Here is a 72089-nt window from a genome sequence, read left to right on the forward strand (position 1 = left end):
TCCACTTGACAGCTTCCCAATGCCTCTTTCCTGGGCTGGACATGTATCTACTTACCACACTTACAAATTGAGCAATATCTGGACGTGTGCATACCATAGCATACATAATGCTACCAACTGCACTGGCATAAGGAATCTTTGACATATGCTCCACCTCATCCTCGGACTGAGGCATTTGTAACTCTGAAAGTTTAAAATGAGGAGCTAATGGTGTACTTACAGGCTTGCACGTATGCATATTGAATCTCTTGAGAACCCTTTCAATATACCTCTTCTGAGAAAGATGTACAACACCGTCTTCTCTTGAAATCTCCATACCAAGGATTTTCTTTGCAGCTCCTAAATCCTTCATGTCAAATTCCTTACTCAACAGTTTCTTCAAAGCATTTATCTCTGTAATGTTGTTAGCAGCAATAAGCATATCATCAACATACAACAGTAAATAAATCATTGAGTTACCAGACATCTTCTTGTGATACACACAACTATCAAATGCACTCCTTGAGAATTCATGTGTAGTCATGAATGCATCAAACCTCTTGTACCACTGTCTAGGGGATTGCTTCAAACCATACAAAGACTTCTTTAGTTGGCATACGTGATCTTCTTTTCCCTCAGCTAGGAAACCTTCAGGCTGATCCATATAGATTGTCTCTTCTAGATCACCGTGTAAGAAAGCAGTTTTGACATCAAGTTGTTGAAGCTCCAAGTCAAATTGGGCAACCAATGCTAGTAGCACGCGAATTGAGCTATGCTTCACGACTGGAGAGAAAATCTCATTGTAGTCAATTCCCTCCTTCTGACTGAATCCTTTTGCAACCAATCTCGCCTTGAACCTAGCATCTTCCACTTCAGGAATTCCCTCTTTCTTTCGGTAGACCCACTTGCATCCAACTGTCCTCTTCCCCTTTTGTCTTTTCACTAAGACCCATGTCTGATTCTTGTGAAGAGACTCCATCTCTTCAGTCATGGCTAACCGCCATTGTACAACATCCTTGCAAGAAGTTGCTTCAATATATGAGGAGGGCTCCAGATCCTTAATTTCTTCTTGTGCAACTACGAACACATATGCAATCAAGTTTGCTTGATCTATAAGGCGTTCCGGTTCTCGTGTCTGCCTCTTCTCCCTCTATTTTGCAATTGTGTATGGTTCATTGACAGCAAGTTCTTCAAGGTTTACATCTTCTGACTCATCTTTAACCTGAGTCTCTTGATCCTTTTCCTTGGCAAGCTCCACCGGAAGCTCCACCTGCTCGTCGTTCTTGTTTCCTGAAAACTCCACGGAAACTTTACGGGGATCAAGTATAGAGGATTCATCAAAGGTGACATCTCTACTAACTATAAATTTGAGTAAAGACAAACACCAAAGTTTGTACCCTTTTACTCCATCCACATACCCTACGAATATGTCCTTCTTAGCCCTTGGTTCAAGCTTTCCTTCATTAACATGATAATAAGCTGGACACCCAAATATTTGTAAGTATGAATAGTTAGAGGGTTCACCTGACCATACCTCATTCGGAGTCTTAAAGTCAATTGCCGATGCTGGAGATCGATTGACAATATGAGCAGCAGTGTGAACTGCTTTAGCCCAAAATACTTTGGACATTTTGGCTTGTAGGAGCATACAACGAGCCTTTTCAAGAAGAGTTCTGTTCATTCTCTCGGCAACTCCATTCTGCTGTAGGGTATGCTTGACAGTCCTATGTCTTGAGATCCCATGAACCTTGCAGAATTCATTAAACTTTTCATTGCAAAACTCCAAGCCATTGTCTGTGCGAAGATACTTGATTTTCCGCTCCATTTGATTTTCAACCAAAATCTCCCACTCTTTAAATGTTTCAAAAACATCACTTTTTGCCTTCAAAAAATGCACCCAAACCTTTCGTGAGAAATAATCAATAAAAGTGAGAAGATACCTCTTTTTGCCCTTCGATGGAAGTTTAGAGGGACCCATAAATCTGAATGGATGTAGTCTAGCACTCCTCTTGTCTTGTGTTTGCCAGTGCTGAAGCTGACCTTCTTTTGCTTCCCTAGAACGCAGTGCTCACAGAAGTCAAGTGTGCTGATCTTCTCACCTTCCAAAAGGTTACGATTGCTCAACATCTCCAGTCCACGTGCGCTCATATGACTCAGTCTCATGTGCCATAGTCTTGCCTTGTCATCATTAGATAACTGCACTGTAGATGCATTTGCAGAGCCAACAATGGTGCTTCCGGCCAATGTGTAAAGGTCGTTCTCCAGCTTTCCTTCAGCATGACTAAAGAACCTTTAGTCATCTTTATAGTTCCTGCTTCGCTCATGTACCTGTAGCCTTGTTCATCCAGAGTACTCAGGGAGATCAAATTCTTCTTCAGATCAGGAACATGACGGACTTGTGTAATAGTCCTCACGACTCCATCATGGCAGCGAACCCGAACTGAGCCAATGCCAACTATTGCACAAGTTGCATTATTGCCCATTACTACGGTTCCTCCACTTTTCTCATAGCTGCTAAACCAGTCTTTTCGGAACGTCATATGCAGAGTGCAAGCAGAGTCTAACACCCATTTGTTTCCATAACTACTATTATTATTACACGATGTTGTTAGTACATAATCATTATCAAAATCATGTACCTGTTCAACTGTGGATGCACTCGCCTTTTCCTTGGACTTTGACATTGGGCAGTCTCGTTCAAAGTGCCCCTTCTTGCCACAACCCCAACACTCTGTATTCTTCTTGTTCACACGAGACTTTGATCTGTGCTTTGATTTGCTCTTTCCCTGTTGGCTAGTCCGGCCTCTCACAAAGAGCCCACTTGCCTGGTCATCTCTATCTCCTTCAATGTGCCTCCGCACATCACTAGAGTTAAGTGCCTGCCGCACTTGCTCAAGCTTGATAGGCTCCTTGCTATACATCATTGAATTCTCAATATCACGATATCCTGAAGTCAATGAAAATAGCAAAGCACATGCAAGCGTCTCCTCCTCCTTTTTAATTCCTGCAATCTGTAAGTCCATGACAAGTTTATTGAACGCATCTAAATGATCTTGTAACGAAGTACCTGACCCCATCTTAAATGTGTGAAGACGCCGTTGTAACAACATCCTTGTTGTCACTGATCGGTCTTGGTATAGCCCTTCTAGCTTTTCCCATAACTGTTTGGCCGTCTCTCCGGTACCCGTCCTCACTTCACAAAGCACGTTAGGTGCAAGGGATAGTTGGATTGCACTCAATGCATCCCCTTCATTCTTCTCTTTGTCAGGAGTTGATATATCCTTAGGATACTTTCCGTCAATAACATGGATTGAACCTTCCCTCCGCAGTAACGCCATCATCTGGATCTTCCAGATATTGAAGTTGTTGCGTCCATTGAATCTATCAATTTCAAACTTCATGGAACTCATCTTTGCTTGTTCTTCCTCCTTGGATCGTTAAAGAATCCTGTTGCTCTGATACCAATTGTTAGCGGAAACGTAAAAGAAAGAACACAAGATTTAACGTGGTTCGGATCAAAATAATCCTACGTCCACCAGAGAACAGTTGCCTTGTTAATATTAACAAAGGAAGGGGAGAGTTCCCAATAACACTTAAGAGAATTTCTCTTTTAACTCTCTACTCACTACAATGTGTTGTATTATTTTTGGGATGGTTTCTACAAATGAAGGAGTGCATATATTTATAGAGGTAAAGACCTCCTCTTTGTCACACCTCCTTTTTTCGCCCCCGCGAGGGTGCAAGGAGTTTTTTCCAATTAAAGGACAATCGAAACGGGATTTATTTATTTATTTCAGAGTCGCCACTTGGGAGATTTAGGGTGTCCCAAGTCACCAATTTTAATCCCGAATCGAGGAAAAGAATGACTCCATATTACAGTCTGCGTACCAGAAATCCGGATAAGGAATTCTGTTAACCCGGGAGAAGGTGTTAGGCATTCCCGAGTTCCGTGGTTCTAGCACGGTCGCTCAACTGTCATATTCGGCTTATTTATCTGATTTTAATACAATTATGAACCGATGTGCCAATTTTAACTTTTTACCACTTTATTATTATTATTTTTAAAAGAATGTGAACATCGCTTAAAACACGTCTTTGGACTGCGTCACATGAAATGCACCCACAATCCGGAACACATTTTATTTGATGTTTTGGGATTTGGATTTGGGTCGCATGAAATGCACACCCAAGCTTAAGAAAGTAAACTATTAAACACGCGCCTAAAGAGACTATCGCGTTATTATTTTGGGAAGGCCATGAAATTCGCTAAACGACCCTCCCGAATTCTAAGTAATTAACACATATATTTTTGTGAGGGCCTCGCAATCTGTGTGTTTTATTTGGCGAGGCTCGTCTCGTTTTATTTAAAAGGATAAACCTATAGTGACTACATTTCTTCTATTAAGTTCGTCTCTAAAAATAAAAGGAAATCCCTCAATTAATTACATCCTGAAAAAGTCAAACTTATTAGTTATTAGTTTACGGCTAATGCAAATGGAAAATTGCAATCGAGTTTGTACAAAGAGAGATTGCTTCCGTTCTATATTCTATTATTTAATAACACTGGAACATGAGATTTACGCACAATAATATCAAAACAGATTACTTGTTCTTTGATTAATTTAAACTAACATTATTAGATGAAGAAGTTATGCAACCTCGTTACTCATTAATCAGTCAACTACATTTTTATACAAAGAAAGGAAAATTATATTCAAACACAAATCTAAACAGGAGGAATTCAACAGGAACAAAGCCTGATTAATATTTCATTTCGCTTCAAGCCGAGAGTGTACAACTATGTACCTGGAAATGGCAGTACAAGAACAAAAGAAGGAGGAGTCAGCAGCAGCAATAACACAACAACAGAATCCCACAGCAAATAACAGCAACAAAACCAGCAATAACCAGTGTAACAATGGTCAGAACCAAATTTCAGTTTTTAGCTCTCAAAGACTGATTTTTAGTTCTGAAAAAATTAGCCTATTTCTCCCTTTTAAGTTCTGAAAATTTTTCCTCTCTGAATTTTTTCCCCCAGTCCCTATCTCTATATCAACTCCTCCTATTTATAGGCTAGAACTAAACATTATTTATTCAAAGTTTTTCACTTTCAGCCTGTATATTCCCTCCCATGTGCATCTATACACTTTTATCATTAATCTCATGCTTACTTTCTGATTTTCCACCCTTAAAGACACCAGACTCATGGTGTATTCTGCACTACTAATTCCCTTTCCATTAAACAATTTATTAATTTAATTATACACTGAATATTAACTGGCAGACTACTAACACTAAACTTTTTAAATCTTTTAACACCAAAAAAATATACCCCTGAGAATCCCCTATTATTATTGCCTTGCCCTCACTCTTAGCAATCTGCATTTAAACCTCTCTGATTTACAACTACACCAAATCACTACACAGCTACAACAAATCCTTAAGTCAAATTCACACAAAATGATTCAAGCATCAAAACATACCAACGAAGTGATTCATGCTGTATTCGTCCAAACAAAGCAGTCATAAACTAACTATTCGATGAAGTTGTTCAAATCGAATGTAGCTTATAACTCAAACAAACATAAGAAAAACCTTGACCAAATAAAAGGTCTTGAAGAAGAAGGAGAACTAATGAACAAGACAAGATTTACAAAAAATAACACTTTAAACAAAGATTCAATAATCCGAAAAATAGAATGAACAAAACAAGATTATGAACAACACTTAAAACCAAAAACCATAACAGAAAATAAATCATATGAACTAAATAATCTTGAAAGAAAAATCTGAAACTTGAACGAACCCAAGTCGAACTCGGATTGTTTGTGGGCGTTTGAAAAGGGGATGAAGCAAAAGCTGGTCGAAGGGGCAGTGAGGTTTGGTGGTGACGTGAAACAGTGGTCGATGGGGCAATAGGTTTGGTGGTGAGGAGTAGCAGCGGATGGTGGTGCGCGACGGGGAGGCTGGTTATGGTCGTTTTTACGTGAAAGAGGAGGAGGCCATGGGCTATGGCGTGGGGGTTTTCTTCAGTTTTCTTCTTCTTCAAAATGAAGAAGAAGATGAACAGTAGCTTTTTCTTCTTTTTTTTTTTCTCTTAATTTTTCTTCGTTTTTTTCCTTTTCTTTCCGTTCCTTCTTTCATGAAGAAGAAGAAGACCACCAGACGTGTATCCCTCTCCCTTTTTTCTAATTTTTCTCCTCTCCCTTTCTCTTTTAAAAACTTTTTGCTTTTACAAACTTTTTCTCTACTTTTCACGTGCCCTCCTCTTCTTTTTCCAAATTTTTTTTTGCTTTTTTAAAATTTTCAATCCCTTTCTTTTCTCAGCCGTTCTGTCCTCTTCTCTCTTTCCCAAAATTTTTGTTTTTTTTTTAATTCTGTCACTCCCCTCCTCCCTTTACGTTCTGTCTCTTTTCTTTCCAAATTTTCAGCTTTTCAAAAATTCCTTTCACGTGTTGTCCCTTTCTCTCTTTTTTTTTTTTAAAAAAAAATTTCAGCCTCCTTTCCTTTTTAAAAATCCCCTCCCCATGCCATGCTTTGTCCGTGTATCAAAGGACATGGACCCCATGTGTGTAGGGGTCCAAGACATGTGTCCCCCATGCGCGGTGGGGTTCCCCGTGTATGGTGTTCCGTCCGTGTTCCCCACGCGTGTCCCCCACGTGTGGTGGACTCGGATTATTATGGGCTGAGTCCGAAAATTAGGCCTAAGAATGGGTAGTTTGAACCCAAATATTATTCTTTTGCCCGGACCCGAGAATAAAACACGATGTTATTCAATTAATCCTATGCAAGAAAAATAACTACAAAAATAAGACTAACTTTTAAAACAAAACTTATTTCTTTTTTTTTTTAGTATTTTTTCAAGATTAAAATAGCTATAAAGCATAAATAAAACTATTTTTGTCATTTTCGTTTTTATATAAAGATAAAATATAAAGTACTATTTTTTGTATTTTTTCAAGATTAAAATGGCTACAAAACGTTAATAACCCTTTTTTTTTTATAATTTTCGAAATTATACAACGATAAAAATATAAAGTACTATTTCTATATTTTTAAGTTTAAAATGATTACAAAACATTAATAAAACTACATTTTTTATAATTTTCGAAATTATATAAAGTATAAAAAATAAGGTATTATTTTTGTATTTTTTCAAGTTTATGAGAGATACATAAGCTAAAATTTACATATATATTTTTTTGTAATTTTTCTTTTGCGACGAAATAAGGTAAAATAGTCGAAATAGCTATATTAGACTCAATTCAAATATTAACGTTTTGTAGCCCTCTTTTTTTTATTTTTTTTATTTTTGATAAAACTAAAATTCTAAATTGAGCTACAAACTAAATTAACTCCAAAAATACTAATTAAACTCCTAACAAAAATTATCATACACAATTAAACACCAATTAAAACAAAATTGCATAATTTGACATTAAATGCTAACAATGCAAAATATTCCTATTTTTGTGACTTTCATTTTTTTTGTAAAACAAACTTAATTAAATACTAAATGAAAATGTGATATATTTTATATTTTTATTAATTAAAACAAATAAACATGCACTCATAAAAATACAAATAATTATACAAAAATACCACAAAAATAACAAAAATTGCACACAAAGGAAAATTATTTTATTTTTGAATTTTTTGGGAGTAATTCTTTCATAGGGCAAAAATCACGTGCTTACACTCTTGATGTCATTGGTGACATCAAACTACCTCCTCTTGATGTCATGGGTGCCATCAAAGGAGGAAGCTTCCTCTAGCATCCACACCAACTCTTTCCACCAATTCTTCCAATTGACATGCCATTGTTGACTAAACATAAACCAACACCTTCATATATATATATATATATATATATATATATATATATATATATATATATATAATATCTTACTAAAAAGTCAAAATACCAAATTGCCCTTTTAAATACCAAAATACCTTACTTATCCTAACAAGAATTCTCTATTATTAATATACTAAATAAAATATTAAATAAATTCGGCGAAACGGTTAACTGAGCTAAAAGGGAATCGTTTATGTCCGTATAGAAATGGTGTCTTTTAGGAAATGGTACCTTTTGGTTAGTCCTTTCATTCTAAAAGACACCTATAAATAGATTTATAGGATTGGTTACAACAACTTTGGAACTTATTTAAGTTATCGACAACTACAACTTATAAGCAATTTTACGGTTTCTCTTCCCCAAAACTCAAAGTATATAATTTCTTCTATTAGGGAAAAATATTTTTGTTTACAAATGATTAAAACTTCTTATGTTTACAAATGATCAAGTGTCATAAAGACTCCACAGAAGCAAAAGCCAAGGGATTTGGAGAAAAAAGTGAAGCAGATATCTCGAGGAGTACCAAAAGCTAATTCTAATATTTTATGTATTTCACTTTCCAGCATAGAGTTGGAAGTGTAGTATGTAGATGTTAAATTTACCATAATGATTTATAAATATAGTTGTTTGTTTCCTTTATTTGGTATGTATTCAAGTATTTATGAAAGCAAACACTGTATTAGATGTGTAAAATTACTTTTCGGGCTCACACAATTGTCACATCTTGGCAAGGATTTTGCTACGTCTCATTCTATTGTAGTGAGAGATAGGAATGATATGACAATAACAAAAAAAGGGTTATACTTTCTTTATTCTACTTATTGTTTAACTGATTATTATTTGTGATTTACAAAATTTAATATGCATATTAAATTTTGTAATAGGTGGTCATGATCTCATGATATTCCGTGTCTTGCATACACATTATGATTAGGAATAACTGAGTTATTACGGTATATTCATAGTTTAAAATATTTTTAAGATCATGAAATGACATTTAACTTTTAAACAGATTAAAAATTTGATAAGTTATTGTGAATATTGAGGTCTTCTTGTGATAAACATAGTTATTGTGTTCGTTAATTACTGAACAACTACACAGGGAAAGTTTTTTTTGGTAAATGAGTTACTATTTAGTTTAGTTTAATTATATGTTTGCAAAGTTTGGTGTTTGTTAGGAATGAACTTCTAAGTTTGATGTTTATTTGGAATGAACTTTCACCCAAAATTATTATTCTTTTTCTTGTAGATTTAATATTGCATTCAATGTAAATTTATTTTATATTTTTTCTAACAACTTACTTGAGTTACTCAGTCAAATAATTAGTAATACGTACTTCCACTTTTACTATTTAGAATTATTTTAATATGCTAACTAAAATAAAAATAGATACTGTCAATGCAAGATGTTAAATTTATTAAAATTGTTTAAAAGTATTATCTATTTCAAAGAAGAATGTTAATCACACAGAAAGTATAGAGTTTATTTTGAACTATCAAAATTATAATAGTATTTTTGCTTTCTCATCTCAAGAATCGAAGTAGAGTTAGCAAAATTATGTATCTAGCATATTAGATAAATATGCTGTATTTCATGTTTGTACCTTATAAAAGTGAATAAGTATAAAAATTACATATATCTAATTAAAAATTATACTGGCTAAGAAAAAGTACGTAAGGGATACGCCTTCCAATTCTCATGTCTTACGCACGAGAGATTTGTTCCAATTTTGTGAAATGAAATACTTCACCAAGGAAGTAGCGCCTGACCTTTACCTTTAAGGTTCCGATTTTAAGTCCAGCTTGTGATATAGCTACACCTAATTCTAGACAGGTTAATGCAAGAACTATAAATAAAGGACAATTTTTTATAGTTGTGGGCTAAACGATATCAAATTATCTTGACCTCGACAGAGAAGTCACTACACGATAATCCACATTGATTATTTACATAAACTTGTAGTTTATTCTTTCATGTAATAATATCGATATTATTTTATAAGATTATGTATTGCCGAGAAACTAATATTATCAAATATAAAACAACCCTTATGTTTGTAAAAAATGGACAGCTTTAGTCTATTCCTTAACAGTGTTAGTAAACCTAACGGATAATGGGTGAAGTTGGGTTAAAAATCACGGTTGTTGACCTGTTATCTCCTCATCTTCAACCTAGAGATGGCCGTCTCTGTTATTATACCCAAAAACAAATCCCTAATCAGTGAAAGATATATACCTACATTAATGGAAAATCCTTTGAGCAATGAAGAAGCAGTTAGCTTTCCCTCATATTGATCCTAATTCATGCTATCATTTCTCTTTTACTCATGGCTACGAGACGACTAGTGCAAACAAGAAAAGGTACTCACTCCTTTGACATTCTTTTTTAGTTTAACAGTAAACATAAAGGATAGGAGTATTTTATATCCAGTAGTATAAATAAGGGACAAAGATAGTTGTATACCCGTACTTAAGGGACTATCTAAGTTTATTTTCATATCTCGTCAAACTACTCGTATTAATTCATGAAAATCGCCTATAACTGTAAATCCTGTTTATCGTATCCGTTCCAAACCTACCGCCCCGCCCCAGGAACAAGTCTTACATGGTGACAAACCTGAATGCCCGAGAAGATCAAAACACAATACTGATTTCCCTTGTTTTTTAGCAATCCAATAAAAAAGGTACTTTTTTTCTCTTCATTTGATTTTACTTGCTAAATGTCTGTTTTTGGAGTATTTCAAGGATACCCCTTGGTTTCATTAACTGCCGTTCGACCTTTTGCATCCATTGGATTTGCTCACTATCTTTCTTTCTTTCGTGGCATAACCTTTGTTTCTCATTCCATTTGACACATGTAAGAACTAAACAGAAAATTTTAGAATATTGTGCTCTTTTATTTGTTAGAAAAGAAGAGAGAGACCGACTATTTTTCCTTTCAGAAAATTGAAAATTCAATTAATAAAACTAGATAGGGGACAGTTCCTATAGACTAATAGAATGATAAGGACAATAATAATGTTGTATCCAGTTTGTTTGCTTCTTTCATTTATTTGTTTATATTCTTTTGTGCTCAATATTTGTCATTTTTCATGTTTAGGCGTTGCTTGGTACTTAGAGTTGTTTCTTTTTTTCTTTTGGGTTAGTTGGTACTTTTTGTGAAATTAGATCAATTTTCTTAAAACGCATTCCATTAGCATTAGAGTATTTGGTTATGTTTTTGCTTTCAGAAGTTTTTTAGGCAATAATTTCAAGAAAATAGCATTAGAGTAAAATTTTGTTGTGTGTTGTTTACTCATTTTCATTTCCCACCAAGAATAATTAAAGGAAGTGAAATAAGTGGTCTGGTTTTGTGGTAAACTAATTCCCGATACCCGATCTTTCAGTGTGTATAATTTTAAGTCTTCGGCATTTTCATTTATCAGGCTCCATTTACCATAGAACTGTTTCACCTGACATGTTATCTTCTCCTGCTTTATTTAATCTTACCTCAAGAACTATTTTGTTCTTTCTTTTGGTTTTGTTAGAGAGTGACACTAGTTTACATTCAAGATCTCTCTTTTACTTCCTTAATGGTTCAACTTTTGAACTGTTGCCGAATAGATACTTACACCTAGTAGCTTACAGTCATTGGTAGGGTTTTCAGAGCTTGAAATTTCAACATCATGCTTTCTCAAAAAAAAAAGAAAAAGAAAATTTCAACATCATCCGTTGTGTTTGTTGGTGTGAAATGGCATTGGTGAGCTTCAATTTCACGAGTTTTGCTTCCTGTAGTCTTCTTAACTTGAACCAATCACATTTCTACATTATCTTGATACATGTCTTTTTTAACAAAGTTAATCATCCGTTTACCACTTGAGTCTGCAAAGTGTTTTGCAAGCTAAGTCTGCAAAGTGTTTTGCCAGCTTAGTCCACTTGACGTCTAATGCTTATTATCAACAAGGATAAATGTTAATTTTTCCATTGTTTTCTTATGTAGGTTAATTTAAATCTTAAAGGAGCGAAAAAGCTTGATGACAACTTGGCAAATACACATTTTAAGTATTGATGCATGAGTTAGAAACCTTTTTTCGTAATCATGATAGGTTACCTCAATGAATAATCTATTTTTGGGTGTCATCTTATGGCAATACGATCGACTTGCAATAGTTACTTGTGGTTGTTGGTAATTAATCTCATTTGCTTTAATCAATATTATGTCATATCACGCACTATAGCAGTATGTAATGTAGGTTTCAAAACTAACAGTCTTAACAAAGTTATTTTTTTTTTATATTCCCTCAAGGTACTTTGCCTGAGAACTCACTTAGTCCAAATTGGTTCCACTTGGGAGGCCTATTTTAACAAATCTTAGGCTTCCGCAATGGATTAAACTTGCCATGCCGCATCGTGTTGTCTCCGGCCGTTTTCCATTTATGGCAAAGCATTGATCAGGGAACAGAAGGGGTATGATCAAGGAATAGTAGGTACATGACAAGCGAGTACATCCATTACTCAGTGCTCTATTTAGTAATTGGACTGATAGCTGCAATACCCTCTTTGTTTTGCGGGAGAATCCCCTCTGATTATTTTGGTTTGGCACAATGCTCAGACTTATTGGTAGACGTGGATGTTTCTCTGCTGAACTAAATACATCAATTGCATTCTTGTTCATAGATTCTTCAGCAATCTTGCAATGGCACCGATCAATGACCACCAGTAAAAGAGTCCAAGACAGAAGCAAGAGGAAGCGGGTGCATGACCTTGAAATAGCCACAGAAAAGCACAAGGTCCTCTCCAAAGTCCTATTAATATTTGAAGTCCTCAAACAGGAGCCTCAACAAATCATATCAATTAGGGAACTTGATCAGTATAGGAGGCAAATAAACCTCCCAAAGCCCCATAAAATCTCGGCTTTTCTACGGAAGTCCCCCAAGCTCTTTGAACTGTACAAGGATCATAGAGGGATTTTATGGTGTGGTATGACAAAGGAGGCTGAAGGTTTAGTCCAAGAAGAGGAGGCTATTATTGAGCAGCAGAGTGATAAAGCTGCAGAGCTTGTAACTAGGATGCTGATGATGTCCGTAGACAAGCGCCTTGCCTTAGATAAGATTGTTCATTTCAGAAGAGATTTGGGGTTGCCAATGGATTTTAGGAACCATTGGGTGCACAGATTTCCTGATTACTTTAGAGTTGTTCATCCATTTAAACCTTATGATGAAAGTGAGTATTTAGAGCTTGTGAATTGGAGATCGAGTTGGGCTATGACAGGGTTAGAAAGGAAGGCTCTGGGTGGTATGCAGGCCCCAGATGATCACGTAGCTGGTCTTCTTTCCTTGTCTTTCCCAATGAAATTCCCACCTGATTATAAACAAATTTTGTCTAGATATAAGGGGAAGATAGAGAATTTTCAGAAGCGGGAATACTTGTCGCCTTATGCAGATGCCAGGGAACTAAAGGCTGGAACACTGGAGTTTAATAAGAGGGCGGTTGCAGTGATTCATGAGCTGCTGAGCTTTACAATCGAAAAGAGGTTGGTGACAGATTATCTGACACATTTTAGGAGGGAGTTCGTAATGCCTCAGAAGCAGATGAGGCTGTTGCTTAAACATTTTGGAATCTTTTATGTTTCAGAAAGGGGTAAGAGGTTTCATGTATTTCTTAATAGTGCTTATGAAGGTTCTGAGTTGATTGAGAAGCACCCTTTGACTGTTTGGAGAGAAAAGGTTCTAAGCTTTGTTGGATACAGAAAGAAGAAGGAAACAATGGATACTCTTGAAGATTTGCAGGAATTCGTGGATGATGATTTGCTTGAGAATGAGTCAGAATATGAACGTGTTCAAGTGGAAAATAACAAGCATAATATGGGTAGTTTGGAGGGAGATCTTCTGGAAGATGAATCTGAGATGGAGATTGAAGATGTTTATAGTGCATACAGGGAATGAGAAGTTAGAAGTGCATACTAGCATGAAGAGTTTTGAGGTCAGGAATCTTCTTTCATTGCATACAGTAGTCACAATTTGATTCTAATTGACATGTATTTATCTGCATTACATTGATTGCTTAACTTGTTAAGTGCTTTAGTTTCTTAAGGCAGATATTGTGAGTGGAAAGTTTAAACTCAGGCAACCATTTTTTAGCATTTCGGTTTGAGAACCAGGAACTATCATTTTAATGAAAACTTAAAACAGAAATTTGGAATGACAAGTGTCCAAGTAAATGCATTATTACCTTTCTAACAAAAAGGGTGTCCAAGGAAATACAGAAATAGTTATAAAAGGAAACAATCAATCACATAGGGAGATATAACAATCTCTCTTGAGTTGGAAAACATAAGTTACTTTTATTTGAGATACTGTCGTCATTTGGGAGGGTAGGGAATTTCAGAGTATACGGTACTTGTTTGATTAGTTTAAACTCTGCAGTATCATAATGATCATCTACTTTATCTTTCTGTTGCAAGATGTGTTCACCAATTTCACATTTCTTCTGTACATTTTGAGTCCTTGGTGCTTTGATAACAGTGAAGCATCTACTTGACATTGGCCAATATCTGTAAGAATCAATTCTTTACACACACACACACACACACACACACACACACACACACACACACACACACACACACACACACACACACACAAAAAAAAAAACAGAGACATATATTTGTCACATGAAAAGTATAATTTTGATAATATACTACCGCAATATGTCTCACAGGATAAGGAGGTAAAATCTTACATTACCCTATGATTACATATTGGTTATTAATATGCTCTAATGGTTAGGCAATATAAGGTATGCCTAACTCCTGCTACATCCAAGACATCTTTTAAAAAGATACGGGCCTCCACTACTCGATTGACCATGCTAAGCGCTCAGATAATTTTGTATTAGAAATGAATTTGCATTGATTTGTAAGAAAAATTTATTGTGAGTTGTATATGCTTTATGAATGATGAAGGTGTCTGTTTTGATTCATTTACTCTCTCTAGTGGGTGTGTGTAAGTCTTCTATGAACGATCCGTAGTAGTAGAGATTTGATATGCCCTAGTTTAGTTTAATTCAAAAGTTCGTTTTATTTTATGGGTTGAATTGATTCTGTGCTAGTACTTTTAACAATTTACTTATGAAGATGATTTCATTCTTCTTTTCTTTTGCAGTCTGGTTTATTCGTGAAAAATAAACTAGTAGTGTCAGGTATGATGTAGATTTTAACCCCAAAACAGAAAGTTTCTGGCCCCTTATTTGGGTTGGTTACCAAGATGATGACCATATTGGTTTATATAAATGCTCTGAACTCTGAAGTTAATAGTTGTTCCTGCTGTCGTGCATTGTCCGTAGATGGTCCTACAAGGCTACAACCGTTTAATCACACAGTCTCACTAAAGTTATGGCTGAAGTTGATCTGCTAGCAGATTTCTTAAAACAAGTTTTGGTAGGTGTTCAATCATCTTTGGATCTGGAAAAAATCTTTGACTATTGGCAGCCAATTGATTATCATATGATTTCAAATTATTGTTTATCAAATTATTTGAACTGCTTCATCTAAAAGTTTAAACTATTAAAGATGGAATATATTTTTCTTTAAAGTCTTCTATATGCCCATGTTGTCTCAGCTGATACATTTTCTTTTTTGCTGGACCTATAATGTGAAATATTTTGTTGATGCATAATGGTGAGACTCAAGCCTAGGACCTCTAATTGCTCTAGTATCATGTAAAATTGTGTGGATTATCTCGTCCTAAGGCTAAGCTATTAAAGAAATGACACTTCTATTTATGTTTTTAGGTCTTCAAGATGTTCTCATCAAGGACGTGATGAAGGTGAATGATGTGAAACTAAAAAATTGGACTCGTATGGAATTGCTGCTCCAGGAGACCAAGAAAGATGTTCGCGATATCTTTGACAAGATGACAATAGACACACGACCTTAGGACAGTGCTGAATGAAAGATGTGGCACGGTGGAGTCATGGCAGGGGAATTTTAGAAATGTTTAAGGTCAAAATGATTTGTTATGTTGTTCATAGTAGTGAATATGGTAATTATGATGCCAACCTACCATGCAAATATCCCAAATGTTCCTGCAAATCCTATTGCCACTATGTTAAGTTCTTCTGTCAATATTGATAATGGGAACAAGAGAGGGGACTACTTGCACAAGTAGGGACTCAAGAGCATGTACATTGTGAATTGTAGACATGCAAGCCACTGTTTAGTTCCTAATATACAGTCAAGGTGCACATATATGAAATGTGAGGAGGTTAGTATCTAACTAAATTTGGATCATCGTGTGGATACCTTTGACATGGATAATTTTAATGAAACTATTACTTAATAGCAGACTAACGAGATTCGCAACCAATTACTTATAGGGACTATGTCGTGGGTCTTTTAGAAACCCCTCAAGGCAAAAGACCAGGTAGAAATGAAATCCTAGATATGGAGATTCCCTTTCTTAGAAATTCTAGATATGACAAAAGATCAGACTCACGAGATTCACAATCAGGTACTCTTTATAGGGACTATCTATTCTATGCATGTTTTTAAAAAGAGAATGCTTCTTTCCTCTATTCTATTCCTACCGATTGTAGGTTAGATAAAATATACAAGTATTAAAGAAAGCTATTCAAGTACGCACATTGAAACATTTGAAAGGAAACAAGTAGGCTTCCATAAATTAATTACAAAAGAATTAAAAAGAAGGAAGTTAATATAGGCTATCTTCTGTTTAAACTAAGATCTTGGAAAAACCAATAAGCTTGAGAGGCACTTTCTTGTTTGAATGTTGCACTCGAACTGCTCCTAGCTGGGCTACCATCAGTACATTCTCCTCTTTCTAACTTGGCTGAAGCTGAAAAATTTCTCTCCTTTTCTTTATGCATATGGCTTTTTAACCTCTTTTTATTATTGCTAGGTCCAATACTTAGTGTTAGCTCCACATCTGCTTCCTCATCAATATTTCTCATCTTGGCATGGTCATAACTAGCACAAATAGTACTTGTTGAAGTTCCTTCTTGATGATCAGAAGGCAATTCAAGATTCAATCCTCTAACTGGCATTAATATTCTTGAGTTCTCACCTGAGCAACTGCCACTTCTTTCCCCTTGTTGATCAATTGTTAAACCATAAAGATGAACACTGTTAAACCCTATTTCTCTTGTGGATTGTTGTTGCCAAGTGGACAAGTTTTGAGAGATGTTGATCATAGACTTGTCTAATAATACTCTTGGATCATCTATCTTTGACATCTCATTCTTCAACTCTAGCATCAGTTTCCTTTGAAGATTGTATAGTCGGTGGAGCTCCTTTACCTGTTATTAGTTACATTTACTGACAGTATAAAAAATATTTACATAATCAAAGTTACTAAAAAGGCACGATAGCAGGTAACTTCCTATAAAAAGCTATAACTGGTGACATGATGAAATTATATATAACCTGCTATAAGAAGTAAAATTACATTGATATAATGATAATGTGCAGATTCTTTATACCGTCAATGCATTTCTTTTTTTTTTTCCAGGTCAACATCAGATTCAAATACTGAGAAAGAAGACTTCTTTTCTTCTTTTTCTGTAGATTCATGCGCAGATAAGTTACTCATTAAAAAAAAAAATGAAATTTAATATAGTGTCATTGACGAGGCAGATTGTGAAGCATGGGATTCTGATCTGTGACAAACTGGATGATAATAAACTACTGTACGCCACCATTTATCTCCTCAATCTTAGGGGTGCAAATGGGCCAATTTAATTAGCATGTGGTCTTACTAGTGAATGACTATAATAAAAAAAATACGCCAATTTAAATAAAAGTATTTTTTCCATCTAGCTTATTTCTAGTGTAACTGATCCGAAATTCCGAATAGCCTACTGGATCATAATCAAGTCAAACCCCAAAAACGTCGACTACTCGCCTTTTCTTTTATATTATAAGAAAAGATTTGAAAGGAATTATTTTGGATAAAATAGTTCTCAGAATAGGAAAAGTAATTCCGGCAAGAAAAAAAGCTTTTCAAAAAATGCAAAATCAAAACCTACAAATAGCAATTAAGATGGAAGAATACCTGCTGTTTGAAAATGTTTTCATGTATGAGCATTGTCCTCTTGATGGATTCTACACTCTTCAATTCACCAATCCTATCCATTGAATATCCAACTTTGTGTAAAGTATCACCCAAGTTATACAATTGTTTCACTGCGAAATAGTAGTTTGGAGAATTAGCTATTGCATTTTTGGCGTATAAGAGTTTTGTTCCCATTCCTGCAATATTGACACAAAGATAGGAATGTCAATAGTGATATCCACCTTCCAAAGAGTTAAACCAAGGACTTAACAACCATTTTGCATGCAGTAGTTCTATCCTCTAAATTGACAAAGAGAGAAAACGAATATTGGGATGCCTATTGAATTCTTCCTTCTAACATTGGATTCTAACAAGGCTAAGAGCAGCGGATACGTATAAAAGACCAAGAGCGCTTATGCATCATTTGCTGTCGAAAAGCAAAAAAACCCTTCTTCTATACCAGACCTAGCGGAAGGCGTTAATGAAAATATTTAAGTAAAATAGCCATCAAATGCAAATTATTGTTGAAATGGAGTCCTTACTGAGGTACTTCTATTATCATGAGGCAGAATCAGAACATGGAGACCAACCCTAAGGACTGAATGCAGGACCAATAATTGGATTTCCGACTGCATGACTTGATTCCTCTTCTTCCACAATGCTAGCAGATATCTAAAACTATTCGTCTTTTCATTGCAAAATTGAAAAATCATTAAAATAGAAACTATTCTCCAGGTAAATGAGTCGCTCTGATAGGGTCATTCTGAAAATAGGGGATTAAAAACACACACAAAAAGAAAGGATAAGAAAATAATATTGCATTCTCCTAAACTCCTGTGACAATTTCTCATCAAGGTTCAGAGTCCTAATTCTCTTTACTCACACAAAAAGAGTGTCCAATTTTCGAGATAAGCTAGTCTTTTAGTAATTACTTAAGGGGTTGATTATGACTTAATTTTTAAGTATCTCTATGCTTTAACGCATGCAAAATTATAATCTAATCACATGTTAAACGGCAAATGTGATAGTATCGGTGGATGCTACAAGTTGATTAAGTTTGCTCGCTAGTTGGAAAAAAATAAAAAAGGAAAAAAAAAGGCAACACCCAAACTAGGCAAACAGAGGCGAAAGTAAGATTTAAAGTGGGTTTAATAAATGAAATCTTATAATATATGTATGTATTATAAATTTGCGACATACATATATATAGAGATATAGTTCAAGTCAATAGCAATAGGTTCAGTTAAACTTTCTGAGAGGCCTCTAAATATTAAGAGTGTTTAATGTTAATACTGCGATGTGACATTCTATTTAGGACCAATTATAATATATTGCTTGATCATTATATATACCAGTCTAATAAGAAAAACTATCACGTATGTACTAGGTGTATCGCAACAATCCCATTGGGGCGAATATATATTGTTCCACCATTGTCAATTGTCATTTTTAATTATTGCAAATTGTTTGCTTTCACTTCGACACTTACAAACAAAGATCCCTATCTTTGAAATTTATACCATAATAAGTGTTTCAGTCACTATATTCAAAGATTAATTACGGTATATGTAAACTATAATGGAAAAGTCAAAAAATACTGCAAGGAATCTCATCTAAAGGAACACCAATTTGATGAAATTAATTGAATATAATTAATCTATCTTTTTTCTAGTGGTAAGATGCCTATCATATAATACTAGTTTTATCTTTGTCCCTTTTCCCTTAATTGGCATCAATCACGTTATAAACTTAAAATAAGGGACTATTGATATATACTCAAAGTTCTTAGCCACCCCAAAAGTCAAAATAACGGCAATGGATAAAACTTACGTATGACGCAAAAGATACCAAAATATATTAAAAAGTTAAAAAAACCGTTTGCAGAGAAAAAGAAAATGGAACAAAAAAGCACATACACCAATACACTCTGCCATCCCATCCAAAAGCAAAAAGTCTAGTTTTATTTTATTTTTCGCTTCAAGTTAAAAAAAAGTTAGAAGCCTTTAATCTTCATAGTAAAATTTGAATTGCATGATAATTATAATTATTTCAAATCAAACGCTAAAAAGTTTGTCTTCATTAACCTGTCACCCATATACACATTGAAAAAAAAAACAATGGGTTTAAACGGAATTGGAGTTTAAAATGCTCAACATAATGAAAATAAATTCACAAGGATTCTTTTTATTCACCAGGAATTACCCAACAGAATAAAATAATAAAAAGAAAGTAGAAACAAATATAGTTCCTCTAAGAGAAAAAGAAATTCAAAATCATGAAACATAATGGGGAAATTAAAGAACAAACCAAAAAGTAGAAATGATTGAGCTTACACCCTAATGAAGATAGAACAAATTACGATTCTCATTGCAAGACTATATAAGAGTTTAACGTCAAAAATAATGTTCTCATCAACTACATGCATTCTCGAGAAAACCCAAAAAAAAAGAAAAGAAAAAGAAGAAGAGGAAGTTACCTGAAAATTGAAGTTATGGGATCCAAGGAATTCGGTGAAGAGGTTCATTGAGAGACCTTTTTTCTTCTTAATTAATTGTTTCTGTGACAGAAAAAGCAAATTAAGGAGAGAAGAGAAGAGGAGGCAAACAGCAAATCACCAGTTCACCATCTTAATATCATGAGAGATGACACCTTTTCCTTGGAGAAACAACAAAGCACTCTTCCACTAATTAATTCATTACAAAAATTAGTTAATTAATAATTCATCTTGACAGCCTGTACTGTGTATCTGCATGTGTGTGATTATATATGTGACAGAAAGGAGTAGTACTAGAAAATGTTAATTACTCTCTTTAATTATATTAATAATAATGCACAAAAATATCAATAGGATTATGGAAGCAAAAAGGTTGCGAGATTAGAGGCTGACCTAGTATCGGTTATGGAGTACTATTAGGTTCTTAGTTTCAGCTCTAACTATATATGTATGCATATAAATAAAATATACTTATTTTGAACTTATTGATTCCGAATTTTGAACTCACTGAGGTGTTTATAAGTGAGCAGAAATATAATGTTTGGTCAAAGACGGATTCATAGTTTGAAGGTTATGAGTCTGCAATTTATTATATGTACATATTAATTTAGTGAATTTCTCAATAAATATATAGAATTTAGACCAAAATTAATAAATTCTGCCGAGCTATGTCCCTGGTTTAATTCTCGTTAGGTTGAGTTGCAAGAATTCTTCTCTTCAATTATCTTAAAGCAACGCAGGAAATTCAACCTGTGTAAACACGATTTTTATAATATATTCCAAAACTTTCTGAAGAAGTTTCTCAGAAAAAAATTCAAAAAAAAAAAAAAATGTACAAAAAGTTATTGGACTATGTCCTATTTAAGAAAATGTATATATCAGAAAAGAATGGAGCCCACAGAGAATCAGATGAATAAATTAAGAATGGTCTAAGATTAGAAACAGAGTGATGTAGACATGATCCAACGTAGGACTGTACACAAGATATTCCAGACAGCTCTTTGTTAAACACGTACACTTGTACAAGTCTCCTACCTATTGGGAAATTTAGATTTTTGAGTCATTCAAAATCTTACATGTTAGATGTCCTTGTATTGTACACATTATTTTTACCCTCTGGGTAAGTCAACATTTTTACCCTCTAGTTTTAATTTATCTAGCTATCAATTTGTGGAAAAGTAATTTAATCTTTTTGCAAGAAAAGTTTATAAAATTGAAGGATGCCATTGGTTCCCTCTCTAAATGTTGGTATGGTGTCAACATGGCGGATTCTATAGTTTTGCTTAGGGGTTCGATAAAATTCAATAGCTTTGACTAAAATCTTTATTTAAAAGCTAATAAAGAATTTAAAACTCATAAACTAAAAAATTTAATTTCGCCTTTAGATGTGAGCTGACCATGTAAATAGCGCGAGAGGGGAACCTAAAAGAAATTAAAGTTGTTGGTGGTACCCCTAAATGGAGTACAAATAAGTTATAATAAAAGATTAAAAAACAAGTGCCTAGAACATGCTTGAAAATGTCTTTTAGAGAAATATAAAGTTCATTATCTTAATAGAATCGTATCAATAATATATAAACTAATTAAAATTGAGTTCTTCTTTTAATCTCCAACCAAACCCTCACATGAAAAATCAAAAATTGAAAAGACTTGATACTATTACTCCCTGTGCGCGCCAGCATGTGAGCGAGTTGACTATCACCAATTCTTATTAGCTGAAGCATCATTATTCATCGAAAAGATTGAGTTTTTATTAATGTCATCAGATCTCTGCATAATTTAGTCCTCTACAAAATTTAGAGAGCACTGATTGGATTTCCTTTTAATTACCACCAATATCTCCAAGTAGTAGCTAAAATCTTGATCATGTTAATTCCGATCGAGAAACCCAATAATCAAGATTTGCTGGACTTTACATCTGATTAATTAATAAAGATTGAGTTCAGATAGGTGATTATTTTACTAGGAGAGTGTCTTGTGATATACATATATACATGTGTGTTGTATTGGTAAAAAAAAAAAGGCTTAAAACGTGGACCAATTAGCAGAAGACACATGGCAAGTATTACCTAATCAGTTTCCACGCACCTTGAGTTGTCTAAACCGAGGACAAGTAAAAGACTTCTCGGAAGTTCAATTCGAGTTTTCGAAAAAGATAATAAGTATCTGGTATCCCAAATACTTATAAATATACGAATAAGGAGGATAGCAGATCGTTAGATTTTGAAATATCTGGGAATTGACACTAACTCGATATTTGCAAGATTCAATATTAAATCATCCGTTATTTAAATGGCCGGAATGAATCATAATGACAACATGATTCACGAAAACGGCTACCCAGATCAGGCACTATAAATATCAATATTTGGTCACTTTGGCAAGGAATCCGAATCACTATCAATACAAAAAATAAGAAATAAGAAATAAAAAATCTATTGTTCTTTGCAATTTACTCTCTTTTATCTTCAGCAGTTGCTCAATCAAGCTTTGTTCAGACAAGCTCTTGTAGCTATATTGTTGTAATGACCTGACCGGTCGTTTTGCTTTTTAAATTTTTGTTCCTCTATTTATGACTCCCCGTATGTGCTTTTCCTATATTTTATGACTTGTGGGGACAGTTGGTTTGATTTTAGAAGGATCCAGATTGAATCCGGAACACTTTGGAGATTCAATCATCTTTCTCTCTTTCCCTCAAACCATTACTGAGGTGAGTGTTCGGGCAAGTGGAGTGATGGCTAAGTGAGTCAGTTAACGATAAAAAGGGAAGAACTTAAGGCTACCTTCCATTATAGTGGCCTAAGGTGGGCAAGTTTGACTTGAGTCAACATTTGTAGTAAATGATCTCGGAATCGGGATTGAAAAGTTCCAATAGGTTCGTATGATAATTTTGGACCAGGGCGTATGTTTGGATCGAGTTTTGGGCGGCCTGAGAGCGTTTCAATGCTTATTGTTGGAAATTGACATCTTGAAGGTTTTAGAGTTTTTTAAGTTTGATTTGAGGTAGACTTTGGTGTTATCAATGTCCGATTGGGCTTCCTCAAGTATCAACTCTCCCCATCCACATTAGGCACACAAATGCCCTGAAGCCTCGATACCTCATCATCACAAATAATCACCTCCTTGGCATCATCGTGCTGCATTGTGTCCTTATGGACAATCAAGCGAGGGTCATCATACTGATGCGCATTGATGTGCTCAAAGAAAGACGATCGTGAAACCACACAAGCAAGAACCCGGCTAGGCTCCGAAAAATACAACCTCACGAACCTGTTGGCTCAAGCCTGAACATCCAAAGCTAATTGTCTCTCCTCCATTAGGATAAAAGCAAGACTCCCCATGCTCTCAACCTTCCTACTGAAAGCATCGGCCACTACGTTGGCCTTCCTCGGGTGATAAAGAATGGTAATATCATAGTGCTTTAGTAGATCTAACCACCTCCATTGTATCAAGTTCAAATCCTTTTGCTTTAATAAGTGCTGGAGACTCTTGTGATCCGTGAACACCTCACAGGATACGCCGTAAAGATAGTGCCTCCAAATCTTAAGTGCGTGAACAATGGTTGCTAACTCCAAATCATACACTAGATAGTTCTTCTCATGGGGCTTCAACTGACGCAAAGCATAAGCAATCATTTTACCCTCATGCATCAACACACATCCAATACCAATCTAGGAAGCATCACAATACACCATATAAGAACCTGATGCTAAAGGCAAAACCAGAATGTGAGTTGTACGAAATGCAGCCTTAAACTTCTGAAATCTGTCCTCACACTTATCAGATCACTTGAATGGGGCACCCTTCTACATCAATCTAGTCAATAGGGCTACTATGGGCGAAAACCCCTCCATAAAACAACGATAATACCTAGCCAACCAAAGGAAAATCCAGATCTCCATAGTCGAAGACGGTCTAGGCCAGCTCTGAACTACCTCAATCTTCTTTGGATCCACCTTAATTCCATCATTGGACACCACGTGGACAAGAATGCCTCTGAGTCTAACCAAAACTAACACTTGGAGAATTTAGCATATATCTTCTTCTACCTCAAAGTCTAGAGCACGATCATCAAATGCTGCTCATGATCCTTCCGGCTGCGAGAATACACAAATATATCATCAATGAACATGATGATGATGGTATCAAGATACGGCTATAACACACTGTTGTGCATGAAAGCTATTGGGGAATTGGTCAACCCAAAAGACATCATCAAGAACTCATAGTGACCATAGCAGATCCTAAAAGTCGTATTTGGAATATCTAAATCCCGGATTTTCATGTGATGGTACTCCGATCTCAAATCAATCTTCGAGAATACCCTAGCACCCTGAAACTGATCAAATAAGTCATCAACACATGGTAGTGGGTACTTGTTCTTGATAGTAAGCTTGTTCAGCTTCTTGTAGACAATACATATCCTTATAGAGTCGTCTTTCTTCTTCACAAATAGAATTAGAGCACGCAAAGGTGAAACACTCGGCCTGATGAAACCCTTTTCAAGTAAATTCTGAAGCTGTTCCTTTAATTCCTTCAACTCCAGTAGTGCCATGCGATATGGTAGAATAGAGATGTACTGAGTACCCGACACCAAGTCAATATCCCTATTGGGTGGCATCCCCGGTAGGTCTTCGAGAAACACATTTAGGAACTCTCTCACTATCGGAACTGACTCAACGGTAGGAGTATCCAAACTAACAATCCTCACAAAAGCTAAATATGCCAAGTACCCCTTCTAAACCATCTGTTGTTCCCTTAGAAAAGACACCACCATACTAGGAATATGACCCAATGAACCTCTCCACTCCAACCTCGGAAACCCCAGCATAACCAACATCACAGTCTTAGCATGACCATCAAGAATAGCGTGATATGGTGACAACCAATACATGCCTAAAATCACATCAAAACCCACCATATTGAGTAATAGAAGGTTAACCCTAATCTCATAACCCCTGATAGCAAACAAGAACAATAGACACTGTCTACTATAATAGAATTCTCAATAGCTGTAAACACATAAACAAGGGTACTAAAAGAATTGTGAGACATATCCAAATATGAAGCAAAATAGGATGACGTATACGAATAAGTGAAACCTAGATCAAATAAAACTGATACATCTCTATGACATGCTAGAACAATATTTGCGATGACAACATCTGATGCAACAACCTCAGTCTTACTAGGGAAAGCATAACAACATGCCTGGCCTCCCCCTCTAGGACGTCCTCTACCCGCTAGTGCTCCACCCCTAGCTGGATGTGTAAGTTGAGTAGCAGTTGGAGCAGGAACCATAGCCTGAATACCCTTCAGAGGTCCATCCCTTTGAAGCCTAGGACAATCTCTCACCATGTGACTAGTATCACCAGACTAAAAACAACCTCTCTGCGGGCATGGCTGCTGGTACTGAGTGTAGCCCGGTCAGCTAGAGTAGCCACTGCATGAACCCCGTACAGAAGGTGCACTGAAAGATGACTGTCCCATATGAGTACCGTGAGGTCCCTGATTAGTTGGAGCACCATGAGTAACTTGAAGTGCAGACAGTGGTCAACTGGTAAAACCTCTTCCATGATGGATGTTTCCCTAGAGTAGGCCCCCCCAAATACTCCAAAACCATGAGGCTTCTTAGACTCCCTATCCTACCTCTCCTAACCGTGGATACGCTCCAAACTCCTAGCGATCTCCACAACCTACTGAAAGGGAGTATCAATCTCCAACTCCCATGCCATCCAAAATCTAAGACCATAATTGAGTCCCTAAATGAATCTGCAGACTCTCTCTCTAACAGTGGAAACCAAAGTAGGTGCATGATGAGACAACTCAACAAACCTCATAGCATACTCAGACATAGTCATAGTCCCCTGGCACAATTACCGGAACTCAGTATGCAATGAATCCTTGAGGTCTGTGAAACGAACTCCCTCAAAAAGAGATCAATAAACTGGGCCGAAGTAAGTGGCACTGCACTAACTGGCCTACTCTCCACATATGCCCGCCACCATCTATATGCCGACGCTGTATCTAGAAAGTAGTAAGGTCGACCCCGCTTGACTCCATTATGCCCATAGTACGCAGAATATGATGACATTGTTCAAGAAAACTCTGTGCATCCTCAGAAGCTGTGCCATTGAAAGTAGGAGAAAAATACTTCTTGAACCTTTCTAACCTCTTCTGCTCCTCCTCTGACGCCAGTAGCATAACCTCGTGTTGAACCGCAATAACGGGCTGCACTGGCATAACACCTAGAGCCTGATCAACATGAGCTTGCTACTTTGGAGTACGAGTGGTGGGAGTTTGAGCTCCTCCTCAGCTTAAGAAGTAGCTGGTGCAACCACAATTAATACCGCTTGAACCAAGGTACCAAACATGCTGTGGAGATGTGCCAAAGTATCTTGAAGTCCAAGGGTAGTAACAGGCACCTCGGGTGCCTACTACCCAATCGGAGCTGCAAGTGGTTTCTCAACTGCTGTTCTAGAAGGTGCTCTAGCTATAACACGTGCCCCTCCTTGACCTCTACCTCAGACCGACATCTCCTGGCTCTTGTAGGGGGCACGAGTAGCTGATTATCTAATCCGGTAGAGTGTGTCCTTACCATCTATGAGAGAAAAGAAAGACAAAAGCTCAAATTCTGAAATTAATAAATCCACACGATAAGGAGTGAATGAAATGAAATTTTCTAAAGAGTTCTATAGCCTCTAGGAGATAAATACAGATGTCTCCGTATCGATTCGCAGGACTTTACTAAACTTGCTCATGACTCGTAGAACATATGAATCTAAAGCTCTGATACAAACTTGTCACGACCCATATCCTTCCACAAGAGTCTTGATGGCACCTAATTTCTAAAACTAGCTAAGACAGTCTCTTAACATTATTTAACCAATTAAAAGCTTGATATAACACAATACATTTTAACATAAATGCTGAAATAAAAGTAATACATGCCCATAGTGGAAATACTCAACATAACTTCCCAGAACTAGGTGGTATAGACTTACGAGCTCTAACTGAATACATGAGAATATCTCAAAATACAGTACTATCTGAAATACGTTAACAGTAGAACAAAACAAATAGGGTGACTCTGAGGCCTGCAGTCGGATCATGAAGGGATACCTTGAAGTATCCAACGTACCGAATGCCTCACTGATGATCAACCCGATCCGAAGTACCTGGTATCGCACAAAAATATGCTGAAGCGTAGTATGAGTACACCATAATCGGTACCTAGTAAGCATCAAGACTAACCTTAGCGGAGTAGCAACAAGGTTCAAGTCACATGATACTTACTAGACAAATAACCTGTGCAGTGAATATATCAAAGAAACTAACAACATAAATATAACTAAATGCAGCGACAACAATCTCTTTAGAACGTGTAATAACAACTCAGTATAGCAAAACTCATCTTGACCACAACATATCAAATAGAAGTGAGGCATGTGATAACACGTCAAATAAAAACTAGTAACTCATGCAAGTGTAAAAATGAAATTTCAGAAACAATTATGCCATAAAAATATCAACCCCGTATCAAAACAATCACAATAACAAAAAGGAAACCCCAAAATGTCACATAACATCATCAACAATGCAACCCTTATTCCGCCGCATGTGCACATAACAATGAAATGTCTCCCTTATTTCGCCACATGCGCATATAGCCACCCTTATTTCGTCATGTGGGCAGCCCAAGATAACGCCATCCTTATTTCGCCCCTCGTGCACAACAATAGACACAATCACACAGCAATGATCTCAGGCTAACATCCCCAATCAATCCACCCAACATGTCCACAAGTGCCATAATACCAAACAACATTACACCAAGTGAAACAATATCACAAATAATGATACCAAAGTTTCATCAAGCTATAAGCTCACAACTTTCAACAATAGTGTACAAGGACATAACAAATAATCATAAAAGTGGAGGGATATTCAATAAATAAAGCATTACTATGGCTACGTCAATGTGGTAAATGAAATAGTCATAAAGTGATCTTAACATGTTTCATATAAAGTTCATTATCACATTAAAGCATATTAATAGCTTACGGTCTATTCCGATCAAAATCACACATAGTACCCGTATAAATGCTCATCACCTCATGTACATGTCACTATCACATCATAGAAATAAACGAATTAGGGATTGCGCCTAAGGGGTATTCTCTCACACAAGGTTAGGCAATATACTTACCTCAAATAAGCCAAATTAGTACTCTAACAATCCCTTCCCGCATGAATCAAACCATTTAATGTTCTTGTGTATTTAGTATTGAGCATAAGATGTTTACAAAATGACAAGGATCCTTTTTATATATGAGGGGGAATCCCAACATAGTACAAGTGCATTTATTACAAAGATATGGGCTGGTACAACCATTTAATGTCTCCTTTCGTCTTTTTGTCTTCTTGAGCCGAGGGTCTTTCGGAAACAACCTCTCTACTCCTTCGGGGTAGAGGTAAGGTCTGCGTACACACTACCCTCCCCAGACCATACTAGTGGGATTTCTCTAGGTCATTGTTGTTGTTGTTGTATTCTTTTTTAGGCTAGTCCACTAGGCTTTGTCAACACTATTTACGCGCCTTGGGAACTCCCCATTTTTTCATCATAACCGCTAGTTTATACTGCCTTGATGTTGAGCGATGATAGCCCCTCGAGGATGAGCCTCGACCATAGCCTCGAGCTCTTGAAATGTGCTTATGGGCCATCGTGATGACGGAAGATTGGACCTTCCAATTTTACCGTATATAGATAGTCCCCACATTTCTTAGAGTGGAATAATAAGAAATGACTTTGATATCCATCTCTCCGGACTTCCCGCGATGATGTCACACTTATGATGTAAGCCTTTGTGATAACTGAGGCATCTCGCCGGTTCATCTTTCCAAGATCATTCAATGCATTGCTGATTTTCATTCTCCAAAGAGATAATATTGCCGCCGGTTCAGCTCCCAAAAATACATTGATTGCGCCTGCCGATACGTCTTTCAAAGACATTGATGGCGCCGTTGATTACGCTGCCACCCTTTTTATAAATGGGAATCTTCTGGAACCAATTCTTCATTCAAGCGTTCTTCAACAGCCGTTCGCCCCTTTCCTCTCTTCATCTTCATCCATTATTATTTCCCATGTTTGTGGCTTGTGGCCTTAAGGTTACATGGAGGCGTTCTTATCAATTACGCCATGGACTTTTTCCAAGGCTTTTCCCCACTGAGCGAGATTGTACCGATTTGTTGTTGTTGTTGTTGTTGTTGACCCGAGGTGATGAGAGAGAAATCTCAAATTATCCTCGCATTAGAGGATATGCAGACTATGAACTTCCACTATTCTCTCCTAATTAACTGGTGAGGCGCCTCACTCCTTTTTCTTTCCGTGCAGTTAGGTGGTACTATCTGCTAACTGTTGCATCCCACACCGGTGCAACGTCTCAAGAAGTGGCTTCACAATAGTAGCACTAGCGAAATCCATACTAGTGAGATTTTTCACCCAGCCACTTCTTCATCCCTCTCCGCTCCTTCATCTTTTTTTGCTTCTTCTGCGTCACTTTGCTCTTCTCCATATTCTCCCTTGAAGATGCCACTTTGGAATATCGAGGTGATGTCCCGAGAAGGTGGTGTTCGAAGACACTTCCGTCGAGGATGTACCCCCGAGAATGGATTAGGCTCTAGCCTTTTATTATATATGTACTTTTTTGCTTCATTGTTTCTGTGTGAGGACCCCTCATGGGCTTTTGTAACCATATGTAAGGATCCTCCGTGGGCTTTTGTAATCATATGCTTATGAATATAAAGATGTCTCTTCAATTTGTTTCTGATTTATGCTATATTTCTCTTTATCTGCATCTGCGAAGAATCTAAATGCATGACTCTACCGATTGGTACGAACGTTGAGCCTGGGTGCGAGTATTTCTTCGGCTCTTGACTAATTAACCCGATTCCCTGTGGAATATTTTGCCGTCCATTAGACCGATCCCGGGTTGGATTGATAAACTCGGATCATCGGGACCCCCGACTTCGAGTTGGATGAGAGTAAGGTTTCAAATTTTCAGAACGAAACTTAGCTCTTCAAACCCCGTGATACCCCTCGAGGGGGATTTTGCTCGGGTGTCTGAGAATAGAGATAGCTTGATCCGATGAGGAAAGATAGCCCTAAGGCTTTCTTGGTAGCTTTTGAACGGGAGTTGGCTCGAGCTTAGATATTTTGAGGTCCGGAGAATCGGGTAGATGGTCCGTAGTCGCAATAGCAAAAATTCTCAAAGTAGGGTGCCACCTCGAGGTTGAGCTTATATATGAGTGACTCTTTTTAGAGCTTAATTTCTTTTTGAGAGAGGTCCTCAAGATAGGGTACCATCTTGAGAGTTAGGATGAAGTCAATGGCTTCCTGGAGCCTATCTTCTTCTTGGTGGAGGTCCTCTAGATCGGGTACCATCTCAGGACTTGTAATGATATTAATGGCTTCTTGGAGCCTATCTTCTTTTGGAGGAGGTCCTCGAGATCGGGTACCATCTTAGGACTTGTAATGATATAAATTGCTTCTTGGAGACTATCTTCTTTTTGGTGGAGGTCCTCGAGATCGGGTACTGATGTTTTAAACATCAATACCACACAAGAGGGGGGCGATTTGTGTGGTACCCAATTTTTGCTTAACTGAACTATAGAAGAACCTGGTTCTTCTAGGTGTTCCAACTACTACTGTTTGCGAAAGAGTAAATACAAATAATAAAGAACACAGAGATTTTTACGTGGAAAACACCTGGCTCAAAAGGTAAAAAAAACCACCTACTACTCAGTAGGATTTTCCCAGACTTCCACTAAAATCACTGAGCCAAAACAACATTTACAAAACTCTTTGTAAACCTAAGGATTAACTCTAATCCCGTTGTGGTCTGTTGCGACAACTTCAAGTTAACACTAACTTGAACTCTCTAAGTACCTAATACAATTGCTTATATGAAAGCTGAATGGTACCATGTAAAATCACCTACTATTTACCGTGAAAATAGTAACAACAATTAAATTTGTAAATGAGATTCTAAAAATACGTGATCTATTCTCGATCTAGTTTTGAGGGCATTTGATGCAAGAGATGCTAAGTGTAAAGATAAAATACGAGCTAAGACATAGCAGTGAGCAAATTGAAGGGGCCTATTTCCCGGGCGCGGAGCAGATCGGTGGAGGCCTCGGGGATGAGGCTTGAGTAGGGATCGAGCTATCGGGGACAGTTGGGGAAGGAATAAAAAGCAAAAATACGATTAAATAAGGCTCTTTATGGCCACTGCACAACTAGATGGGTGAAGAACAAGTAAGAAAACAACGAATGCGAGGTGGCCTCGGACCAATGAGAACAAATGACTTAGAAGAAAAGAGAGAGAGAGAGAGAGAGAGAGAGAGAGAGAGAGAGAGAGATATTATTGCACTTGTGGAGAAATGGAGCAACATCAGTCCCTTACAAAGTGGTGTGAGCCCCCTTTATATAGAGGGGGAGACTCGGCTACAAGTATGTGGGGGTTAGTTACAAAGTACAACGATGGGATGGCTTGACGTGATGCTTCAGCATAGGCTCCGGATAGGCCGCGTTTGTCAGGCGTAGCCATATGCCTAGAGGATTTCTTCCTCTGTCCTGGCTTCGTCCTTTGTTTCCTCCAAGTTGAGCTTCGACGAGCCCCGAGGTCGAGGACGAGGTTGCGACCTCCTACCCTTGAAATCCCGAGGCATGCTTCCGGAATGTCTCGATAGTGGAAAATTAAGTCCTCTGATTTTACCGTATACAGATAGTCTCCGCGTTTCCCATATCAAAGAGGTGGGAAATGATTTTGACACTTGCCTCCTCGAGCTTCTTTTGGCAATGTTATACCGATGATGTAATCCCTGGCTCGTGCTTTCCGACCTCGTTCATTGTGTTCTCTAAGTTTTGCTTCCCAATGTGAAAGTACCACCGCCGGTTCAATTTTCGTAGATACATTAACTGCACTGGTCGACCAATCTTCCGAAGTATGGATGACCGTGCCGTAATCCCCTATAAATGGGGGGTGCCTTGGCCTTATTTTTCAACATCTCACAGTTTCCGCTAGCTCGATTGCCTTTTCTTTTCTTATCTCCTTCTTCCCCCCCTTGAACATCATGGCTATGGCTTATGATCTTAATGATATTTGGAGGAGCTTCCTTGGACTGTTTTGTGGCCTTCTGCCAGAGCTTCTTTTCGCCGGACGCAGATGTACTGTCCTGCTACCACCGTGGTTGTTGATATGCTGACTTTTGCCGCTACTTCTGGGTCGAGGCGATGATAGACAGGGAGTCGGTCCCTCCCTTATATAGACGATTGTTCGGATTATGCTCTGCTGCTCAAAAGGGGGCTCGGACTATACACCGCTGCTCACCTTTATACCCCAGCTCGACGTAGCACTCTACTTCGAGTTGGGGGCTTGCACGGCTGGACGTTCCAAGAAGTGGATCCAAAGTAGTCGTGCAAGCGGGACCGAGGACTGTTCGGTCCGCTGTCTCTTTGAGGCTTCTTTGGCCAAAGAAGGTCCTCGGGCTTCGGAGAGCTATGGCATTTTTTCATCCCTTCCTATCACTCACTCTGTCCATTTAGGGATATCAATGTGGAAGGTTGGGATGAACTCCCGCGGAGGTGCGCTTGTAGGGGCCTGCTGTGGACTTTCGGAGGTGGATCGGTCTCCAGGTCTTCACCTTACGTGCGCATCCCTTTGCCTTCTCCTTTAGGCGTAGAAATCATCCGTAGGCCTTTGTAACTGTATGTAACGACCCCTCGAGGGCTGCTTGTACAGAAACTTTTATGGATAAGAAATGAACTTTGTTGATCTTTGCTTTCAATTTTTTCTTTGTTTCTGTATGTTTTCATGCCCTTCGAGGCTTCTTCGAATATTTTCTTTTGTGTTGTTGATCGCTGATATCTAGCTTGGATGTAAGTGTTTGTTCTGATCTTTTGCCGATTGACATGGGTTCTTTTCAATCCCATCGACATATTTCGAGACAACTCTGGGTCGATCTGATGGATCGGGGCTATAGAAGTCCCCCAAGTTGTTCAGTGATCATGTGTTGAGTTTCGGGGTTTCCGGGGGCGTTGCTCCAGATGTAGGTCATCTTTTGGTACCCGGGGGTCCCCATTAGTATGGATGTAGATGGCCCCTTTAGACTGTATAAGATAGACTTCTACTGAGGAGCTGGTATGTATTTGGGGTGCTTCCTCCGACCTTTGTGTAGCTTTCGCGGTCGGAGCTTCCTACATTTGCTCTTCCCCCTTAGAGAGAGAGACTTGTGAGATCAGTTTCTTGCCTTGCACTGAGTGCCAGTCGTTGAGAGCTCATCGAGGCCTGACCTCTTTAGGATGGGGTTTCTTGTCGTAGAGTGCTGCCCCGAGCATGGAGATAATACGAACGACTCTTCGCATTATGACTCCTCGTTAGAGGATGCTTTCGGTGTCGAATATCGACCTGTCGATCTGTACCGAGGTTGTTGGCTTCCCGGGGCTTGCCTCGGGTAGGTGAATCTTTGCTACCTTTCGCATATATGTGGAGCGGCTTCGGCTTCTTCGCAAGACTCAACTATTTTCAAATAGCCGCCTTTCCGTTTTGGTATAGGGTACTCATCTTTCTCGGCGTGAAAGTATTAATGTGTACCTTTGCTTTGGCCTATCAGTTTCACCATAGCCATGGAAACCACTTTGGGGTCGATCCGACAAGGGGTCGGGGGTGTTGCTCCTGATGCTCTGGAATCAAGGGAGTTCACTTTGGAGACGACGTCTTTGCTAAGGGGAGAACATCTGGAGATGCCGAGGAGATACTGTGGGTAGAGCGAAGGGATAGTCCTGCAGGCGCTTTCCCCCGACGAGGGTATCGCGGATTCTGTTGATGGATTCCTGAACTTGTATTTATATCCTTTCGCCTTTGGCCCTCCTGATAGGATTGTGCTTGAATATTGTCTGTAGTATCGGGTCAACCTGGCGCAGATTCATCCGTCATTTTGGCGAATGGTGTTGATGATGAGGTTCTTTGCAGAGAAGGCCGGGCTTGAATTCACGCTTGATCACCTTGTCAGGCTATATCGACCCTTTCATCATCGAGGCCTGCTAACTCTGAGGTGCCGCTCATCCACGCCCTTTGTCATAGACGACGAGGAAGGCGAGGATTGAGAGTGGGCCAGTTGGTTTGTCCGGGTTCGGGCGGCTGACATCATCCTTGTGGAGTTCTTGCCATTTCCTGAAGGGTGGAATCACGCTCGTAAGTGAGGCATTTGGCGCTTTTTTAGATCTTGTCTATGGCAAAAATCAGATAGTAATAATGTTGTTTTTTTTATTACAGCAACTTCATGGATGCCGAGTGAAATTCATGATCTGCCCGGCTAGGTCCGGAAGCTGGTGACCCATTCGTCGTGTGATGAATGCAGGTGGCGAGCTCTGCTTTGAACCGGATGGGGGATGTAACACCGAGGTATGTACACACGTTTCCTTTGCTCTGCCTTCGTATACCAGAGGCAACACTTTTCCCTTCCGTTTGTGCTGGATTCACCACTTGTAGATGTCGGGCGGTTCCTCAGGATGAGGCAGTGTTGCTCTGAAAAGGGGAAGGAGCCGTTTGGCTCTAGCTTGAGGGACGATGACAACAAGGGGGATCGGAACTTGCGATGCAAAAGAGCTTTCAACGATTCCAGTCAGGCTCATATCTCCGAGGAGGGGATGCTACTCGAGTCTGCTGTTCCCAGAGTGCCCGATTCCCGGCCGGTGGTTCCTTTGAGTGAGCATGCCGTGCATGAAGTTGGCTTTTCTAGGGCCGTAGGGGAAAAATCAACAGGAGCGTGTTTTAACTTTGAGGAAGTCCATCGGATCCATTTTGTGGTGAGTTTACGCATAGTTCACCTGTATCCCGTGTCCTCCTCCCTCTATTGATCCTTCCTTGTGCAGGCCTGTGATAGGCTTAGGTATGAGCTACTCCATCAAGGGGCCAAGCTTCAGAAAATTCGGGATGAGGGCGAGTCCTATAGGCTCCTCAGCGAGGAGAGGGAAGTCGAGCTGCAGCGTTGGCGATATGAGGCGCACCGGAGCTCAAACTATAAGAGCTATTTGGCGGAGCAGGTAATTTCTTGTAGTGTGTGCTTCACTCCTTTCTGACCTTGAGGCTGATTTCTTTTTGCTGTATCAGCTGTGGAAAAAGTCGGAGGCTCTGAAGTACCTTATAGGCGATGTTAACCGCATTAGAATTGCTTGCGGGGAGCTAAGGGCTCAAGCGCGGGCTCGAGCTTTGGAGGAGATGAATGCTTCGGCCAAGGTTCCTGCCCTCGAGGTCCAATTTTGCTTGACTCAAGACAACGCCAAAGTTCGAGCGGATATGATCGGGAAACTTGAATTTGATCTCTCGAAGGTCAAAGCTGAGATAATTGACGCTCAGATGGAGGCGGCGCTGAACCGGGACAAGGCCTATCGTGAGATGTCAATTTGTGGGAAGGACGCTGCTGATGCCCAAGATGAGCTGAAGCAAACCCTAGACCAGGAGCGGTGGATCAAGGAATATGTTCGCTGTAAATCCCGGAGGGAGGTGTTCGAAGATATCGGTGCAAGGGGCTTTGTTCTCTCGGAGGAATTGCCTTAAGCACGGGCAGAGGAACGAAATGCTCGGTCGCTTCTCATCGATGTTGCAGAGGGAAATTTTGGCAAGCTGTAGTTCTCTTAGTACAGAATGTAGATTTTGTCATTTTGTTGCTTTGCTCTGGATATATGTAGGGTATGCCTGCATATGGAGAATACGCTTTTTCTTGCACATATGTTATATATATATATATATAAGGAGAAGTTTTTGAAGTTTTATTTCTTCTGTACCCCCTTTTTTTGTTGCTTTCGATCAGGCAGACTGGCCTTGGCGTTTGGCGAGGTACTTCTCGGTCCGGAACTGATCAGATGGTCTGGGGACTCTTAAATGTGATCCTTGGCATGAGCAGGTGCTGGGGCCTCCGTGCTCGGTCTGGCCGTTTAGGCTCAGTTTTTGAATCGGGCTCCGACTCGAGCTTTCTCGCCTTCGGATCTTTTGTGCTCGTGCGGGCAGATGGTAGTCGCTTTTATCTTTTTCCCTTGGGCATTTGTTGTTCCAACCGCTTTGGGTCCAGTTTTCGAGTCAAGCCGCGACTCGAGCTTCAATTGACCCATAGGTTTTTACTTTCCAGCATAGGCAGATGATGACAACCCTTTGTGCTTCTGGGCTGAAGTGATCTTGCGGGCACGTGGCCTGGGGATTTAGTAGGCTGATGACGATATCTTCTGAGCCATTCCCTTAGGCATATTGCATTTTAGCTATTTTAGCGGCCCAGTCTCCGAGTCGTGCTGCAACTCAAGCTGTGATCGGCCTTTAAATCTCATCGAATCTTCGGGCGATGATAGTGGCACTGGTGCCGCGCCTTTAGGCACATTGTATTTTCTGGGTCCAGTCTCCGAGTCGCATTGCGATTCGAGCTGTAATTGACTCTTACATTTCATGGAGACCCTAGCGACAGTAGTACTGGTGCCGTGCCCGTAGGCATATCGCAATCTTCGGGCCCAGTCTCCGAGTCGCATTGCGATTTGAGCTGCAATCGACCCTTACATTTCATGGAGACCCTAGCGACAGTAGCACTTGTGTCGTGCCCGTAGGCGTATCACAATCTTCGGGCCTAGTCTCCGAGTCATGTTGCGATTTGTGCTGTAATCGACCCTTAGATTTTATGGAGACTCTGGCGATGGTGGTATTTACGTCATGCCCTTAGGCATATTGCAATTTCCGGGTCCAGTATCCGAATCGCGTTGTGATTCGAGCTGTAATCAACCCCTAGCTTTTATTGAATTCCCAACGATGGTGGAATTTATGCCGCTTGGTCGTAGAAACCTTTTAATATGTGGCCCGTAGGCTTGCATAGTTAACTATTTTGGATCCGGTCTCTGAATCGGGTTACGATTCAAGTTCATTTTAATCCTCAAGTTGTCAAGATTTTTTAGCTGGCGACAATGGCTCTTACGTTGTCTGGTCATAGAGACCTTTCAATATGTGGCCTGTAGGCTTGATTAGCTGGCGACAATGGCTCTTACGCTATTTTTTGCCCATGGGATTTGTGTAGGCTTTATATCCGCTCATTAAGGTCTTTTTGTAGTATTTTGCCGGAGCTATCATTGGTTCCAGAGGAACCTCGAATTCAAGTCATTTTCGGCGATGATTTGAGCACCTTGTAAGGTTCATAGCTCATAGGTCGAGTAGATCGATGCTTTTGCATTTTTTGGATCCAACATTGTCGGGGCTCATTTTTTGCCTGTGGAGGGAATCCTATTTTAATCGGTTCTTTTCGAAGTATATCAGAGTAATGGCCTGCGATTTTTTAGCAACAACCGGGCATCCCCGAATCGCGTTATTTGGGCTGTATCAGCCGTTTCGACCGTAGTCGTATGCGTTTGGACGTAGCCATTTTTGATCCTTTGGTGATAGTTTAGGCATCTACGTCGAGGGTATGCCTTTTAGGGAGTCTTACAAATGCGACATGTAGCCTAAATATTAGGATTTTCATGCCTGTTGAGGTCTTACAGTTTTGTCATGCCTGTTGAGGTTTTATAGTTTGTCATGCCTGTTGAGGTCTTACAATTTGTAGAATATATCTGGTTATGCCGATGCTGCCCGTTAGGGTCTTATAGTTTTGGATTTTTCCAGTTGTATGGTGATTGATAGTCGTCTCTGAGTCATCGAGTTTGTTTAAGCTTGAAGACAGCTTCTCGTGAGCTCGGAGTTGCCTTCTAGGGGCTTGATGAGCTCGGAGTTCTGACCCTAAGGTCGTGCAAGTTGTCGAATTGCTTATATTAAGTCTCTGAATATATCGGGACTCATTTGATGGAGAAGCATTTGCCGCGAATATGTCGAAATAATCTTTCTCGAAACATGAAATGCAAAAAAGATATCTTTTATTGCTTGTAGCAGATATAGGCCATGATAAAATACCGAAAATATATTCTTCATTGCTTGGAGTAGATATAGGCCGTGATGAAATGCCGAAAATATATTCTTCATTGCTTGTCATAGATATAGGTTGTAAGTACATATTGTTTCATTGTCATGAGCTCGGCCCGCACGGGCTCGGCTCCTCCGATCGTCTGACCTGCTTGTATGGTTATGTTTCGAGACCTAACCTGCCATTTTATTGGCCCTTCTAAGGAGATGGTGCTCTTTAAGAGGAAACCGTCACGCGTCACCCGACCATAGGAGGAAGCCCAGCGATCTCGTTGTAGCCCTTTCTGGAGGGCACGCTGCTCTGCTAATAATCTTGCTAGTGAGACCTTTGGGTTGCAAGCCCGGTCGGGGAAAGAGAGCTCAGCGGATCCTGTAGGGGCCTCGGATTTTCGAGTGGAGTTCGGGATTTATGAATGCCTTGGCTGAATGCCTGCATGTAGGCTAGTAAAAAGAGAAAAGATAATTGAAAGAGTGGAGTAGTTCTTCCTTGCTGCGGGATACATAGGCGACGTTTTGAGGTTTAGCGCCGGTGCTGGCAGCTGGTTGTATAGTGAGGGATTTCCTCCCGTCTCGTTGAATGCCTAAGTTCCACCTTTATCGGGGGGTTCCATCCTTTTTGGAGGAGAGGGGTCGAAATCGCCTCCGGGTAGTGTACCCGTTATCATTCGAATAAAACGTCCGCACTTCGCGGGCTCGGCGTCCTCGTCCGAGGTCAAGTGAGCTGTATAGAGGAAGTTGCTTTCCTAATTGTTGTGGCGACCGACGTTTGGATTCCATCAATGGTTTGAAGTGTGAGAGTTATTCGGTTCGTCGATCCGAACTGCCCTATTGGCTTTGGCCCGATGCCATTTGCGTGATTGGTTGAATCGTCTGCACTCACGGTCGTGCTTCATTTTTAATAAGATAAATGAGGAAAAAGAAAGGTTACCAGCACGTTAATACGAGGCTGAGGCGGAGTCTCGGCGTCTCTTCCTTTGAATGTAGGGGTATTCTTTGGGTATATTCCCCGAATCCGCCGCCTCGGCGGTGGATACTTTCTTTCTGCATTTTTTGCACCTTTGAAGGGTGCCGTCGCCCTTTTATTGCCGTGGAAATACGTTGTGGCTTGTCGGCTTTATTTTTCCTAGTCTCCTTCCTTCCTGACCGCTTGATGATACTTGGTGGCGATCTCTGTCGAATAGCACAGTCGTCGTTCTCCCAAGTTGGCGGCCTCGTGCGCCCTGTGGTTCTTGCACCGAGCCATGTTTTTTTCGCAAGGGTTTTGGTCGAATGGGTTGGGGCCGCCCGGTGCTCCCGGCTTTGCCTATAGTGATCACGATGTTTGGTGTAGCGATGCTAAAATCGCGCCTGGCTGGGTAGGGTTTCCTTACTTGCTGTGCCTTGTTGAACCTGGTTCCATTGGAGGTTCCATAAAGATACTGCCCTTGGGCCATCTTCCGATCGTTGTGAGGTAGGTTGCATATCAAGTCGTTCCTTTCATTTGCTGCGCATGGGTGATATCTCCATCCGCTTCGCATCAGCTTCTCTGTCGGGAGTCTGCTCGGATATACCGAGCCCGATGAGGTTCCTGGATGGTTCCCCACGGCTCTAATTCGAGGCTGACACCGGGTGCAGTCATCCAACCAGCCCTCGATTGGATACCTGATCTGGCTTTGCTTGAAATGTCCTGGAGTCATCGAGTGTGTTTTATTTAGCCTTCGGGCAAAGGCCTGTGCTGTCTAACCACTACAAACTGGGAGCGATCTCATTCGTCCTATCGGGGGACGGGGTGTGGCTGTATTTCATTTCTTCCTTGCTCGGCCTTGGGTGTGCCGGGCCTTCTCGGTACTATTTTGACGGTATGGGTGCGTGTTTCTGCGGAAGACCATGCTGGCATGGTGAGTGAGCCTGTGAGGCCAAATGCTAGGCGGTGGCGCTGTGTCATGATTTCTTTCGAGAGAGTGTCTTCGAGGTTCCTCAGAGAGGCGGGCTTGTACTCGTCATTTCGGAGCTTGCTGCCTTCAAATGAGCATGCCAGGATGGTGGTGTGCCCGTAGGGATCCAAGGTCCTGTTACACCTAGGGAGTTCTGGCATTCTGGTTTTCTATGGAGCGAGTTCCGGGGCTGTTCCCCCGGGAGGGGGTTGTCGTGGGAACTCCCACGAACCTGATTTGATCTTTTTGATTAGATTACCCAGCATCTTCGCTGCGCTGAGGTCGGTCGTCGACTCGTCGTTACTCGACCTCTCGGATACTGGCTCATCGTAAGAAGGTGTCCCCGTTGCTATTGCTCGGGGATCTCCGGGCAATTTCGTAACTGAGCGATGGCCAGTTGCTGTGCCTGCAACATCTCAAGGATAATACAAAAATTAACTTCCCGTTCCAACTGGGCCGGGGTTTTTTGAGCTTTCTATTGGTCAGCGAGCTGTATGCTATCATCAGTGCGTGAGGCTTCGTTGACCTGTTGCGCGCCTCGCAATCCCGCGTCCACTTGAATCGACCCAAATGTGTTATCAGGGTCCTGTGGTGTTGCGTCAACCGTTGGAACAGCCATACTGCTTTCGCCGTGGTTCTCGAGGTAGTCGTTCTCGATTTTGCTTACCAAGCCAGACATTAACCTGAAATCAAAAGATCTTGGACAAGAAAAGTGTGAAATATAATGTGCATTTGCGTGACGAAACTAGCAAGAAAATAATCACTATTATTTTTAGCCCTACGGTGGGCGCCAAACTATTTACCGTGAAAATGGTAACAACAATTAAATTTGTGAATGGGATTCTAAAAATACGTGATCTATCCTTGAGCTTGTTTTGAGGGCAGTTGATGCGAGAGATGCTAAGTGTAAAGATAAAATACGAGCTAAGACATAGTAGTGAGCAAACCGAAGGGGCCTGTTTCCCGGGCGCGGAGCAAATCAGTGGAGGCCTCGAGGACAAGGCTTGAGCCGGGATCGAGCTATCGGGGACAGTCGGGGAAGGAATAACAAGCAAAAATACGATGAAATAAGGCTCTTTATGGCCACTGCACAGCTAGATGGGTGAAGAACAAGTAAGAAAACAACGAATGCGGGGTGGCCTCGGACTAATGAGAACAAATGACTTAGAAGAAAAGAGAGAGAAAGAGAGATATTATTGCACTTATGGAGAAATGGAGCAACATAAGTCCATTACAAAGTGGTGTGAGCCCCCTTTATATAGAGGGGGAGACTCGGCTACAAGTATGTGGGGGTTAGCTACAAATTACGGCGATGGGATGTCTTGACGTGTTGCTTAAGCATAGGCTCCGGGTAGGCCGCGTCTGTCAGGCGTAGCCATATGCCTAGAGGATTTCTTCCTCTGTCCTGGCTTCGTCCTTTGTTTCCTCCGATTTGGGCTTCGACGAGCCCCAAGGTCGAGGATGAGGTTGCGACCTCCTACTATCGAAATCCCGAGGCATGCTTCCGGAATGTCTCGACAGTGGGAAATTAAGTCCTCTGATTTCACCATGTACGCCTACTACAATTGAACTAGAATAAAAGATAAACATATGGAACTAGTTCTTCTAGCTCGTTCAAGTAGCTTCAAGATTGCACACTCGAATCACACATAAATTGCTTGCAAAATTGCCTTGCTCTTTTGCTCTCAATTTAAATTTAACTTCTGCTTATGTGCATTACCTGTAAAAAGGAACAACACTGATATTTAATAGGTTAGTAACCAGAGTTTGACTGGTATTCAATTGCTACTCTTCTATCGTAGAAGAGTTCATGGTGATCTCAAACTCTAACACTATCTTCTTCCTAAAATGTGTTCTCTTCGTATAAGGAGTCTTTCTCTCCTTATCCAATATGCAACCTTTTCAATCGGATAAGGAGATATTGATTCTTGATCAGTTAGATTTATCTCCTTTACGTGCATCTCACATGTACATGATGATCATGACTGTGCTTCACAAAATGGACCTGGTCCATGTCTGAGTTCTTTTGTCAATCTTTAAAACTTCATCTGTTCTTGGGCCAACAAATTCCCCCTTTTTGATGATGACAAACTCTATGCTTTTTACTTATTTGGATCCTGTAAGAACTCAACTTAACCATCAATACAAAGTTTAGAAAATTCCCCCTATCATCAAGGACCAGGTTAATTAGGTTATAAATATCACTTATTTAGAATGTGTAAAGCACAATATCTCTTCCCCCTTTAGGAATCATCGAAAAGTTGCATACAAAGTGTGATTCCTAGATTTTAATAAATACTCATGGCCATTGGGGCAACAGCAAGTGCAATCATGGTGTAATCATCAGTAATCAAGCAAACATAGTTAAACTATCAAGGAAAGATTAATATTGAACAAGAGCAAAAACAGTAGATATCATTGATAGAAATTATGTTGCTACCACCATCCACAACCAAAAAGCAAAAATATTTAAAACATGAGCAAAAAAATAGAAAAATCCCTAATATGGGTCACTGAAGGTACTAGACAGGTTCAGGAGACAAAAGCTAGAATTCCTAAGGCTTGGGGGAGCTAGAGGGTTGGTTTTGATCTTGGAGAAGATTCACCATATTATGAAGAATTCCATCATTCTTCTCCTTTTTCTTGGTAATCTCAGTTCTGAGAATATCCCTCTCAGATTCCACCTCTGCCACACGAGCCTTGAGCCTAGCTATCTCAACATCCTTGGCTTCACATTCCTGAACAAAAGCCCTGACTTTACTGTTGATAGGAGTTTTCTTGGATGAACCAGGTTCATTTGGGATGGCATTGACTAAGTAGTCACAAGCAATCATAGTGTTAATGCCAAAGTGATCCTTGCTTGAGGCCATTTCCCATTTCTTCAGAGACACATTGCACCTATCCAAAATCGTAGTTAGAATAAAGCCATAGGGGGTAGCATGAGCCTTGGAGCCATTGATCACCGTGTCCAAAAACTTTATGATGAAGGTAGGCCAATTAATTTACCTTCCACTTTCCAAGTACTCCATAAGAACTAGGTCCATATAATTTGCAATATGCCATCTCTCCTGTTTGGGCAATAGACACTTATTGACAAATTCAAACAAGACCTTGTGCTGAGGCCTCATTTCACTTTTCTGAATAGCCCTAGCCTCATTCACATCTTTAGCATCACAGAACCTCCTGGTAATGTCAAGGGCAGTAGGAAGAGAGTTCAGACAAGGCCACCTTTGCCTTGAATAGTCATCAAACCCTTCAGAGGGTATATCAAGGATCTCTCCTAGTTTTTCTGCATCAAAAGACACTTGAACTCCTTTCACCAGGCTGCTAACCTTGCTATCCTTAGCCTCTGCATTTGCAATGAACTCAATGATCTCATTCCTAGCTAGCGTACCATCCATCTAATGGACCATGTCCTTCCACCCCTGAGTAGCTAAGGCATCTGCCAGTCTCATCATTCCTGGTTCCACCAGGTCTTTCAGTAGTCTACCCTTCAAAATTTTTCTTTTGCCAAGCATGGCAAGCTTGTATTGTTTACCATCAAACTTATCTTCTTCTTCTTCTTCTTCTCCACTCTATTACTCATCTTCAAAAATTCTTACGTGTTTACTTTTCACTGTAGACCTTATCCTCTTGGCTAATGAAGGTTCAACGATCTCTGACATAGAGGAAGACTTCATGGAAGAAGTCTCGGGCTTTTTGGGCTTGGGGGTTTGAACCTCTACTGTTTGAACTTCCTCTTGATGGACCTGTTCCATATCCTCAACCTCCACAACCTCTGAGGACTCTGCAACCTTCCCTTTTCCATTAGCCATCTTTCTCTTTTTACTCTCAGCTAAAGCCTTTTGGAGATCACTCCCACTCTACTTCACCCTGCTTCTTGTAGCTCTTCCCTTTAGCAATGACATTTCAGTAGTTGTTGAGGATGAAACCTTTTTTTTCTTAGAGGGTTTAGGAGCACTGGGGGCTTTTGGTGTAGGCGTTCTTCGTTTCTTTGGATCATAACTTGCCCCAACCTTTTTCAACAGGTTTGTTAGGGTCTTTTCAGTAGATGAACCAGGTTCATCTCCTTATGTGCTTAGATTAACTAACCCTTTAGCAGCTTAACCAGAACCACTTCCCCCTGACCTCTTGCCACTCTCTTCTACCTTTTCTTGTTCAACTCCACTGATAGCAGGCACAGACAAATCAGTAGTGGGTGAATGATCAACCACTCTTTTGCCATTTACCCTCTCCTCACCACATGCACCCTCTCTCTCTTTTTCTTTTTCAGATTTCTTTTTGCCTCTACTCCTTCGTAACTCAGGTAATTCTACATCCCTAATAGGCCCAACCAAAACAAATTTAGTTTCTAGATTTTCAGAGAAAGAAGAACTTACCTTAGAAGGGGATTCTTGAGTCGTTTCAGAGTCAGAAGACCTAGGTCCTTCCCCCTTACTAGCGGATTTGTATGATTCAAAATCAGAGTTGGAGTCAGAGTCTTGGGCCTGGCTAGCCTTTAATTTCTCATTTAATTTCTTTGAAAGAGCCCCAGACGCTAATGTTTTTCGAGCAAGCATTTTCACCCTTCTTAACCTGGGTTTGTGAGACGTAATGGGTGAAGGAGGGGTAGATGAATTAATGGGAGTGGGTGGTGGAGGAGTTCCAGGATTGTCTTGTGGGTTGGTCATAATCACTGGTTTCTTGAGAGAATTTGTGAGTTAGAATTTTGGAGGAGAAGGTAAGTGAAAGTGAAGAAGAATTTTTGACGGTTTAGAATTATGGAGATGACAGAAGGTAATGATGTGTATTTAAAGAGAAATACACATTTAATGTATAACAATAGCTTTAGCAGTGGTCAATTAGAGGTCTAATCAACCTGAAATTTTAGGTTTGAATGATCGGTTAGGCTTCCCTAGATTTTAGGCAATTTTTGTGGTTTAGAGTTCTAAGGCTGACGGAACTGCTTCAAAGCTAACAGATAGAATTTTCTAAGGAATTGAACAATTTTAGGACTTCTGCTCATGATTCAAATATTTATATTTCTAATTATTTAGAGTATAGAAAACATACCTTAGCTTTCAGATGAACCCATACTGATGAACCAGGTTCTTCATTTAGAATTCTCTTGAACATGCCTTATTTTACCATAATAGAGAAAATTTTGTAAGAGATCAGTGAGTCATATTAACACATGTCACAGGAGTATACTAATTACAGTATGAAGCTGAGTAAAAATTAATCTAGATATTTACACAAGTTCAGGTTTCCTAGCCAATTTTTTTTCATTGTGCATTCTGAGTTGGTCCTATTAGGTGATCTTAATTATCCCTAATTCCAACCTGTTCCTCTCAAAGTTTTCTCTACTCAGTGCTTTAGTGAAGATATGAGCAATTTGTTTATCGGTAGCACATAATTCTATGGAGATCAATCATTTCTCATAGTTATCTCTTAAGAAGTGGTATCTAACATCTATGTGCTTAGTCCTCTTATGATGAACATAGTTCTTTGTCATACTTATAGCACTAGTGTTATCACAGAAGATGGGAATACAACCAACTTCCATACCAAAATCTATCAGCTGCTGTTTGATCCAAAGCAATTGAGCACAACAAGAGGCAACAACAACATATTCAGCCTCAACAGTGGATAAGGCCACTGAATTTTGCTTTTTAGTGGCCCATGATACAAGACATAAACCTAGAAAATGAGCCATACCTGAGGTGCTCTTCCTATCCACAAGGAAACCTGCATAATCAGCATCGACATACCCTACTAAATTGAAATTACTACCTTTAGGGTAACGAAGACACATATCAGTAGTGCCTTTCAAATATCTCAGTATCCTCTTAACAACAGTCAACTGCGATTCCTTTGGATTAGCCTGAAAGCGAGCACAAAGCCCTACATTGAAAACTATGTCAAGTTTGCTGGCAGTAAGATACAAAAGTGAACAAATCATACCCCTATAAAACTTTTGATCAACAGATGAACCCGGTTCATCTATGTCTAATTTAGTGGCAGTTGCAATGGGGTGTCTATTTCCTTTGATTCATCCATTTTAATCTTTTTGATCAATTCCTTTGCATATTTCTGCCGATGGATCATGGTTCCATTTGGGTTTTGTTTGATATGTAAGCCTAAGAAAAAGTTAAGCTCACCCATCATACTCATTTCAAACTCACCCCCATTAACTTTGCAAAATCCTTAATTAGTTCCTCAGTGGTTGCCCCAAAAATTATGTCATCAACATATATTTGTACCACAAGAAGATCCTTACCTTTTTCCCTCAAGAATAGAGTACTATGAATTTTACCTCTTTTGTAGCCATGTTCAAGCAGGAATTTGGACAATTGTTTATAACATGCTCTAGGAGCCTGCTTGAGTCCATAGAGAGCCTTGTCTAATTTGTACACATGTTCTGGACATTCCTTGCTCTCATACCCTGGAGGTTGTTTAACAAACACTTCTTCTTTTAGGTAGCCATTCAGGAAGGCACTTTTGACATCCATTTGATGAATAGTGAATTCCATGTGTGCTGTAAAAGATATGAGAAGTCTTATTGCCTCTAGTCTTGCAATTGGAGCAAAAGTCTCATCATAATCTATACTCTCCTCTTGGCTGTAACCTTGGACCACCAGTCTTGCCTTGTTTCTTGTTGTTGTTCCATCTTCATCAAGCTTGTTTCTGAAGACCCATTTTGTGCCAATCACTGATCTGTCCTTGGGTCTTGGAACTAGATGCCAAACTTGACTTCTCTTGAACTGATTGAGTTAATCTTTCATTGCATTTACCCAATCTTCATCCTGCAAAGCCTCAATGACATTTTTAGGTTCAATACGAGATAGGAAACCATCAAAAGCACACAGATTTTTTAATTGTGATCTAATTTTGACTCCAGAGGTTGGATCAATAATTATGTTCTCAATGGGATGAGAACTTTGATACTTGTGAGGTTTCACAATCAACTGATTTCTGCTTGATGTTTTTCCCATGTTCTGTAGCTGAGCAACAGTTTCATGAACATGTTACTTTGGGGGATTGGTTTCAGTTCCTCTTTGATCAATTCCCCTTGTCAACTTGCCCTGGATGGAAGAACCTATTCCATCACCTGTTCCTTCTTTTGGTGCCACTTTAGCTTGAGCTGAGACTTCACTTAAATCTTTTACCAGCCCAATAGCTTCATCTTCATGTTACTGTCTCTTAGAAAGAATGTTAGTTTAATTAAACACTACATGTACACTTTCTTCTACACACAAATTTCTTTTATTGAACAATTTATATGCTTTGCTATGTGAAGAATATCCCAAGAATACTCCCTCATCACTTCTGGGATCAAACTTACTTAGGGAGTCCTTTCCATTATTGTGCACAAAGCACTTGCATCCAAATGCCCTAAGATGGGATATATTTGGTTTTCTCCCTTTAAGTAACTTATAAGGAGTCTTCTCTACAAGAGGTCTAGTCATGTATCTGTTTATGATATAACATGCAGTGTTTACAGCCTCTGCCCAGAAGCTATGGGGCAATTTACTAGAAAGAAACATAGTCCTAGCCATATCTTCAAGAGTCCTGTTCTTTCTTTCAACTGGTCCATTTTGTTGAGGAGTCCTAAGGGCAGAGAAGTTATGATCTATACTATGCTCATCACAAAATTCAACAAACTTAGTATTTTCAAATTCAGTTCCATGACTAGACCTGATGGATGCAAGTTGATTACCTAGTTGTTTCTGAGTTTTTCTAACAAAGGCAGTAAACATGTCAAATGCTTCATCCTTAGATGTTAAGAATAGTACACAGGTAAACCTAGAATAATCATCAACAAGTACCATCACATATTTATTACCACCTCTGCTCAATGTTCTCATTAGACAATAGAGATCCATATGAACCAGTTCCAACGTCCTGGTTGTGCTTACCATTTTCTTGCTTTTAAAGGATGATCTTACCTGCTTTCCCCTTGCACAAGCCTCACAAACTGTCTTCCTTGAACTTAATGTTAGGTAACCCTATCACCAAGTCCTTGGAGACTAATTTGTTGAGTTGATTCAGACTTGCATGACCAAGTCTTTTGTGCCACAGGAGGGGATCATTGTCCAACACACTCAAGCAAGTGAGTTCATTTTCTGAAAGAGTGGACAAATCTACAAAGTAAATATTGTTAACACTTCTTCCCTGCAAAACAATCTTATCAGTGGTAAGGTTAATCACAAAGCATTTGGTAGAGGTAAATGCTACAAGATTACCTCTATCACACAGTTGTGATACACTGATTAGACTATATTTCAAGCCATCTATCAAGAAGACATTATCAATGGAGTGTGAGTCTATCTTACCTACCTTTCCAACCCCAATAATCTCACCTTTCTTCCCATTTCCAAAGGAGACATTACCTCCTTTAAGTCCTCAAGTGAAAGGAACTGGTTCTTGCTTCAAGTCATATGTTTTGAGCAGCCACTATCTATGTACCATATTTAACTACTTCCCTTCACTTGGACCTATTGTTCATCATCTGATTCTCCGATGGCCATAAGTGCTTGTTTATATCCATCTTCATTTTTGAATCCTCATCTAATGTTTCTCCCCAAGCAACAACCATAGCCTTTGTTGATCCTTTGTTCCTTTTGGGTTGAACCTATTCCTTCTTCCTGTTCCTTCATTCAACATTTTCCTTCTTCCATTCAATTTCCCACCGAGGACAGTTCTTGATCATGTGATCAGTCTTGCCACATTTGTAGCAACCCTCGTTGGTCTGTTTCTCAGAAGCCCTTGATTTGTTGAAGGTTGTACCTCTAGAAGAACCCTTTCCTCTCATTAGGTACTTTTTGAAATCCCTTGTGATCATGGCCATTTCATCATCCTTCAGATCTGCACCTTCAGCTATTCTGAGAGCTAGACTCCTCTCCTTCTTGGGTGCATCCATTTTCATGGTTTATCTTCTCAGTTCATAGGCAGTGAGGTTTTCAATTAGTTCATCCAACTTGAGAGTAGCAATGTTCTTTGATTCCTGAATAGCAGTGATTTTGCTTTCCCAAGTCACTGGTAAGACCCTTGTCAAGATTTTCTCAACCTTGTCTTCTTCAAGGATAATTCTCCCAAGAGATTTAAGTTCATTTATTAGTGTTGTGAACCTTGTGTACATCTCCTGGATAGTTTCTCCTTCCTTCATAGTGAAATTCTCATATTGACAATATAACAGTGTTCCTCTTGATCTCTTTACTTGAGAAGTTTGTAGACATGTGATTTTTGACCCTTCCCAAGATTTTTCATATTTTAGCACGTAAATATTTAATTTAGGTCTAATATCGCCATTTCAACTAATTTTGACTCTTTTACTTTATTTTATTACAATAAAATGAAAATTACAAAAAATAGGTTCATTAATATTTTGTAGTCATTTTTAATCTTGAATAATATCAAAAATAGTTTTGTTTTAACGGCCAATCTTATTTTAATGATTATTTTACTTAAGTAGAATTAATTAATAAATGAGATCTTATTTTTAGACTCGTTCGCAGAGAAAGAATAAAATTTGGGTTCAAACGCCCCATTTTTAGGCCCAATTCGGATTAGCCCATTAAGCCCAATACCCAACACCCATTAAGCTAACCCTAGGGACCCTTCTAGACTCTTTTTTGGAACAAAAAATAAATAAAAGTACCCTAAGGACCTAAGAGCAATAAGATGAAAATACAACAAATAACCTAAACCTGAACTCTACATATAGAGTAACACCTAAATGAGCTAGGGGGAGATAACCATCAGCGCCGTAAATACACAAGACCCCCCACCCCCACATCGTCTTCTTCTGGAGAGGACTTAGAGCAGCCATGAACAAGGGACCTTAGGCCAGTCATTTCTGATTTCTCCACAGCAGCCAGCGACCGTTGCACCTAAACTCCACCCCCAAAACGACCCTTCACCCCTCCTGTCCCCACCAGCGGCGAACTTGTCAGACAGACCCTCCTGAAACCAGCGACCACCAATAACACATAAGCACACACAGACAAAAACAGTGAAGAGAAGAACAAAAAATTTGGAGAGGTCTTTGGGTCAAAATCTGAAAAGAAACGAAAACCAATGGAGTTCGACTGAGCCGATTGGAGTTTCTCCCCGGGATTGCTGTTGCAGCTTAAGTCGAAATTCTGGTTCGATTTTACTGATTTCGTTCTAATTTGTGTAGATTTTCAGCTGTAATTGTTTCCGACTCCGTCCAGATTCGCCGGCGAAAGCTCTGGTCAAGAATCGTCGAGTTATTTTTAACCTCTTGTAATTACCATTTTGGTTGATTCATACCAAAGGTCCGTTCTTCGCATCTTCTCGGCTGATTATTTTGTCCATTTACATTGTTATTGTTAGTGTAATAGCTTGTTTTATTGATGTTTGGATTGTTGATGAATTGCTAAAGCACTAATGAGATGAGGATCACGATGGTCAACTGATTGAAATTTTTAGCTCATTGCATAATTTGTAATGTAGCTTTTCTCTGTAATATTCTACAGTCCCTTGCTACACATTAATAAAACACCTTTACCAATAAAATAAAAAAATTAAATAAACCTACTTACTCTGTTAGATATATCAAAATTATACACATACTTAAAATGGGAACTTCTATTTTTAGCAATAACCAGTAGCTCTTACAGTTAAATTTTTTTCGTTCCTGTATCTTTCGTGTATGCTTGTTAATATATATTTCTATGTACTAGAATGGTAATAACTGAAATTCTTTAGTTGCAAAAAATTCTTTTTGACATATTTTCTTCCATTTTCCAACTCTCTATTTCGGGCTCCTCCTTTATCATGCTTTGATGACATAATCTCCAAACTTCTGTGATTGGATGATGAAGCGTGAATCTAAGTGGTAAATGAATTATGAAACTGTTAATTCTCATGAATGAATGAGCCTTGATTGTTATTTTCATTAATTATTTTATTGTAATTATAAACATTCGTAGCTTACTTTAGGCCCGTAATTAAAATATCACGACTACGGGTACGGTTCCCGTGACGTAGTTGCGGTGATTAATTTCGTATTAGCTCCAAATATGAATATCCTAGTTCATTTAGTTGAATAGTTTTGAGGCGTGCCATTCATACATTTGAGTCATATAATCTATGGCCTTCATAATTTATAACTTAGCTACTAAAATGAATCTCGTAGTTTGCTTTATATATGTAATTAAACTATTACGACTACGACTACGGTTCCCGTGACGTAGTTGTGATATTTGGTTTTTAAATTAGATATAAGTAGGAGTATTTTTGGTTTGCCTTAGCAAAATGCAAATCTTTTCCTTTAAAATAAATTGAGGTGTGCCATACGCAAGTAAAGTCCATAACATATGGCCCTCACATAAATACAAAATTAGTAAACAAAAATGCCTTGAACTTTCGTAGTTTGCTTTAAGCGCGTTAATTAAATAATTGTCATGGCTACGGGTACGGTTCTCGTGACGTAGTTGTGATGCTTAATTTCTAAAATCCGGTGGTACATTTATGTGACCTGGCCACAATTTAATTTTGTTAATAAAATAAATATGTTGTAGATCGTGGGTACGGTTCCCGTGAAATGATCCGCAATATGCAACACTAATTTATTAAAAGCAGTTTAAAAGGAATAAAATGCACATAGGATTCAAAGATGTTTTAAAATCAGATAATAGGCCAATAATAATAGTTGAGCGACCGTGCTAAAACCACGAAATCCGAGAATGCCTAACACCTTCTTCCGGGTTAACAAAATTCTTTACCCGGATTTCTGTGTTCGTGGACTATAGAACAGAGTCAATCTTTCCTCGATTCGGGATTCTAAACCGGTGACATGGGACACCATAAATTATCCCAAGTGGTGACTCTGACTAAATAAATTAATCATGTTTCGATTGTCACTTTAATTGGAAAAAACTCCTTATACCCCCTTTCGGGTTAGGAAAAAGGAGGTGTGACAGCTCTAGCGACTCTGCTGGGGACTAGAACCTAGAATCTCTGGTTCAAGGTTCAAGAATTCGAGCTTAGAATAATTGTTATATTTGGCTTTTATTTATTATCTGGTTTTAGCTACATGTTTGGGCCTAATGTGCTAAATGTTGTTTTTTACCGCTTTGATATTATCTGAACTGTATATAAACTGCTACGAAACCCTTCTCTTCTCATCTTCGGGGATGTGCACGCTGGCATGACTCCTCTTCTGTTAGTTTCATACCTTAAACTAGGAAGAGGATCGAACAAGTTACAAAGACGGATGGCCTTTTGGTTCCCGGTATGTAGCCCCCCCCCCCCCCCCCGGCTCGAGTTTTTCGCTCGTGTGCACAAGTCTAGAACAACATACCCAGGTTTTGAACTTAGAATAACTCAGCCCCATGTCGGATCCCTAGTAAGAACGTTTTTTTGCATCACGTGCATTTGACTTTGGGGACTCAACACAGGGGTTGTGTCCATCTAGGATAGGTGTACCTAAAAATATAAAAGACCATCCTGATGCATCCTATGTGCTACATGCTTCAAATTTTCAAGGGTAAAAGGGTCATTTGGCGGACCAATGATAGTTGAGGGAAAATGAAAAAGAAAAGAAAAAGAGAAAAAGGATGAAGTGTGAAAAATAAAGCAAGTAAGGCTCGATTATGTTTTCTATCACATTTTTATCAAGAAAAAGACAAAAAAAATGAAAAATTCAAAAAAAAAAAAAAGATTTTGCACTTTTTCATCATTTTCTAAAAATCAAAAAAATAAAAAAAGTGAAAAGAAAATCCAAAAAAAGTCTACATGTTGCATCATTTTTCAAAAAGACAAAAAATATATTTTCTTTAAATTAGTTGTTTTTTTAATTCTCGCCCGTATCCAATCTGCCCGAACTACGCATATCTGATTCTCTTCTTTCGAGGCGTGATACGTAGGCAACCCACATAGGGTCCGGTCTATGATTCTCGTCTTTCGAGCCGAATTTTGCACTTCTAACAACCTTTTGGCCAAATAAGCCATTTTGCAAAAATAGCCTCAATCATGTCATGTGTCCAACAAGAAGGGTTATTGTCTCACATAACGTTTTAGGTCTTTAACTTATTGGTTTGAATTTTCTCATACAGGTGTGGGTCTACTTACCGGAGTTTGAGCATGATAGACACCCCAGGACCATCCAGTCTGGATCGCTCATTTAGGAGTTGCTTAAGGAGATTATTATTTTTTATGTCGTCTTTTACTTTCTAATTTTGTAAAGTAATGTCGAGATTTTTTATTTACTATTGTATTTTCTATTTTGCATCTAAAAAAGTGTGTTATAAATCAAAATTCCAAAAAAAGAGATGTTGCATTTTATATTTCCGTTAGAAGTTTTCTTTAGAATACTAATTCTAGGAATAAAAAAAAATCATTTGAGGTGGTTTTGCTTTATTGAATTAATATCTAGAACTCAAAATTAAAAAAATTACTTTTATACTTCCTTTTAGTATATTAAGACTAAAAATGCAAAAAAATGAAGAGAATTTCCTTGTAGTACCTCTTTAAAAGTTTTCTTTAAGATATTAATTCCAAAAATCCAAAAAGATTTTCATTTGAGGTTATTCTTTGAGAAATTAATGAAAAATGAATGAAAAAAAATTCTTTTTATTTTACAAGAACTTTAGGACATTGTACATAGAGGAAAAAAGATATACTTTATCTTTGGGTTATCTTCAGGGTTTCTCCCTTAGGTAATCAAACTAAAATCTAATTTTTTTTTATTTTTTTATCTTTTTCATTTCTTAGTTCGGAATCTTTCTTTCAGGATATCAAACGAAAATTCGAAATATTTTTCTTTGGTTTATTCTTTAGATTTCCTTCCTAAAAAAAGAATCACAAATATTTTTCTCATATAGGGTTTTTCCTTAATAATTCCCATAGTATATTTGTGTCGAAAAAAAGGAAAAAATATATGCTCGCTAAGCTTGAGTTTAGAATAGGTTATAGAATATTAAGTTTAGAAAATTCAAAAAAGGGTTTTGCTTCTTTTGGAATCAAGAAAAAGAAAAAGAGAAAAAAAAGAAATTAAAAAAAAGAATGAAGTCGTGGGACGTGAGATATGAGAGGAAAGAAAAAAGTGATAACTAAAAAAAAGAGAGGAAGGAAAATGAGCAAGCAAGTGCTAAAAAAGCAAAGAAATGAGAGGATTGAAATGAACAAATTGGGATGATGCCAACTGACCTTCGTACCCTCGAAGTCATTTTAGAACCGATAACTGTGGCTAGGTGCATTGCACATAAAGTGAGATTATCTTATGTTAAATGCCCTAACGCTAACGTGATGACTTCATCTTCATAGCAGAAAGGTGGTTGGTTTGTAGTTCTTAAAGTGGTAACTCTTCTCTACAACATAAAGGTCGAAAGGCAATGGCAGACGACAACAGAATCGAGTCGGTTGATAGTGGTGCCCAAAAGCAATTGTTTGAACAGGGCAATGGGTTGGTTGAAGAGGTAAGGATGTTAAGACAACACATGGCGGACATGTATCAGGCTTGGATGACTGGGAAGGCACCACCCTCGCCACCACCTAGCTTTTTAGATGCTGCCCTTACCCAAACTCCGGAAATAGTGCCAGATGATCCCCCATACTCTCCAGATCCACCCGCTTATCATAGCTTTCCCAACCACCCTAGTAGCTCCATAATTCATCTTCCAACTACCTTTCCCAAAAATTGCCATCCTGTATTATCCATTATCCCCAACAATGAACACCCACTCAAAGCTCATGATGCCCAATATTACCCCTCAGAGGTTGCCCACAAGGTTCCTAACTCATACAATCAGAACCCTCGGAATGAGCTTCATGTTGAAAATGAGAGGTCAACAGGAAAAGAAGGGTGGGATGAGATATCCAGGAAGCTGAAAAGCATATAACAGTCCTTAAAGAACATGCAAGGGATGGGAGACCATATTAACCTGTCTTACAAAGAATTGTGTATGTTCCTTGACGTTCACCTGCCCACGGGGTTTAAAGTGCCAAAGTTTAACTTGTATGATGGGTGTGGAGATCCGGTAGCCCATTTGAGGGTTTATTGTAGTGAAATGAGAAGTGTTAGCGAGAAAGATGATTTGTTGATGACGTATTTCAGTAAGAGCATGACTGGGGCAGCTTTGGAATGGCATAATCATCAAGATATTGTTAAATGGCATACATTGGGCGACATGACTCAAGATTTTGTTTGACACTTTCAATACAAAATAGGCATTACCCCAGACCGCTCCTCCCTATATAAAATGGAAAAGAAGCCGGAGGAAAGATTTAGGGAGTTTGGGCTCAAATGGAGGGAGTAAGCTGCTCGAGTCAGCCCCCCGATTGGTGAAGAAGAAATGGTTGAGCTTTTCCTACAAGCTTAGGGACCCACCTACTTCAGTCATTTGATTCCGACCTTGGGTAAACCTTTCAATGATGTGTTAAAAATGGGGGAGATGGTAGAAGAAGGAATCAAGTCAGGCAAAATCATGAGTTATTCGGCATTGAAAGATACTACAGAAGATATTCAGAACATCCCAGTAAGTTTGGGTGAAAGAAAGAGAAATAGAAAATATGATCCGCTGGGCATTCCTGCTCAACGCTTTCAGCCTCGACATTGACCCCATGGATATCATTGTGCACCAGATGATCCTCCCTAATGCTACTTCTCTCCACAGAACCCCCAAAGTCATGCATCACTTTCCCAGTACCTTATCCACAATGCACCACCATATGCTCCACACCCACGAGGCCCGCAATAGCCCGCACCACTTCCCCAAATGTCTTACCCGCCCCCTCAAGCATCTCAGCCACCTGCCTGCAAAAGGTTCCAACCGAGGCCAGAATACAAACTGAAAAGACAACAGAAAAAAGAAAAGGTTTTCACTCCTATTGGAGAATCAATTGCTTCTAGTTTTGTTTAGTCATAGTATCTCGTTTAGTGTTTTCTAGTTTGTTTCAAGGTTGAACCCTAATTTATTTTGCTTGTCTTGTTGTTCAAACCCTTCTCACCGTCTGCCTAATGCAATTTCCTATTTTCTATTATTTTTGGCCATTTTTTTAGTTCTCTTATCTTTTATAGTTTTTCTTCTCATGCTGGCTCTAATGATATGACATGCACGCATAATTCTAGGCTTGGTTCTAAAGTTAGTTTAGTCATGAAGCAATGAAACAATTTTGAAGATTATAGGGACATTTGAGGGAAATAAGTATAGATTTGGACATTTTGAGATCCTTTGAAGCCCGAACCATGTGAAACTGGGGTAGATAATTTGGAAAGTTAATAGGGTGACAAGAATTCGTTAAAGGAGAGTGCATCCTGGACGATTTGAATCAAGCGACTTTGATTTCAAGTGCATCTCAAGTTACAAGATAAAGTCAATGAAGTTTTCTCCGAATTGGAGGAGGATAACTAGTGTGAAAAGGGAATCACCCAACGAGGGTTCTGTACTTGACAAGGCGCTAAAGAAAAGTGGAAGGTATATCAGTAATATCAATGCCGAAGTCGCAAAAGAAATATTGTGCATGATCTTCGATTTTCATTTCAAGTTGCATTTGTTGTACTTGGCATTTTCAAGGATTGAGAGGCCCTCTTTCAGCTACCCAAACACTTATACCATTTGATACCCTTTTGATCTTGTACTAATTTCTTTGACCTCCCCTATTTTGGAATCGAGTTAGAGTCATACGAAAAAAAAGAGAAGAATTCATGTCCCCATAGGTTTATTTTACAAAGTTCATTCCAAAAGGCAAATTCAAAAAAAAAGGTGATAAAAAATAGAGATAATAAAAAAAGAAAAGAAAAATAGCAACAACAAAACGTATCTTTGTGAACTACGTTTGACCTGATTCTTGTCACCACAAGATATGTAGGCAGCCTTACGGTTCGGTCATACCAAATAAAATATTTCATAATCCCACGAAGTCGAGAGTGGGAAATTCCAAAAAGAAAGAGGGAAAAATATATTCAAATTCCCCTGTTGTAGGAATTGGGGCAAAGATTATTAAAATGGATTCCAAAAGTTGTAAATAAATTAACTCTGTTATCTTAGTTGTTTTGAGCCTTTATGATACCCTTTCTTTCTAACCTTGTCCCAAAGCCATATTGCGGTCCAACAAAGACCTCGCATATAATCTGTGAGAGTGCTGAGCTAGACATGACAGGAGCATATAATGTTTTACTATGGGTAATGCCTTGTCATCTTCAGAATCAGAGGAAATAAGAAGAAAAGAACAAAATGAGAGAGTCTTATTGATGAAAACCTTTATAGGCACCATGAGGTGATGGGGAGTTGAGAAAAAGAACAAAATGAGAGAGACTTGATAGTGAAAACCCTTCGGGCACTGCAAGTCGAAAAGGATTATGAATCAGATTGGATAATCGGAGCAGTGAAGACCAGTTTCACGGTTTAAGGGTATAACAAGAGTTGAACATCAGACTTGCTTGATAGAATAGGCCACATGTGCATGTCATGGTCATTATAATTGGTATCCACATCTGATAAGTTTCTACCTTGTAGTTTTTCTTGTTAGGAATCATCTCTTTCCATTGTCCTTTACTCTGTTCCTTTTGTCCTGTTTACTTCTTCTTCCTGAGTCTGTTTGGGCAAAACAAGTGAGAAATGACTTCAAAATTTGCCACCAAGTTTCCAATTGCACAAAACGGGATCTGGCTAGCACATCAAAGTAGCATAAGTCGGGAAAGAACAGTGTGCGCACTGAGTTGGTAACAATTAACATGCTTTAGGATTCATGTGAAATACTAAGGCTTGGTATATGTCAATTCATGAACAATGAAACAGATGGAAGGTATTGGGTGAACGGATCAAAGGTATTTTCTATAATAAGATTGACAAAGAAAGCGGTTAACCAGTGATAAACAAGGTCTTCCAAGCGGAAACCAGTTTATCATGGCAAGTGAAGGAGCAATAGACCTCAAGGCCAACGCCAGTGGTTTAAGTAAGGAAAGACCAGCATGCGCACTGAGTGGGTGGCAATTGACGCGCTTTGGGATTCATGTGAAATAGAAAGGCTTGGTATATGTCAATTCATGAACATTGCAACAGATGAATGGTATTAAGTTTGAACGGATTAGAGGTATTCTCCGTAATAAGGGTGATAGAGAAAGCGGTCAGTCAATAAACATGCAAGGTCTTTCGAGTTGAAATCGAAGTTACCATGGGAAGTGCAGGAGCAATCGCCCTGAAAGTCAAGACCACAAACCAACCACCATGTTTTTACTCACAAGTTTTCTTTGATTGAAACAGGGGCAGGAAATTTTGTTTGTTCCGGAGAAACCCTCCGTGAGGAAAGCAGGTACTAGACAAGCTCGGTAGTGAATTCTAGTACCCTCCTGGATAACAGGATTTGGTAAGTTTTGAGACCGTCGCAAATGACAATGTCTGACGAGAGGGCTATTTTTGGGACGTATAATTTGGCATCTAAGCTTTTTACTTTTGAGATAAGGCTTGGTTTGAAATTTTCAGGATAAAGGATTTTAGGTTAAAATTTGTTCTACTCATAGATTCTCCCAATATCAAACTGGGGCAGAAAAATTTCTTTTGTTTTGTTTATTTTGATGAAATCAGGCACCCACCTGGAGAACAAAGGGAGGACGGCACAAGTTAAAAGGAAAGCGGATCAAGTTCGGCAATCAGGCACCCCCTGGAGAGCAAGGGAAGACAGTTAAAAGGAATTTAGTCTCAAGAGGAAATAGTTCAAGTATCAGCAATCAGGAGCCCACCTAGAGAACAAAGGGAGGCAGTTCAAGTTTCGAGGAAAATCAATGCAAGTGTTCATCCATCACGAGCCCACCTGGAGAACAAAGGGAACGCAACAACATTCAAAGGAGGTCAGCAATTAGGAGCCCACCTGGAGAACAAATGGAAACAGTTCAAGTTTCAAGGAAAAGCAATGCAAGTGTTCAGCAATCAGGAGCCCACCTGGAGAACAAAGGAAAAGCAACAACATTCAAAAGAGTTCAGCAATCAGGAGCCCACCTGGAGAACAAAGGGAAACAGGTCAAGTTTCAAGGAAAAGCAGTGCAAGTGTTCAGCAATCAGGAGCCCACTTGGAGAACAAAGGGAAAACAACAAGGTTCAAAGGAGTTCAGCAATCAAGAGCCCACCTGGAGAACAAAGGGAAGTAATTCATGTTTCAAGGAAAAACAGTGCAAGTGTTCAGCAATCAGGAACCTACCTAGAGAACAAAGGAAAGCATCAAGGTTCAAAGGAGTTCAACAATCAGGAGCCCACCTGAAGAACAAAGGGAAACAATTCAAGTTTTGAGGAAAAGCAGCGGAAGTGTTTTTAATCCGGAGCCCACCTGGAGAATAAAGAGAAGAAGCAATGTTCAAAGGAAGACAACAATCAGAAGCCCACCTGGAGAACAAAGGGAAAGCAACAAGTTTCGAAGGAAGACATGTCGAGTATTGGCAATCAGGCGCCTACCTGGAGAATAAGAGAATTCACTTCAAAATGCAATTCAAGTCAGCAACAAAAGAAGATCGCGGCAAGAATGCGAGTCAACAGTCCGAGGTGATCAACAGAAGTTAGTCACAATAAAGAAAAAAAAAGAGAAAGGCAAGAAGTTAATCCAAATGGAGAAGTTGATGAAATATGTGGGCTGCTCAAGACATGGCCGAGTTCACAAGCACTGCATGCCTGATCTTGATCTGAAAAGCTGAAGAAAGATGAACTAGCACCTGCTACTAGGAAGCATCAAGGTTCAAATCTAAAGTCTGCATGAAGAACCACTCAAGACTCAAGATCAAGCTTCAGAAGACTTATAGATAGGAATCTTGTAACTCGTAGTTGACAGGCTTAGCTAGTCTTTTTCATGTTTTGATTTTTGATGTATGTTTACCGTGAAAATGGTAACAACAATTAAATTTGTAAATGGGATTCTAAAAATACATGATCTATTCCCGAGCTAGCTGTTTAAGCAGTTAATTCTAAGAACGTGAAGTATGATGATAAAGAGAGAGCTAATACGAGACAGTAATCAAACCAGAGTGGCATATTGCCCGAGCTCGGATATGGTCGATGGAACCTCGAGGTCGATACTTGGCTCGAGATCGAGCTATCTGAAGTAGTTGGGAATGGGATAACAGATAAAGATATGATTAAGAAATGCTCTATATTTCCAATATTGGATGATATGGTGAAGAACAAGTAGGAAAGCGATAAATGCTAGGGCGGCCTCGGGCCAGTGAGGATGAACAACTTAGATGAAAAGAGAGAGAGATATTATTGCACTTGTGGAGAAATGGAAAGACATCAGCCCTTTACAAGATAGTATGGGCTCCTCTTATATAGGCGAGGGAACCTGGCATGGTACAGAGTGCACTAAATGTAAAAATACGGGGATGGGACGGCTAGACAGGACACCAGGACCTATTGATTCTAGCTACTTACCTCGAGAGTCCCTCGTCTTCGTAACCTTTGCTGGGCGCGGACCGATCCTTCAGCCTCGGAGCCACTGCAGGACCGCAGATGATCCTCGAGATAAGGATCCCGATCACGATCCCACAGCCTCGAGGTACTATCACGATATTTCGAATATACCCTAATGGCAGGAGATGGATTCCCCCGATTTCACCATACATAGATAGTCTCTGCATTTCCTAGAATGAAGCGATAGGAAACGATGTTGAATTGCCATCTCGAGGCCATTATTGCCATGACGTCAATCGTCTAAGAGCATTAAATTCCATGTCCCAGGGAATCGTGCAGGGCTGTCATCAAATGCGATAATCGAGAAACCCCTGAACTGTCATAGGTTCGTCTCTTCTGCTTCCCTAGCGGTTCCTATAAATGCTCCGGTTGCTAGATACTCCCCACTTCATCCTTCCCTCAGGCTTGTAATCCAAAATTTTGCTATTTGACACCTTTACCTTTTTTCCTTCTTTTTATGAAAAGGTTTTACCATTTTTCATGGCCAGGACTTCTAGGACGGTCCCTCAGCGGAATGATACTGCATCATCGTCCCGATTGTCTGAGGGGAAAAATAAATTGGTCCCCACTTTGGAGCAATGGACCCCTCCCGATATTGACACGTCGGATGATTTTGACATAGAAACTCCCTCGTCTACACTGGGTCAATGTGAACACGTATCTCAATATGTCAGCATCATGACCAATGTTGATAAAGTGAAGGAGGACTGCTGATGGAGTAAGGCAGTGGAGGTAGAAATTCTTGACTACAACGACAACATTACCGACTTCAAGGATGGCTTTATCTATGTATACACTTACCCATTCACCCTGGGTCCTGATAAATCTATCGAATCCCCTCCTTTGGAAATCGACCCAGTCATCCTTGACTTCTGCGTTCAATATCGGTTTACCCTTGGTCAGATCTACCCATCCTTTTGAAGGATCGTGTTGATGCTCAGGCATTTTATCGAAGGGGTTACAGGTGAGGTTTTTACCCTCAGCCATTTGATCAGATTATACCGCCCGCGGCTGTATCGAGGTTTAATCAAGCTTCGACAGTGGTCCAAAAATCTTTCTTCACAAGTGTTGATGAGGGGAAGGACCAGGGATTGATGAGCAGGTTCGTTCGAGTGAGGATATCGGATATCACCCCGGCCTAGAGGATGCCCTTTCTAGAGCGATGGAACGATCGACGTGAGCGAACTTCTCTTTATCCACTTCTCAAATATTCTTCTATTTGTCACGATAACCATTTTGTGCTCTCTCTAAATGTCGCTTGGCATCCCGAGGCGGTCTTAGACTTGGCGGGATGGATCGTGCGTTTGGATGCAAGGTTCTTGTATCGTCTCCGGTCTTGAACCATCACGTCCAAGAAGCGCTGGGTGGCTAAGAATCACGGTGAGGCTTCTTCACTGCTCGTGCTTCACCTTTGTGTTTCTTTCCGAACTCTAAGCGACATCATGTTGCGTATCTTGTGCTGGTGCAGGCCTTGGAGAGAATATGCAGATGAGGCCACCAACTGATGGTGAAGCGGAGGCCTTGGGTCCTGATATGAACAAGGAAAGGAAAGACAGAGCGGCCACTACTTGTCCTGATGAAACTGTTACCCTAACATCTGCGTCTAACCCCAATATTGAGGGGGAGGACGAGGATAGAAGTCCGTTGAGGAAGAGGACGAGATCCAGTGTGAGAGATTTACACGTTCCTAAGCGGAGGCTACTAAGTCCGGGATGGCCGGGTCTGGCAGGGCTAAAGAGCCGAGGGCCCTCAAAGAGAATGTTGGTGTGACTTCAAACCGAGCAGCCAATTTTGATGTGGCTTCTGCTAGCAGGACCTTTGGTCTCGATGGGTCGGGGTTCGGGACTTTCCAAGGACATGGACTACTATTTGGAGATATCGACGATCTGAACGATTTCATTCAAAACTTCCCAATCTTATCAGGAGAGCTGAGGGATGCCGAGGGGATGATAGGCGCCACTGTTGGTACTCCTTTCAGAGGGGAAAGCTTTATTTCCAACATTTTTGATGGCGTAACCGATGTAGCTGAACTCGACGTTTTTGGTGCCTTTAAATAGGCGGAGAAGTCCCTACAGCAGGTGATAATTTTTCCTTGCGTGTTTCTTTTTATTTTTAGGCATCATTCATCATCCCTTCATAATTTTTTAGTTGTGCCACAGTGTAAGGAAGCGTATGATCATGCCATCCTTTGGCTTCACGAGGAGCTTTCTGGCTAGGAGAAGGAGCGTAATAACATTGCTTCGAGACTTCAAGACTCGGAGGCTCATGGCGCTCGGAGAGATAAAGAGTTGGGGGAGCTTCGGGCATTTTTGGAGGTGGCTATTCGGGAGAAAGCAGCTCTTGCTGACAAGGTATTCTGCCTTGCTCAATCTGTCCCTTTTACTCCGTATCCATACGTGTTTTGTTATTCACATGTTCACCGTCTCGCCTTTCCTTGTAGGTTGAGTAGAGCAGCTCGCAGATTAGTCAATTGGAAGCGGAGGTCTCTGGGCTGAAGGAGTGGAGCGAGACTGTAATTGGGGAACTGGCGACATCCCGGGACATTATCTTGGTCACCCATAGGGAGATTGCTACATTGGTTGCAGCTAAGTCTGAGGCCGAGCGAGATGCTACCGCCTATAGGGAGGATGCAACTACAGTGTATGCAATGGTTTGTGACATATCCCTGACGGCTGGCAGAAACTGACATGAACTGTCGAGCATGCCAAGGCGAAGGCGAAGAGTGAGGTCCTGGAAGAACTTGATGCCAGAGGCTTCGAGCTATCTGCCGATTTGCAGGAGGCTCGCGTGACGGAGGGAATACTGGCGCTTTTGAGTGTCCCTAATGGGTGTGAAGATGATAGTGGCGAGGAGTAGTCTCCAAGCCCTTTTTTGTATGCATTCTTTTTTGTTTTATGCTCTCTCTCTCTCGGGGGACTAATAGTGTAAAAAGGTGTTTTTCCTTTTTGTTAATGCATGAAAGGAGCTTTTATTCTGCTAGCTCTTCTTGTTGTTTTCCTTCTCTCCTTCCCCCTTTTTTCTTTTGCTTCCGAGCGTCGGGCGTTGGCCCGATAGAGCTTTCTCGTAGGATGGACCGGGGGGCCCCGAGACTATCCATGTCCCGAGGTTGAGTCGATGGCTCCTCCGAACCAATACTTGCGACGTCAAGGGTCTTTCGAGGTCCCTTGATTTCATGCATCATTTGGGAGCCTGAGATGATTCTGCCGGTGCACTCCCCAAGGAGAAGGTGACATTCAACGCGGCCATAATTAATTGGCCTTCTTGGGCAATCAAGCAGTTGTTGCCTGGCCCCTATATATTTGTCTATCCACCCTTCAAGCAGCGATTTTGCAGTTGTTTGATAAGTCTATCTCCTTTGTAGAGCCTGGCGCTTTGTGCGAGTCCCTCCATTTCTTTGCTTTAGGGAGTTTTTGCCTAAACCCTCCTCTTCTTCTCTTTATTTCGTCGTGGCCATGGCTGCTGCTTCGACACCTGATCCTCGGATGAGGGGGATTCTTTCCTGTGTTCCACCGTTGGTTGGCGCTTGAAGTCCTCCCCCAATGTCGGGGGGGGGGAGAGCGAGGCTCAGAGTATGCTACCATGAAAGGGTTTGCCACACCGGGGATGCCTCCTAATGTCCTGGGCCATCGAGCACACGTGTCGAGGATTATCTCATCAGTGAGGGAGAAGAACCTCGAGGCGATTAGGAGAGAGTGCGGATGGGGAAAGTGTGATTTTACAAGTACCTTCTGCCAAGGAGAGTGTTATGATGTATATTGAGGGTTTTTTGAGAGTGTATACCCATGTCCCCGCGTCGGGGTCCCCGGATCGGGTCGTGCTTGATTTCTGTAGAAGGTACCAAGTAACCTTTGCACAGATTCATCCCTTCCTCTAGAGAATAGTGCAGTCGATGAGATTTTTTGCTAATAAGGCCGGGATATAGTTTACCCTCAGTCACCTCATAAGGTTGTACCGACCATTACGTTACCGAGGCCTAGTTGCTCTTCAATGCAGGTCTACTCGAGCTCCCATGCTTGGCGGCGAGGAGGATGAGGACCGTGGATGGATGAGTTAGTTCATCCGAATCTGGACGACCGACATTATTCCCGGAGAATTTTTACCGTTTCCTGAGAAATGGAACTCCGCACTTAAGCATTCTGTTCGAACCGTCTTTCCCTTCATATAAAGCTGGCCCCATAACGATGTCCTTTTGTCCTTTGTTTACAGCAACCCATTGGCTGCCAGGTGAGGTCCCTGATTTAGCCGAATGGTCTCGTAGGCTGGTAGCTTGCTGGGCTCACGATAGGCGCTGGTGGCGAGATCTCTAAAAAGGGATATGGGAGGCGAAGCATCACAGTAGGTGTCTGGCATTCCCCCCTCCCATTTTTTTGTGGGGACAACTTCCTTTTCGCTAATTTACCTAATTCCTCTGCCGCATGTGCCGGGAGTTCATTTGAGGCGAGACTGGATTCCCCGGAGGAGGAGGGGAAACCACTGGCCCAAGGATTGAGGAGCGCTGGAAAAAGGAAAGGTGTCCCAAGGTGGGAGAAGGCTTGCAGTGAGGCACCTCCTTTGCAACGGTTGGGGGGAGGCAATTTGGTCAGCTGACAAGCTTCCGAGATTGATACATCATCGGACGCTGTTTCAGCCCTCAGTGAGGCTCATCGTCTTGGCCTCGTGGTGAGTTTTTGGTTGTGGTAGGAATGTTCTGGTCCCATGCTCCTTTCTCTTCCCTTTACTCACCCGGCTTTCCTTCTTCAGGCTTTCAATAGGCTCAAAGCTGTGCTGCTTCGTTGCGAGGCCCTATTGCGCGAGGCCCGAGAAAGAGAGAAATCCCTCAAACTTCTTTGTGCGGCAAAGGAAAATGATCTCGTATCTTTACGATGTGGGGCGGACTGAAGTCGCTCCCGAGAGACCCTCTTGGAGAAACAAGTATGCTGCATTCCGTGTTGGACTGTATTCCCCTTTTTGTCCTGCTGTTTTTGACGTATCGCCATTTCAGTTGAAGGACAAGGCGGAGGAACTGGAACAACTTTGGGGCAAGGCCGGCAAAACCAAACGTGAATTCACTAAGCTACAAGCGCGTGTTAGTTCCCATTCTAAAGCCAAAGAGAGTGCTCAAGCCACGACATCCGCTCTTGAGGCACAAATTCAGGCCACTCGTGCGAATGATTCTGCTCGAGTGAAGATGATCGCGAGACTCTTGTCCGAGCTATCAAGGGCAAAAACCAAGGTGATGAACATCCGGGCCGAGATCGTAATGAATAATACCAGGGCGGGGCAAAAAATGGTGGCTCATTCAAGGAGTGCCACTACCGCTAAGGCTGAGCTGAAGAAGACCCTAGATCGAGCAAACAATAGCAGGGAATATGAAAGGTGCAGATATCGGAGGGAGACCCTCGAGGAGATTCATGCCAACGGCTTTGATCTTTCGGAGGAGATCGGACAAGCCAAAGGAGAGGAGTTCGATGCCAAGTTCCTGATATCCGATGACGAGGATGATGAGGAAAAGACTGTCGGGCCGTAGCTTGCGGAATGAATTTTCCCTTCCTTCTTTGTTGTGTATATATAACTTTCATTATACGACACAGGCCGAGATTGCGCCTCATCATCAATATGTAGTAATATGAGGGGAAACCCCGTAACTTGTATCTTCTGTATTTTTGCTTGTTGGAGTGTTCACTAGGTCGATTTGATCCCAGATTTGCCCTTAGGCTTGCATGTTTTAACCGTCTTCAGGTTCAGTCTCCAAGTCAGGGTCCGACTCGAGCTTAATATACCCTCGAGTTCTGCGCTCATTCGGGCTGGCGACGATGGTTTTTATTTCCTGCCCTTGGGCATTTTTTGCAATTTTCGGGCCCAGTCTCTGGGTCGCATTGCGATTCGAGATATAATCGACCCTCAAATTGCCTTGAATTTCTGGTCGGCGACAGTGGCATTCATGCTGTGCCCTTAGGCACATCACAACTTCTGGGTCCAGTCTCCGAGTCACGTTGCGATTCAAGCTGTAATCGACCCGTAAATTTCCATGATTCCTTGGCCGGCGAAAGTGGTATTTATGCCGTTTGGTTGTTTGAGACCTTTTAGTATGTGGCCCGGAGGCTTTGCATAGTTAACTATTTTTGATCCGGTCTCCGAATCAGGTTACGATTCGAGCTCACTTTAATCCTCAAGTTTTCAAGATTTTTTAGCTAGCGTCAATGGCTCTTACGCTGTTTGGTCATAGAGACCTTTCAATATGTGGCCCGTAGGCTCGCTTAGCTGGCGACAATGTCTCTTACGCTGTTTTTTGCATGTGGGCTTTTTGTAAGCTTTGTATCCGTTCGTTAAGGTATTTTTATAGTATTTTTGCCTGACCCGTTGTCGGTTCCAAAGGAACCTCGATTTCAAGTCGTTGTCGGCGATGTTTTGAGCACCTCTTAAGGTTCATAGCTCGTAGGTCGAGTAGATCGACGCTCTTGCATTTTGGAGCTGACATTGTCGGAGCTCATTTTTGCCTGTGGAGGGAAGCCTGTTTTAACCAATTCTTTCCGAAGTATATTTGGAGTAGTGGCCTGCGATTTTTTTTAGCGACAGTCAGGCGTCCCCGGTTCGATTTTGCTGATTTTGTTCTAATCTGTGTCGATTTTCAGCTGTAATTGTTGCCGGTTCCGTCCAGATTTGCCGGCAAAAGCTCTAGTAAAGAATCGTCGAGTTGTTTAACCTCTTGTAATTACCATTTTGGTTGATTCATACCAAAGGTCCATTCTTTGCATCTTCTCGAATGATTATTTTGTCCATTTACATTGTTATTGTTAGTGTAATAACTTATTTTATTGATGCTTGGATTGTTGATGAATTGCTAAAGCACTGATGAGATGAGGATCACGATGGTCAACTGATCGAATTTTTTAGCTCATTACATACTTTGTAATGTGGCTTTTCTCTGTAATATTCTGCAGTCCCTTGCTACATATTAATAAAACACCTTTACCAATAAAATGAAAAATTAAATAAACCTACTTACTCTGTTAGATATCTCAAAATTATACACCTACTTAAAATGGGAACTTCTGTTTTTAGCAATAACCAGTAGCTCTTACAGTTAATTTTTTTTCCTTCATGTATCTCTCGTGTATGCTTGTTAATATATATTTCTATGCACTAAAATGGTAATAACTGAAATTCTTTAGTTGCAAAAAATTCTTTTTGATATCTTTTCTTCCATTTTCCGACTCTCTGTTTCGGGCTCCTCCTTTCGAATGCTTTGATGACATAATCTCCAAACTTCTATGATTGGACGATGAAGCGTGAATTTAGGTTGTGAATGAATTGTGAAACTGTTAATTCTCATGAACGAATGAGCCTCGATTGCTATTTTCATTAATTATTTTATTGTAATTATAAACATTCGTAGCTTGCTTTAGGCACGTAATCAAAACATCACGACTACGAGTACGGTTCCCGTAATGTAGTTGCGGTGATTAATTTCATATTAGCTCCAAATATGAATATCCTAGTTCATTAGTTGAGTAGTTTTTAGGCGTGTTATTCATATATTTGAATCATATAATCTATGGCCCTCATATTTTATAACTTAATTACTAAAATGAATCTTGTAGTTTGCTTTAGGCACGTAATTAAACTATTACAACTACGGGTACGATTCCCGTGACATGGTTGTGATATTTGGTTTTTAAATTAGATATAAGTAGGAGTATTTTTTGTTTGCCTTAGCAAAATGCAAATCTTTTCCTTTAAAATAAATTGAGGTGTGCCATACTCAAGTAAAGTCCATAACATATGGCCCTCACATAAATACAAAATTAGTAAAAAAAAATGCCTTGAACTTTCGTAATTTGCTTTAGGCGCGTTAATTAAATAATTGTCATGGCTACGGGTACAGTTCCCGTGACGTAGTTGTGATTCTTAATTTCTAAAATCCGGGGTACATTTATGTGACCCGGTCAAAATTTAATTTTTTAATAAAATAAACATGTTGTAGATCGTGGGTACGATTCCCGTGACATAATCCGCAATATGTAACACTAATTTATTATAAGCAGTTTAAAAGGAATAAAATGCACATATGATTCAAAGATGTTTTAAAATCAGATAATAGGCCAATAATAACAGTTGAGCGACTGTGCTAAAACCACGGAATCTGGGAATACCTAACACCTTCTCCCGGGTTAACAGAATTCCTTACCCGAATTTCTGTGTTTGCGGATTATAGAACAGAGTCAATCTTTCCTCAATTCGGAATTCTAAACCGGTGACTTGGGACACCATAAATTATCCCAAGTGGCGACTCTGAATAAATAAATTAATCCCGTTTCGATTGTTACTTTAATTGGAAAAAACTCCTTATACCCCCTTTCGGGTTAGGAAAAAGGAGGTGTGACAAAGTTCCTTCATGAGCCACTTGTAAAGTTTCCCATATCTCCTTAGCAGTGGTATAACTTTGAATATTATTGTACTCGTCTGGACCCAGTCCACACACAAGCCATTTCTTGACCTTGGCATTCTTCTCCCATTTCTTCAAGTCTTCAGCAGTGTAGTCAACTCTTGTCTTTGGTACATTCACTCCTTTAGCATTCTTCTTTGTAGTCGCCAGGGGACCATCATTGACTATGTAGCAGTGGATTGATCTCTCATCTTGTTCTTCAACCAAGAATAATACTGACCATTAAAGAGTGGAGGCCTAGCAGTGGATTGCCCTTCCCAGTTTTGAGGTGGTACACTCATCTTGATCTTTTTCTTAGGTGTTAGCCTCTTCAAGGATAACCCGCTCTGATACCAATTGATGTTTTAAACGTCAATACCACACAAGAGGGGGGGGTGATTTGTGTGGTACCCAATTTTTGCTTAACTGAACTATAGAAGAACCTGGTTCTTCTAGGTGTTCCAACTACTACTGTTTGTGGAATAGTAAATAGAGAAAATAAATAACACAGAGACTTTTACGTAGAAAATACCTGGCTTAAAAGGTGAAAAAACCACGACCTACTACTCAGTAGGATTTTCCCAGACTTCTATTAAAATCACTGAGCCAAAACAACATTTACAAAACTCTTTGTAAACCTAAGGATTAATACTAATCTCGTTGTGGCACACAGCCTCAACTGTTGCGACAACTTCAAATTAACACTAACTTGAACTCTCTAAGTACCTACTACAATTTCTTGTATGAAAGTTGAAAGGTACAATGTAAAATCATCTACTATAATTTAACTAGAATAAAAGATAGACACATGGAACTGGTTCTTCTATCTCGTTCAAGTAGCTTCAGGATTGCACACTCGAATCACACATAAATTACCTGCAAAATCGCCTTGCTCTTTTGCTCTCAATTTAAGTTTAACTTCTGCTTATGTGCATTACTTATAAAAGAGAACAAAACTAACATTTAATAGGTTAGTAATCAGAGTTTGACTGGGATTCAATTGCTACTCTTCTATCATAGAAGAGTTCATGGTGATCTCAAACTCTAACACTATCTTCTTCCTAAACTGTGTTCTCTTCATATAAGGAGTCTTTCTCTCCTTATCCAATATGCAACCTATTCGATTAGATCAGGAGATATTGCTTCTTGATTAGTTAGATTTATATCCTTCACGTGCATCTCACATGTACAGGTTGATCATGACTGTGCTTCACAAGATGGACCTGGTCCATGTCTGAGTTCTTTTGTCAATCTTCAAAACTTCACCTATTCTTGGGCCAACAGGTACCATCTCAGGACTTATAATGATATTAATGGCTTCTTGGAGCCTATCTTCTTTTTGGTAGAGGTCGTCGAGATCGGGTACCCTCTCAGGACTTATAATGATATTAATGGCTTTTTGGAGCCTATCTTCTTTTTGATGGAGGTTCTCGAGATCGGGTACCATCTCAAGGCTTGCCGATGTGGAGGTTTTGATTCCCGAAGTGTCTTATGGCGGCATTGATTCTATGACATGATTATAAGATGATTGAAGCGATCGTGCCTTTTTAGTATTCCTTAATTGGCCTTTGAGGCAAGTGGACGATTACTGCTCTCTCTATACATATAGGTTATCCTTCCTTCTTCAGAGGATCCCGCTATTCCGAGCAGCTTTCCTCCTCCACAGAGTTCTTCTTGCCCACATTAGGTCTTTTGCAGTTTTAACTTTGAAGCCCTCGCTCAATTTCATTGTTTGACTCCCTGGTTTTATTGCAGTTATGGATGTTATTCCAGGATCTGTTCGGCAAGGAGGAGAAAGTTCTGCCTCCGGTCCTCGCTTGCTTGGTGGAGCGCCGCTGATGCCAGGCGAGCCAGTCTTGGGGCATTTTGCTGCAAAGGGGGACTTCTTGTTAGAAAAGTCTCTCGACGTTCAGGGGGTTATCGGTATCATACCTCGAAGTTTGCTTCTTTAATATGAGAGGTACACCTTAAGTTGGTGAGAAAAGATTGTGGATGGAGGGGGGAAGTAGTACTGTAGATACCTTCCCCGGAAGAGAGCATCATGGACCATGCTGAGGGGTTTTTGAGCGTGTACACGTGCCCTTTTACGCTGGCCCCTTTTGATAGGGTTGTGCTCAATTTCTATCGAAAGTATCAGGTTACCTTGGTGTAGATTCAACCGTCATTTTGGTGGATAGTGCTGATGATGAGGTTTTTTGTGGAGAAAATAGGGCTTGAATTCATGCTTAGTCATTTTATCACGCTGTGCCGGCCTTTTCACCATAGAGGTCTGATAACCTTACGATGCCGATCCCCCAAATCTTTCATTGTTGATGATTAAGAAGACGGAGATTAGGAGCGAATGAGCCGATTTTTCTGAGTATGGACTATTGATATTATCCCCGTGGAGTTTATGTCATTCCCTACGGAATGGAAATTTACACGTAAGTGGTACACTCATGCCTTCGTAGTTGCCTCTTCCACAACAATTTCATGGATGCCATACAAGGTCCCTGATCTGCCGGATTGGGCTCGGGAGTTGGCGACCCATTCGACTTATGATGATCATAAGTGGAGAGCTTTGTCTAAGGGCAGATGGAAAGCAAAACATCACGGTACGTGCTCTGCGATTTGTTCCCTATCCCCTTTTTCATTTGGAAAAGCGCTTTATCTTTCTGTGTACTAACTCTATTATTGTAGGCATCAGAGAGACTTTTAAGGCGAGACCGTGCCCTCTCGGAGAGGGATAAGGATTGCCAGCTTTTTGGCTAAAGAATGATAACAATAAGCAAGAAATGCCTTTACAGGGCGATGGTGCTTGAATAAAGACGAACCCAGACCGGGGGCTCAAAGAGGATGTATTGACTGAGCCTGCTACCCCAGTGATTTCTGGTTTTGGAAAGGCGGTTTCTCTTCTGTTGCTATCTTCTTTTTCGGTCGAAGGTACTTTGAGGAATGAGGATTATCTGCCGCTGATTCTTTCTCCCATCGAAGGTACTTCGAGGGATACTCGAAACATGGGATCAT

General features: G+C 39.9%; 2 protein-coding genes across 6 annotated transcripts; one reads left to right on the plus strand and one right to left on the minus strand.

Moving 5' to 3' along the window:
- The first annotated feature begins 9947 nt into the window (after positions 1-9947).
- Positions 9948-16064, plus strand: LOC104237344 (protein WHAT'S THIS FACTOR 1 homolog, chloroplastic-like). Of its 4 annotated transcripts, XR_713607.2 has the most exons (5): positions 9948-10198; positions 12123-13798; positions 14980-15016; positions 15161-15254; positions 15608-16064. XR_713607.2 is itself a non-coding variant. In XM_009791479.2 (3 exons), exon 2 carries the CDS (start codon positions 12421-12423, stop codon positions 13759-13761), a length of 1341 nt encoding a protein of 446 aa, XP_009789781.1. In that variant the 5' UTR covers positions 9949-10198; positions 12123-12420; the 3' UTR covers positions 13762-13798; positions 15608-16064. The 4 variants fall into 4 exon arrangements, 2 of the variants coding, with proteins under 2 accessions (XP_009789781.1, XP_070018867.1); XR_713606.2 differs by having other exon boundaries at positions 14980-15254; XM_009791479.2 differs by lacking the exons at positions 14980-15016; positions 15161-15254 and having other exon boundaries at positions 9949-10198.
- Positions 16065-16459: 395 nt separating this feature from the next.
- On the minus strand, positions 16460-20546 carry LOC104237346 (uncharacterized). 2 transcript variants are annotated; one of them, XM_009791481.2, is made up of 3 exons: positions 20363-20546; positions 17887-18083; positions 16460-17131 (listed from the first exon to the last, which is right to left on the minus strand). In XM_009791481.2, exons 2-3 carry the CDS (start codon positions 18079-18081, stop codon positions 16538-16540), a joined length of 789 nt encoding a protein of 262 aa, XP_009789783.1. In that variant the 5' UTR covers positions 18082-18083; positions 20363-20546; the 3' UTR covers positions 16460-16537. The 2 variants fall into 2 exon arrangements, with proteins under 2 accessions (XP_009789783.1, XP_009789784.1); XM_009791482.2 differs by lacking the exon at positions 20363-20546 and adding an exon at positions 18429-18759.
- Between the last annotated feature and the right edge of the window lie 51543 nt (positions 20547-72089).

This window comes from Nicotiana sylvestris, chromosome 11 (assembly GCF_000393655.2).
Source record: "Nicotiana sylvestris chromosome 11, ASM39365v2, whole genome shotgun sequence".
Lineage (NCBI taxonomy): Eukaryota > Viridiplantae > Streptophyta > Magnoliopsida > Solanales > Solanaceae > Nicotiana > Nicotiana sylvestris.

Coding starts and splice junctions, on each gene's coding strand:
- LOC104237344 (XM_009791479.2), top strand. CDS start 12,421: ATGCTCAGACTTATTGGTAGACGTGGATGTTTCTCTGCTGAACTAAAT.
- LOC104237346 (XM_009791481.2), bottom strand. CDS start 18,081: ATGGGAACAAAACTCTTATACGCCAAAAATGCAATAGCTAATTCTCCA. Junction 17,132..17,886: donor AAAACATTTTCAAACAGCAG/GTATTCTTCCAT, acceptor AACTAATAACAG/GTAAAGGAGCTCCACCGACT.